At 41.6% G+C, this 55,310-nt stretch overlaps 1 protein-coding gene across 1 annotated transcript; it reads left to right on the top strand.

Annotated features, from left to right (window-relative positions):
* The first annotated feature begins 7,895 nt into the window (after positions 1–7,895).
* esamb (endothelial cell adhesion molecule b) lies at positions 7,896–47,327 on the top strand. Its single transcript, XM_034169115.1, has 7 exons — positions 7,896–8,016; positions 11,626–11,771; positions 25,600–25,801; positions 35,459–35,614; positions 44,202–44,324; positions 45,847–45,976; positions 46,844–47,327. Exons 1-7 carry the CDS (start codon positions 7,944–7,946, stop codon positions 47,313–47,315), a joined length of 1,302 nt encoding a protein of 433 aa, XP_034025006.1. The 5' UTR covers positions 7,896–7,943; the 3' UTR covers positions 47,316–47,327.
* The last annotated feature ends 7,983 nt before the right edge of the window (positions 47,328–55,310 follow it).

Consider the following 55,310-nt stretch of genomic DNA (forward strand, 5'->3'; position numbering starts at 1 on the left):
ACAGGTCGTGGATGGGAATCCAGCGAAGGCTCGAACCTTGACCTAATGCCAACCACAACTGCTGCACACCCATACTATGTAGAGTTGAGAAGACACTCAAGCAATGACCAGCACATCTGTATCATTGGCTTTGATCATGACAGACTTGCTGCCATGGCTCTATAAAACCAACAAAGAAACTCAAATACATGGCCAGGAGGGCATAATTGACATGATTAAAACTTCATGGTGGCCATCTTGAAAAAACGGTGGCCATCTTGAAATTTTGAGTGGCCATCCAGTGAAAATGATGACTTAACCTATGAAGAAGATGTGTAGAAAATGTCATGTTTCTTTGTATAAGTGAAGTATTTCACTGAAAAAATGAATTTATCTGCTGCACTAAAGAGGTCATGTTGCCTTATGCTGAAGAGGACATGCCCTTGAAATGGGTGTTTCAACAAGACAATGACCCCAAGCACACTAGTAAATGAGCAAAATCTTGGTTCCAAACCAACAAAATTAATGCCTCGCAGATGTGAAGACATCATGAAGAACTGTGGTTATACAACTAAATACTAGTTTAGTGATTCACAGGATTGCTAAAAAAGCAGTTTGAACATAATAGTTTTGAGTTTGTAGCGTCAACAGCAGATGCTACTATTATTGTGAACACCCCCTTTTCTACATTTTTTTTACTAATAGCCCAATTTCATAGCCTTAAGAGTGTGCATATCATGAATGCTTGGTCTTGTTGGATTTGTGAGAATCTACTGGTACCTTGTTTCCCATAAACAATAAGAAATATACTCAAAACCTGGATTACTCTTTTTAGTCACATAACACTACTATTATTCTGAACACTAATGAGTAGATATGGTATCAAGGATAGGAATGGGGAAGGACAGATGGTAGTTGATTTTGCAAAAAGGATGGAAATGGCTGTGGTGAATACCTACTTTAAGAAAAGGGAGGAGCACAGGGTAACATATAAGAGTGGAGGAAGGTGCACACAGGTGGACTGCATTCTTTATAGGAGATGCACGCTAAAAGAAATCAGACTGTAAGGTGGTGGCAAGAGAGAGTGTCATTAGACAGCATAGGATGGTTGTTTGTAGGATGACTTGAGGTAAAGAAGAAGAGGGTGAGAGCTCAACAAAGGATCAGATGGCGGAAGCTGAAGGACGACTGTTGTGTGAAATTTAGCGAGAAGGTGAGAGAAGCACTGGTTGGATGGGAAGCAATTTTGGACAACTAGAAAAGTACTGCAGATGTGGTGAGGGAGACAGCAAGGACAGGAAGACAAGGAGACTTGGTGGTGGAATGAAGAGGTCCAGGAAAGCATATGGAGAAAGAGGTTGGTGAAAATGTTTTGTGATAGTCAGAGAGCTGAAGAAAGTAGACAGGAGTACAAGGACATGCAGCGTAAGGCGAAAAGAGAAGTGCCAAAAGCGAAGGAAAAGGCATATTGTGAGCTGTACAAGAAGTTGAATAGTAAGGAAGGAGAAAAGGACTTGTACCAATTGGCCAGACAAAGGGACAGAGCTGGAAAGGATGTGCAGCAGGTTAGGGTGGTAAAGGATGCACATGGTAATGTGCTGACAAGTGAGGAGTGTGTGCTGAGAAGGTGGAGGGAATATTTTGAAGAGCTGATGAATGAAGAAAATGAGCGAGAGAAAAGGCTGGATGATGTGGTGAGAGTAAATCAGGAAGTACAAGAGATTAGTAAGGAAGGAGTGAGAGCTGCTATGAAGAGGATGAAGAGTGGAAAGGCAGTTGGTCCAGATGACATTCCAGTGGAGGCATAAAAATGTCTAGGAGAGATGGCAGTAGAGTTTCTAACCAGATTGTTTAATAAAATCTTGGAAAGTGAGAGAATGCCTGAGGAGTGGAGACGAAGCATGCTGGTTCCTATTTTCAAGAACAAGGGTGATGTGCAGAGCTGCAGTAACTACAGAGGCATAAAGTTGATCAGCCACAGCATGAAGTTACAGTACATGTGTGTGAATGGGAGGGAGCCCAGTGGAATAGTGCAGTTACAAGGAGTACAAGTGGTGCAAGTAGATGAGTTTAAGGATTTGGGGTCAGCTGTTCAAAGTAATTGAGAATGTGGTAGAGAGGTGAAGAAGAGAGTGCAGGCAGGGTGGAGTGGATGGAGAAAGGTGGCAAGAGTGATTTGTGACTGAAGAATATCAGCAAGAGTGAAGGAGAAAGTTTACAAGACAGTAGTGAGACCAGCTATGTTGTAAGCTTAGAGACGGTGGCATTAACAAAAAGACAGGAGGCAGAGCTGAAGATGTTGAGATTCTCTTTGGGAGTGACGAGAATGGACAAGATTAGGAATGAACATATCAGAGGGACAGCTCAGGTGGGACGGTTTGGAGACAAAGTAGAAAGGCGAGATTGAGATGGTTTGGACATCTGCAGAGGAGGGACCCAGGGTATATAGGGAAAAGGATGCTGAGGATGGAGCCACCAGGCAGGAGGAGAAGAGGGAGGCCAAAGAGGAGGTTTATGGATGCGCTGAGGGAGGACATGCAGGTGGTTGGTGTGACAGAGGAAGATACAGAGGACAGGGTGAGATGGAAGCGATTGATCTGCTGTGGTGCCCCCTAACAGGAACAGCCAAAAGACAAAGATTTTAAGGTTCAAATTGAGAGAAAACTGTAAAGGTTTGTGAGAGAATTGAACAATAGTTCACTAAAAAATAAGAGGATCCATTAAACCTTTATGATTGTAAGATTCAAGGTTTCTGACTTTAGCCATTTTGCAGAGAAGCTTTTATAATTCAACACACTAAAAGTTGCAAATGTAACGCAAATGTAACATCCATTCATCTTGCAGTCGAGATTTATTAAAAAGGCTGCTGCATAAAAAGGCTGCTGCTGTTATTTGCTTCAGGTTTTGATTTGCAGTTGTGCTGATGGGGGGGAAAGGGCGTGAAGTGCGAAGTGGAGTAAATCTGAGCTTCAGATAAAAACTCACATGGTAGAAGGAGAAATTACTGCAGGAGATAGAGTGGCTGGTTAAAGAGGATCAGTTTATCTTCACACAGGCCTACATGCTCCCTGAGGGAGCGACTCCATCCTTCACTTAATCTCACACACTCTGAATGAAATTAGAATATTTTGCTGCAGATTACATGTGATTTAGTAATAAATGATAAATATGTCTGTTTAATCGAGGTTCTATAAATACATAAGATCAGTTTTTACAGTTTTATTTGTGTTGAATCTTACATGTGCGAATTTCACTACTTTTGAAGACATGAATTCACTGATTTATAAAAAAACAAAAAAAAACAAAAGGGGGGAGGGGGGAGTAATCCTTGTCAGATGAACTATTGGATTATGTGAGTGTGCTGCCACCTATGAACTACTTGCAGTACTGCAACAGGTTCATTTGGGCTCTTCATTGAGCTGCAGCTCAGTTGGCCGTCTGATTATTTTGTGCAGGTGTCACCCTGTTTGGGTCCCCGTGAGAAAACTCCAAACATTGTTTTTGCTAATTATGAAGAATCCAATTAGCAGATTAAGAAAGTGTAACAATGCAAAAGCGGCTTTTGGCAAAATCTAAATAGGACAGATATTATATTATCACATCTGCCTCTCATTTATGCTTTGTGTTATTTTTCTTGTGCCGTATTTGGGTTGACTTCATGCACGTCTTGAACTCTGCAGCCCAGATGGAAAATTGAGGGATTAGTGGCGATTTTCCTTCATTTAATAAACGGTTGAATGACGTAGCGGTGGGGATAAACCTGCTCAAAGAAGCACAAGAACAGTGTGCAGCGAGGAGGAGGAGGAGCGAGGAGGCTGCAGGGCATTATCCCACTTAACCATGCAGTATCTGTGCATCTGCATCCATCATCACAGCTGTCACTCATTCACATCAACAAAGTGCATTCACGTTTGCAAACAAGTATACAATGTCGACACAGTGTGTAACTTTACACACTGTGCTGAGAAACACAGCTAGCTAGCACGACCAAGTCTTTGATCCTGTCCATATATGTGTATTTGTTGTTAAATTACCAATGTAAATATTCCAGTATGTGGTAGCAGCAAAGCACTTGCATGGCAAAAATGTAGGTGAGTGATTTAGTCCATCCCACCTAGATTGTGTAAGTCATAACTTAAAAACAGTAAATGCCGTCTTCTCACAACTCTGTAGAATAAAAGAGCACATAATGATGGTGAAGTGATTTGATGGTGGTTAACTTTGATGCAGCAGCTCAACTGAAGAAGAATCTTTGCTTTGCTTCGGTCAGTGGTTTCCAAACTGTGAGGCGTGACCCCCTGGGGAGCACCAGACTTCTTCAGGGGGCGCGAAAAATCACTGTAAACAGCATTAACCAACAAAAGAAGAAGGCGAAAAAAGGAAAAAGAAAAACATTGTTAGCGAACCTGCTAGGAGCAAAATGGATCAATTTTTAGAGCGTAAATCTACCAGTGAGAAGACAGAGTTTGTGGGAACCAAAAAAGAAGAAAGTAGAGGACGATCTTCGTTTGCTCCTCTCCACAGTACATCCCCCATCAGCCGCCTGTGTGCGTCAAAGACCCAGACTCATTGCTCATATTAAGATCTGAAATCTGTAACTTTCAAATGGGTGGTGATATATAGTGAGGAAAAAAAGTATTTGAACACCCTGCGATTTTGCAAGTTCTCCCACTTAGAAATCATGGAGGGGTCTGAAATCTTCATCTTAGGTGCATGTCCACTGTGAGAGACATAATCCAAAAAAAAAAAAAAAATCCGGAAATCACAATGTATGATTTTTTTTTTATATTATTTATTTATTTATTTATTTTTTATTTGCATGTTACTGCTGCAAATAAGTATTTCAACACCTGCCAATCAGCAAAAATTCTGGCCCTCATAGACCTGTTAGTCCACCTCTAAAAAGTCCACATCCACTCCACTTATTATTCCAAATCAGAAGCACCTATTTGAGGTCGTTAGCCGCATAAGGACACCTGTCCACCCCACACAATCAGTAAGACTCCAACTACTAACATGGCTAAGACCAAAGAGCTGTCCAAAGACACCAGAGACAAAATTGTAGACCTCCACAAGGCTGGAAAGGGCTACAGGGCAATTGCCATGCAGCTTGGTGAAAAAAGATCAACTGTTGGAGCAGTTATTAGAAAATGGAAGAAGCTAAACATGAGTGTCAATCTTCCTCGGACTGGGGCTCCATGCAAGATCCCACCTCGTGGCATATCAGTGATCCTAAGAAAGGTGAGGAATCAGCCCAGAACTGCACAGGGGTAGCTGATCAATGACCTGAAGAGAGCTGGCACCACTGTTTCCAAGGTTACTGTGGGTAATACACTAAGACGTCATGGGTGGCATGCATGGCATGGAAGGCTCCCCTGCTTAAATCAGCACACGTCCAGGCCCGTTTTAAGTTTGCCCATGACCATTTGGATGATCCAGAGGTGTCATAGGAGAAAGTTATGTCATCAGATGAGACCAAAATAGAACTTTTTGGTCTTAATTTCACTTGCTATGTTTGGAGGAAGAAGAATGCTGAGTACCATCCCAAAAACACCGTCCCTACTGTGAAGCATGGGGTGGAAGTGTCATGCTTTGGGGGTGTTTTTCTGCACATGGGACAGGATGACTGCACTGTATTGAGGAGAGGATGACCGGGGCCATGTATTGCGAGATTTTGGGGAACAACCTCCTTCCCTCAGTTAGAGCGTTGAAGATGGGTCGTGGATGGGTCTTCCAACATGACAATGACCCGAAGCACACAGCCAGGATAACCAAGGAGTGGCTCCGTAAGAAGCATATCAAGGTTCTGGAGTGGCCTCGCCAGTCTCCAGACCTAAACCCAATAGAAAATCTTTGGAGGGAGCTCAATTCTGTGTTTCCCAGTGACAGCCCAGTAACCTGGCTGATCTAGAGAAGATCTGTATGGAGGAGTGGACCAAAATCCCTGCTGCAGTCTGTGCAAACCTGGTGAAAAACTACAGGAAACGTTTGACCTCTGTAAAGGCTACTGTACCATATATTAACATTGATTTTCACAGGTGTTGAAATACTTATTTGCAGCAGTAACATACAAATAAATTATTAAAAAATCATACATTGTGATTTCTAGAATTTTTTTTAGATTATGTCTCTCACAGTGGACATGCACCTAAGATGAAAATTTCAGACCCCTCCATGATTTCTAAGTGGGAGAATTTGCAAAATCGCAGTGTGTTCAAATACTTATTTTCCTCACTGTATCATTTTTCAGTAGGCCACTGAAGTATTTTAGGGGAAGATGTATTGTCGAAATGGACAAAAATTACATTTTTTTTTTAAATTCAAAAATTCCTTCCGGAGGAAAATTATGGCCCTTTTTAGGGTAGGGGTTAAAGGGGCCAAAACAGTGACATAGTCGATGTGGATTATGACAGTATCTTTGTGCGCCTTCAGTAAGCCTCATTGATCTTATGGTATATGAATGTATGGATGGAGTTCTCCCATTTAGCTTTTTATTTTTTTAAGGCTAACTGAGGGCGCTGTCTATAGGTGGCACTTCAAGTCACAACGTTTGGTATTTTGGGCTACATTTGGGACCCTCCCAGGGCCTGCGCCCTGAATAAGCCTTGCTCATTTATGCATATTTGGATACACTGGGACAAGTTCTTTCCAAATTTGCATGAATGGCGGTGGCTTAGTTAGGGCGCTTTTGAATAGGTGGCGCTCTTTATGTTAAGAACGCTATATTTGGCGATTTTCATTTGGCCATATCTCGGTGCGCGCTCTATGGATTTCAGTGAAACTTGTTTTATTACGTTCCTCTATATCTCTGCTATTCAGGAGAAAGATATCAGGAAGGAGTTTTTGCCTCATTAACCCAGTGAGCCAAATTGATTTTCATTTGTGCTAGTCTACCGGGTATGGACTCTCCAAAAACGTGAAAAATTTGGTGGCTAATTCAAGGCACAGCCAATAGGTGGCGCTGCAAAACAAAAATTTTTTTGTAATTGTGCACATTTTCACAGGAGCAGTGCAGCATGCGCTCTTAGTCAGCCAAGGTCTTTTATGCATGTGATGATAGATTAGGACCGCTTACTTTGATTTTAATGAAAATTTTGGTGGCTGACTTTGGGCGCACAAGTATAGGGGGCACTTTTTGCCGCCAAAATGCAAAATGACCACTTTTTCGGAAAGTGATTTCTCCATGCACCCTAAGTCAAAAGTGATGAAATATGGCTCTTATTGTCACTCAGCATCTCTAGTTTCAGTGGTAAAGAGAGTTTTTGGCTGGTTTTGGTATTGACTCTTTTTGCATTGTTCGTTTCTAACATCCATAAAGAAAATTTGGGACAAATCTGAAGGGGTCATGAATCACCGTCTAACCTGCCTAATTCTTTTAAGAATTGGCTCCTAAAAATAGCCAATTTTTCAAAAATGGTCTTCAAAAAATAAAGAAAATCAAGAATCAAGCTGGGTTTTCTGCATAAAAACATTTTAATCTGTATCCAGTGTTCAGGAGAAGAGGTTCATTTGTGTGTTTGATGTTTACATGTCTAACATGGAGAAAACAAACACAAGAAATGCTCTAATGGCCATTCTGAAATGTATCTGTGTCCAGCTGAGCTCGTTTCCTCACTTGAGGTGGGAGATATGGTTCTGGGATTGTTTCAGGATTAGTCAGCAGGACAAATTAAAGCTCAGGAGCAACGCTGCGGCGAGGTCAGCATGTCACAGCAGGAAACCACGTCTGTCTCTCATATCTTCAGCCTGGTTTGTCTCTTTCTCACACACTTGTTCCGCCTCTGCACGTGCTTTCACCAAGTCGTGGTCCCTGTCAGTCTGAAAAGGGAGAGGGGCGTGGCTGAATAGATGTGGGAGGTCTCAGCTTCCTGTTGATATCAAATGCTCTGTCTGACCATCTGAGTGAACGAGGGGCACGGCCACACTGCAGCTGAAGGTGTTTAGAACTGACCTTCAAACTAGAGATGCACATGGACTCTGGCCGCTGGGATCAGGTGATCCTGCTCCAGCAGTCCACGACAGGTGATCTGGTACCATGTGAGTCATGTGACTGCATTTCCCGCCTTCCCAACCCCATCATCAGCATCATCATCGTGTGTTTTCTCCATCTTCATCAGTCCTGGCACATTTTCTTCATCTTGACATGAGTGAATAACCTGCTGAGTGTTCGATTTATTAATCAGTGTATCTGTGATTTGCTAAAAGCCTTTATTCTTTAATCTTTGGCTCAGATGAACACGAACACGGTTTTTCTGTCTATTTTGGGTTTTTGGGAACTCCAGCAGTTTGATCAAAAAACAAACTACGTGAAACTACAGCAGGTTCCTTTTGGCTTCTGGTTTTACGCTGGATGGACTTCATGAAGTAACTCCAGATGAGCACAGGTGGCCTCGAACCAGGGACCTTTTTACGTAATTCTTTTAAAGCAAGTGTACTAATGTACCAGTACTAATGTACTATAACCTATAGCTTCACTTGATCTGCATTTTTATCCAGATCCACACAAAAACTACATGATTACAGACATTAAATGATACATACAAGTGGAACCCCAAAGAAGTTTCATGATTCAGAGCATGACAAATATTTGACACCGTATAATATGATGTCATTCCCCTCGTGTCTATGATTTTTCTTTTGTTTTTACTGAGGTCCATGTGTTACACAATGACAGATGGACTAAAGTGCAGAAAACTGGCCTGTACAAAAGTACAAAACTGTTTGTACTGAACTGTTTGGGATTCAACCCCTACATCTGGATCAATAGCAAAAGTCAACATGGTCTTTCTTGACTCGCATAATCGACTGATTAGTCTAAACAAATTTTTTGCAAGATATTGTATTTTCACAGATTTTTAAATGTTTCTTATTAGTTAAATTATAAGATTATGGGTAGGTGTGCAATCCATTAGCCTAGCAGGGAAATTAGTGCAGTGTCACTATGGTGACAATGTCGTTTATGTGCCAGAGAGAGTACTAGCTAAGGCCTGAAGTGGCAGGCCAAGAATATCTTGCTGCAGATAGTGTCTCTGTGCATCGTTCAACTATACAGCACACTTTACACAAGGAGTTGTAATGTAATGGATATTTATTTATAAAAATGCTATCGGCTCACACCAGGGATCTAGTGCAGGGGTGGGCAGTCATGTGCCATGAAGGGCCGAGATGCTGCAGGTTTTCCTTGCAACCATTCACCTCAGCAGGTGATGTCATTATGTCATTCCTACTAACTTAAAGGCTGTGCTGGCTTAAAACATAGCACGACAGGTACAGAAAGTCTTGCTTCTTCTCTTGTTAGACAGGAAGTGACATGTGGCGTCACTTCCGGTATGATGCCAAAATAAAACGGACAATGCAAAAATATTCCAGTGAACAAATAAAGGCTGTGTGAACCTATATAACACCAACATAATATCTGTGGTGGCTCTTAGGGAGCCAGAACATCAGGTGTCTCAGCAGGTGATTTCTTTGACGATCAGGTGTTTATATTTAGGGGAGAAGCTCATCAGCAACCCACCTGATGAAGTGATTGGTTTCAAGGAAAACCTGCAGTGTCTTGGCCCTTGTTGCCCACCCCTGGTCTAGTGGTTAAGCGTTGGGCTTGAGGCCAGATGATCCTCAGTTCAAATCCCAGCCTGATCAGAAAATCACTAAGGGCCCTTGGGCAATGTCCTTAATCCCCAAGCTGCTCCTGGTGTGTAGTGAATATCTTGCATGGCAGCACCCTGACATTGGTGTGTTTATGTGAATGGGTGAATTTGAGGCATAATTGTAAAGCGCTTTGAGCATCTGATGCAGATGGAACAGTGCTATGTAAATGCAGTCCATTTTCCATTTATGGTTCTTGGTCCAGAGAGACATCAACATCAGTTTAATTGGCTAATGTTTAACTTAGACCCATGCATCACACATCACTCTGACAAAGAGAGGAACTATGGGGTGATTTTTGATCCCACGTCCTGTGACCTGCACATTAGAGATATCACAAGGACTGCTTTCTTCCACCTTTGTAACATAGCGAAGACTCGTCCCATCCAGTCAATGGATTTGTCTCTTCAAGACTGGACTACTGCAATGTTTTGTTCTCTGGTTTACTGCAGTCCAGCATTAGGGGTCAGCAATTGGTTCAAAATGTTGCTGCCAGGTTTTTGTCTAGATGCAGAAAGTTTGACCACATTACACCAATTTTGGAGTCTCTTCACTGCCTTCCTGTCTCTGTGAGGTTTGATTTTTTTTTTTTTTTTTAAGGTTCTGCTATTAACTTATAAAGGTATTCGTGGATTAGTGCCTCCCTTCCGAGCTGACCTAATTACACCCTATGTACCGGCCCATGCTCTGTGTTCTTAGGATGCAGGACTACTTTGTGTCCCTAAGGTTAAAAAAAAAAAAGTCAGCAGGCCACAGAGCCTTCTCTTATCATGTGCCTGCCTTGTGGAATGATCTCCCTACAGAGATAAAACAGTCAGATTCCATAGAGACATTCAAGTCCAAACTAAAGACACATCTATTTTCCTTCTCGTATGACTAGCATACTGGTGTAGTATGGCACTGTGCTTCCTCTCCTTTTAATTCATATTATTAGCAGCAGAACAGGTCTCTGCCTCATTTCATCTAAGTTCTGTTAGTGAGGTACAGGGCTAGCTGCCAGCAACCACCTTAGAAATCTCTTAGAAATTTCTCTTTGCTTCCCTGTTGATTTACTGCTGGTGAATTAATTCCTCAGGTGCAGTTATTTCCAGCCGACTGATTTTGCTCTTTTTCTCTCTATCCGGGGCACTGACAACACCAATGACTGATCCTGGCCCTGCACCCAGGGAGCCAGACTAACCTCGTGATTCCACGCCTGTTGTACCACTGACCGGAGGTCCTGCTCTGCAGTCTACCGGTGCTGGACATGGACGCCTTTGTATTAGAGACTCGGGATGGCCTCTTCTGTATCTCAAATTAAGGACTCTGTTTTTGTTGCTCTTTTGTTTCTTCTGTTTGTAAAGAAACTCTTGTGCAATCTGTAAAATCCTTGTAACTGTTGGAATGGCCCAAGCAGTGGGTCACCCCTACGAGTCTGGTCTGCTTGATGTTTCTTCCTCATTATCACCAGAAGGAGTTTTTCCCTTACCACTGTCACCTCTGTGCTTGCTCAGGGTGGTTGGTAAGATTAGACTTTACACATGTGAAGGTTTGTTGTGATTTGGCGTTAATAAAATAAAATGAAGTTAATCTTTTTTTGTTTAAATATTTTGGGCTTTTGGTTGAACATACACTTTAAGGTTTAAAAGGCTCCCCCCATGTTTTTGAAAAACTTTAAAGCCCAAAGAATAAATTAAGTAACATGAGAAAAAAAAATCTGCAGAAAATTCACCAAAAAAAAAAAAAAAATAAATAAATAGATGTGACACTATAAGTAAATGTGTTAATTCACTCTGATTCATGCACAATCAGGACAGTTTGTGAAACCAGCAGCAATATTTATGCTGCCAGAAATACAAATAAATCAGTAAAAGAATTAAATGTGGAAATACAGAGTTGAATTTAAAAAATTGTGTCTCCAGCTGTCAAAGCTTCGGTCGTGTCCGGGCTCACTGACGGCGCAGCAGTTCGTCCATGTGTGTGTTTCCTGCTGAATGCCCGTTTGTGTTGCTGTTCCAGGTGACGCTCACAGAGTGGAGATCCCCAGGAGAGAGATGGAGGTGGTCCGGGGCCAGATGGTGGTGCTGCAGGCGTGGTACAGCCCCAACTCAGACATCAGCATGAACTCTGTGGTTTGGTACTTTGTGGGAAACGATTCCAAGCAGGTGAAAAGATCAGAACGTGAAATCTCCTGATGACACTCGTATTAGTTGGTATTATTAAAGCCGCAGTTTCATTGTTGTTTTGTCCAGAGAATTAAATGTGCCCTTGAAATCCACATGGCTAAAAAAGTGAAGCAGCTTGAAACGGTTCAGCATCAGATTTGGTGACTTGATTTAAAGCATTTCAAACATTAACCAGATATACAACCATTAAAAATCAGTTAATTAAATTTTATCCTTAATAAAGCAGTTACATGGTTACAGTTGACAAGTAGAGCATGACACGGGAGTGTATTTTCACTCCCGTCCAATCCCGCTCCTTGAGAAGTAGAGCATGACACGGGAGTGTATTTTCACTCCCGTCCCATCCCACTCCCAGAAAAAAAAAATCCCATCCTGTCCCAATCCTGGACTGGAATAAAAAAATAAATCCCATCCCGTCCCACTCCTGTAAAGATGACGCCCAATCCCATCCCGCTCCCACTCAAAATCAGTCCCACTCCCATCCCACTCCCGTATGTCTTCGTGGCTAGGATGCGGTTTGACATCTCCCAATTGTGGATGTAGTGCACGGTGACCGTTATGTAATTCGTGTTGGTTCTCTCTTCTAACCACAGATCTGTGGTAAACGCATGGTCTTAGCGATTTTGAGCAATTGGCGCGTTTGTGGCGCGATATTGCATCGCATCACGTCGCACCGGCGTGAAGTTAGACAGTGGTTCATTATTCAAACAGTAATTCGCTATGAAGCAGTTCTGGGTGTATTATGGGCAAGAAATGTTTTTAAAATGGAAATAAACGTGCCCAGTTGAATTCTACCTTTAAAAAATCCTAAATAAAATGATGATTTGGTTTTGGTGCTTAAGCAAAATACAGTGACAGAATATGGAAAGCAAAAACAGACATATACAACCCCTGGCAATAATTATGGAATCACCGGCCTCGGAGGATGTTCATTCAGTTGTTTAATTGTGTAAAAAAAAAAGAAAAAAAAAAAGCAGATCACAGACATGACACAAAACTAAAGTCATTTCAAATGGCAACTTTCTGGCTTTAAGAAACACTATAAGAATCAGGAAAAATAATTGTGGCAGTCAGTAACGGTTACTTTTTTAGACCAAGCAGAGGGAAAAAATATGGACTCACTCAATTCTGAGGAATAAATTATGGAATCACCCTGTAAATTTTCATCCCCAAAACTAACACCTGCATCAAATCAGATCTGCTCGTTAGTCTGCATCTAAAAAGGAGTGATCACACCTTGGAGAGCTGTTTCACCAAGTGGACTGACATGAATCATGGCTCCAACACGAGAGATGTCAATTGAAACAAAGGAGAGGATGATCAAACTCTTAAAAGAGGGTAAATCATCACGCAATGTTGCAAAAGATGTTGGTTGTTCACAGTCAGCTGTGTCTAAACTCTGGACCAAATACAAACAACATGGGAAGGTGGTTAAAGGCAAACATACTGGTAGACCAAGGAAGACATCAAAGCGTCAAGACAGAAAACTTAAAGCAATATGTCTCAAAAATCAAAAATGCACAACAAAACAAATGAGGAACGAATGGGAGGAAACTGGAGTCAACATCTGTGACTGAACTGTAAGAAACTGCCTAAAGGAAATGGGATTTACATACAGAAAAGCTAAACGAAAGCCATCATTAACACCTAAACAGAAAAAAACAAGGTTACAGTGGGCTAAGGAAAAGCAATCGTGGACTGTGGATGACTGGATGAAAGTCATATTCAGTGATGAATCTCGAATCTGCATTGGGCAAGGTGATGATGCTGGAACTTTTGTTTGGTGTCGTTCCAATGAGATTTATAAAGATGACTGCCTGAAGAGAACATGTAAATTTCCACAGTCATTGTTTCTGTGTAGGCTCTCAGTTGTCCAGGTGGTTTCCATAGTAGAGAAGCTTGAATCTTCGACTGGACTGGGTTGCTTGACGCGAGGACGTTTCGCTTCAAATCGCAGAAGCTTCCTTAGCTAAAATTCTTGCTCTGGAAGTCTGACTTCTGTCTGACTCTTGTAGAGAGGAATAAAACAGAAGCCAACAAAAACTGGAGTTTTAAACCTAACCAGACCCCTCCTACTGAGAGGCAGACTGCTATAGGCTAGTGATTAAACAATAGCTCTAATTAGCAACTATTGTGCTGTAGTTAGCACACCTAATGGCAGGACAGCTGTCCCTCTAATGATGGGATGGATGCCTTTCTGATGGCTCCCTTGATGACGTGAATGACTCATTACCATGAACAAAAGACTGAAACTCCTTGACCTGAGTACCCCATTGTAAACAGGGGATAAAGTGTGTCTCAGACCCCCTCCCCGGTTAAGGCTGGGTGTCAAACGTTTGACAAAGAATGCCTCCTTGATTGACCCCTCTCTCAAACCATTTCTTCTCTCTGACTAATATTTTAACTTCCTTGTCCTCAAACGTGTGGTTAGTGTCTTTAAGGTGGAGGTGAACCGCAGACTGAGGTCCACTGGCGCCCTCTCTGCGGTGCTGGTATAGCCTTTTGTGTAAAGGTTGCTTCGTTTCACCTATGTAGTGTTCGTTACAGTTTTCCTGACATCTGATAGAATACACTACATTGCTCTGTTTGTAACTAGGGATCCTGTCCTTAGGGTGAACTAATTTCTGTCTCAAGGTGTTAACTGGTTTAAAGTAAACTGGGATTTTGTGCTGTCTGAAGATCCTCTGTAGTTTTTCCCCTACTCCTGCTAAATAAGGGAGAGACACTCCTCTTCTTCTTGTCTCCGTCTCCTGTCTATCTGGTCTCTTTGTTCTCTGGGACTTCTGCACTTTGTCCAGGGACCATTGTGGGTACCCACATACTGTGAGGGCTTTCCGGACACGTTGTTGTTCTTTAGCCCTTCCCTCTGCAGTTGTGGGCACCTGTAAGGAATTCGTTGTTAACAACGAATAAGAAGAAGAAAATCATTACCTACCTCCAAAACTTGGAGAAAGAGGGACTCATCGATAGGCAGACATACTACAGACTGTACCCTGGGGACGCCACTCCGTGCATCTATGGACTGCCCAAAATCCACAAACAGGACGTGCCACTCAGGCCTATTGTATATAGCACAGATTCCATCACGTACAATTTGGCCAAGCACCTCAAGTGGATTTTGGCTCCTCTAGTGGGTAACTCAGACCACCATGTGGAGAACACACAAGATTTTGTGAACAAGATCAAGGACCTACAGCTGGAGGCAGATGAAACTGTGGTGTCATTTGATGTGACATCGTTGTTCACCTGCATCCCCACTGCTGAGGCCGTCTCAGCTGTGAGGCAGAGACTGCTGGAGGATGTGTCTCTACTTGAAAGGACCAAACTCACACCAGACCACATCTGCCAACTCTTGGAGAGCTGTCTCAACACCACGTATTTCCTGTTTAGGGGGAATTACTACAGGCAGATTCATGGTTGTGCGATGGGGTCTCCAGTAACCCCCATTGTGGCCAATCTGTACATGGAGCGAGTGGAGAAGACAGCCTTGACGTCTTTCACGGGCATCTCTCCCAGTCACTGGTTCAGATATGTTGATGACACATGGGTCAAAATCAAGCAACAGCAAGTTGAGGACTTTACAGAACACATCAACTCGGTGGACGCCAATATCAAGTTCACATGTGAGGATGCCAGAAACAACCATTTAGCCTTCCTGGACTGTGATGTAACGATTGGAGAGAACAGGCAGCTCCAGACAAGGGTTTACCGAAAACCAACTCATACTGACCAATATCTGCTCTTCGGCTCAAACCACCTCCCCTGAACACATGCTCGGGTTGATTAGGATGCTTCAACACAGAGCCCTACAGGTGCCCACAACTGCAGAGGGAAGGGCTAAAGAACAACAACGTGTCCGGAAAGCCCTCACAGTATGTGGGTACCCACGATGGTCCCTGGACAAAGTGCAGAAGTCCCAGAGAACAAAGAGACCAGATAGACAGGAGACGGAGACAAGAAGAAGAGGAGTGTCTCTCCCTTATTTAGCAGGAGTAGGGGAAAAACTATAGAGGGTCTTCAGACAGCACAAAATCCCAGTTTACTTTAAACCGGTTAACACCTTGAGACAGAAATTAGTTCACCCTAAGGACATGATCCCTAGTTACAAACAGAGCAATGTAGTGTATTCTATCAGATGTCAGGAAAACTGTAACGAACACTACATAGGTGAAACGAAGCAACCTTTACACAAAAGGCTATACCAGCACCGCAGAGAGGGCGCCAGTGGACCTCAGTCTGCAGTTCACCTCCACCTTAAAGACACTAACCACACATTTGAGGACAAGGAAGTTAAAATATTAGCCAGAGAGAAGAAATGGTTTGAGAGAGGGGTCAAGGAGGCATTCTTTGTGAAACGTTTGAAACCCAGCCTTAACAGGGGAGGGAGTCTGAGACACACTTTATCCCCTGTTTACAATGGGGTACTCGGGTCAAAGGAGTTTCAGTCTTTTGTTCATGCTAATGAATCATTCACGTCATCAAGGGAGCCATCAGAAAGGCATCCATCCCATCATTAGAGGGACAGCTGTCCTGCCATTAGGTGTGCTAACTACAGCACAATAGTTGCTAATTAGAGCTATTATTTAGTCACTAGCCTATAGCAGTCTGCCTCTCAGTAGGAGGGGTCTGGTTAGGTTTAAAACTCCAGCTTTTGTTGGCTTCTGTTTTATTCTTCTCTACAAGAGTCAGACAGAAGTCAGACTTCCAGAGCAAGAATTTTAGCTGAGGAAGCTTCTGCGATTTGAAGCGAAACGTCCTCGCCTCAAGCAACCCAGTCCAGTCGAAGATTCAAGCTTCTCTACTTTCCACAGTCATTGATGATATGGGGCTGCATGTCAGGTAAAGGCACTGGGGAGATGGCTGTCATTACATCATCAATAAGTGCACAAGTTTACGTTGATATTTTGGACACTTTTCTTATCCCGTCAATTGAAAGGATCTTTGGGGATGATGAAATCATATTTCAAGATGATAATGCATCTTGCCATAGAGCAAAAACTATGAAAACATTCCTTGCAAAAAGACACATAGGGTCAATGTCATGGCCTGCAAATAGTACGGATCTTAATCCAATTGAAAATCTTTGGTGGAAGTTGAAGAAAATGGTCCATGACAAGGCTCCAACCTGCAAAGCTGATCTGGCAACAGCAATCAGAGAAAGTTGGAGCCAGACTGATGAAGAGTACTGTTTGTCACTCATTAAGTCCATGCCTCAGAGACTGCAAGCTGTTATAAAAGCCAGAGGTGGTGCAACAAAATACTAGTGATGTGTTGGAGCATTCTTTTGTTTTTCATGATTCCATAATTTTTTCTTCAGAATTGAGTGATTCCATACTTTTTTCCCTCTGCTTGGTCTAAAAAAGTAACCGTTACTGACTGCCATAATTTTTTTCCTGATTTCTTATAGTGTTTCTTAAAGCCAGAAAGTTGCCATTTGAAATGACTTTAGTTTTGTGTCATGTCTGTGATCTGCTTTTTTTTCTACAAAATTAAACAACTGAATGAACATCCTCCGAGGCCGGTGATTCCATAATTTTTGCCAGGGGTTGTACTAATTTATTAGGCTTGTGCTTTTAATTAAATCTGTCAACTCCTTACACCTCACTCTAGTCACAACTCACCTCCATCCTTGTGTCCTCCCTGCGAGCGCTGAGGTGCTCACGGCGTCCCGGATGTGTGAGGCAAGCAGCGGGACGGAGCCATCGAAGCCCAGGAGCGGCGTGTCTATCTGGGACAGACCACGCACGCTAGCTTCGCTGCAGCTACATCCCGGGCCGGCACATCATCCCCTGGAGGCTCCAGTCAGCGATGGGGAATGCAGACCGCACCACCATCAACCCCCACACGCACGCAGATCGCCCATATTCCACAAATTCGGAGATTATTCCACCAGCTCGTCTCCACCGGGACCCCACCATCTCCACCGGCTGCATCTCCGTGGCGCTCACTCAACACGTCACCGGCTGCGTCATCAGAGCACGACCAACACAAGGATCAATAAACCACAACACCGGAGGTCTGGAAAACGTGGGGTGGATTTCCGCCTTCTCCGCACTTTTCCAAAATCCAAGTCAATCTCCAAAATAAATATAGAACTCTTCAACACCCAATCACTAACAAATAAAAGCAGTCTAATCTTTGATCATATACAAAAAAGTTGATATTATGTGCCTTACAGAAACTTGGCACAAACCAGGGTTGTATTTGGCTTTAAATGAAGCCTGTCCTCCAGGATACACCTACCTGGAGAGGGCTCGGACCACCGGCCGGGGTGGAGGTCTCGCTGTCATCTACCACAAGGATCTAACTGTAACTCCCCTTCCACTGCCAGAGCTGACAACATTCGAATGTCTTCATTTCAAATGCAAACCACATACAGAAACAATATCAATACTTCTCATTTATCGCCCTCCAAAACCACACCCTGGATTCATTAATGAATTGCAGGATTTTCTTACATCACTCTGTGCAATAACCTATAACTCACTTATACTGGGAGACTTCAGTTTGCACATAGACCCCCCCCCACAAACCGCCCTGCTGCAGAATTCCTTGAACTCCTGGATTGTTTGCATCTCACACAACATGTCACAGTACCCACTCACACTAAAGGTTACACCTTGGATCTGGTTATTACAGACAGTGCTTCCATTACCAACCTGCAAGTAAATGACTTAGGCATGTCAGACCATAAGAGCATCTCCATGGAACTGCCTTTAGCAGGCCCATACAATAAAACAAAACGCCAAATCCATTTTAGAAACATAAAAGCAATAGACAGCAACCTTTTTATCCAGGATATACAAGACATCTCACTAATCACACAGTTCACATCAGTTAATGGATCTGTTGACTATTACAATTCTAGCCTCTACAATATCCTTGAGTCTCATGCACCAATCAAAACAAGAACAGTTACATTTTCCAAGTCAGCCCCCTAATACACTACTGAGCTCTGCAAAATGAAAACCGCTGGCCGTGCCCTGGAGCGGAAATACACCTCCAGTGGCTTACAAGTATTCAAACAGGCCTACCGCGATCATCAAAAATCATACACCAGAGCACTCGCCATAGCCAGGTCCCAATATTTCTCACTAAAAATCTCAAACAGCACTGGAAATTCCAAGCAGCTATTTTCAGCAATAAATTCTCTGCTCAGATCTCCCACACACGCACATGCCGACAGCAGTACAGATCAATGCAATAGGTTTATGGAATTCTTCACAAATAAGGTGGCATCAATCCGGTCAGCCCTCCCTGTTACAGCCCCATCTCCCTCTGACATCACTCTCTCAACTCCACTCAACAGTTTTTCTGTCTTTTCAGGCGTCACTCAGACAGAGGTGGAGAGGATCATAAAAAGCATGAGGCCATCCACCTGTTTGCTGGATCCTCTCACCACAACATTATTAAAATCTCACATTACAGCCATCAGTCCATTAATCACAGCAATAATTAACCAGTCATTACACGCCAGTCAGGTTCCTCCAGCTCTCAAAACTGCTGTCATTCGCCCCCATCTGAAAAAGCCCTCACTCAACCCCAAAATCCTTGCCCACTACAGACCCATTTCAAACCTGCCGTTTCTTTCCAAAGTCCTATAAAAAGTTGTAGCAGCCCAACTCCACAGTCATCTTCACATCCATAACGTGTATGAAAAATTTCAGTCCGGTTTTCGATCAGCTCACAGTACAGAGATAGCCCTGGTCCGCGTCATGAACGACTTGCTTATGACTGCGGACCAGGGCTCACCATCACTCCTCTTACTACTGGATTTATCATCTGCTTTTGACACCGTGGACCACACCATCCTACTTCATCACCTCCAGTCTATAGTTGGACTTACTGGGACCACACTCAACTGGTTCATGTCATACCTCACGGGCAGGACAGAGTTTGTGACCCTAGGACAGTCCAAATCATCACCTCATACTGCTGCCGAGTGCCTCAAGGGTCGGCCCTCGGCCCTCACTATCTACATGCTCCCACTCGGTCAGATAATCAATAAACACAAGGTTTATTTTCATTGTTACGCAGACGACACACAGCTGTATATAAAAATGGACCCCACTCCCACCACAGTTCTGCCATCTGCACTTCACTGTTGCCTGGAGGAGATAAGGGCATGGATGGCTGACAACTTTCTTCAACTGAACAGTAGCAAAACAGAAGCCATCCTTATTGGTACCCCTCACCAAACCCAGTCCTTCTCAAACTTAAACAGTATCTCGATCTTTGACCATAACATTTCCCTGTCCTTATCCATTACAAACCTCATTGGGATCCCCGGCAAAAGTCTACAAAAGCTGCAGCACATTCAGAACTGTGCTGCCCGGGTCCTGACGAGGAGGCGCAAATATGACCACATCACTCCAGTCCTCAGATCCCTTCATTGGCTGCCCATTCAACAAAGAATTCAGTACAAACTCTGTCTCCTTACACACCAATGCATACATGGAACTGCCCCTGCCTACCTTAGTGAACTACTCATGCCACACACCGCCCCAAGAACCCTCCGCTCCACCACGTCCACCTACCGCTTGTACCAGCCCAGATCCAAGCTCTCCACCATGGGAGACAGGGCCTTCCAGGTAGTCGCCCCACAGCTCTGGAATGCCCTTCCAGAGACCCTGAGGGCCCCACAGAGTGTGGGGGCATTTAAAAAAGGCCTCAAGACATTTTTATTTAAAAGGGCCTTTTAAAATGTTAAAAATGTTAAAATGTCTAGCACTTTGCGATTCCATGGAATGTAAAGTGCATTACAAATAAAATGTATTATTATTAACTTTAGTAAAAAATTGCTGCAAAAACAATTATGAAAAGAACTGACAGTTACACATCAAAAAACAACTAAAAATAAAAGAATGACAATTTAAAAATTTAAAAAAAGTCAAGATGACAACTGACTACTGTACAAATAATATTTTGAAAATTCTGATTTTTCTCCCCTCCCACCCCTCAATTTCACTGTATTTAATGACATGACGAACTACTGTCTGGAATTTGAATCACTGTCCAGAATCTGAATAACTGTCCACACTTAAGCAGTAATAGCGTTTACATGGGCAAGTGTATTTTGGTGCCACCTGCCCAGATATGTTGAGTGCCCTTGCCCCATGCCCACCAAGCTCCATTTTATTCATATTCTGGACAGTTATTCATTTTCCAGACAGTAGTTCGCCATATCATTAAATACAGTGAAAATAAGGGGTGGGAGGGGGTGAAATGGAGGTTGGTGGGCATGGGGCAAGGGCACTCAACATATCTGGGCAGGTGGCACCAAAATACACTTGCCCACGTAAAAGCTCTTACTGCTTAAATGTGGACAGTTATTCAGATTCTGGACAGTGATTCAAATTCCAGACAGTAGTTCGTCATGTCATTAAATACAGTGAAATTGAGGGGTGGGAGGGGAGAAAAATCAGAATTTTCAAAATATTATTTGTACAGTAGTCAGTTGTCATCTTGACTTTTTTAAAATTTTTAAATTGTTTGCCATTCTTTTATTTTTAGTTGTTTTTTGATGTGTAACTGTCAGTTCTTTTCATAATTGTTTTTGCAGCACTTTTTTTTTTTTGCTAAAGTTGTGACTAGAGTGAGGTGTAAGGAGTTGACAGATTTAATTAAAAGCACAAGCCTAATAAATTAGTATATGTCTGTTTTCGCTTTCCATATTCTGTCGTATTTTTGCTCAAGCACCAAAACCAAATCATCATTTTATTTAGGATTTTTTAAAGGTAGAATTCAACTGGGCACGTTTATTTCCATTTTAAAAACATTTCTTGCCCATAATACACCCAGAACTGCTTCATCGTGAATTACTGTCTGAATAATGAACTACTGTCTAACTTCACGCCGGTTCACGTCGCGTTGCCCTCCTCCCCAAGTTGAAAAATCAACTTTTTCGTCTCGTCACGCTGCGATGACCGATCAGGGACTGAATATGTAGTGACGTGGCGATGTCTGGAGTTTGAATGAAGATGTGAACATGTCCTGTCTGTGGTAGCAACCTGTGAGCAGGACTTATGTCTCTTTTGTCCTTTATTTCACAATTATTATTATTATGTTTTTGGAGCGAGCAGCAGCCCCACAGCAGGGGGAGCGGAGTTTCTTTTTATTTTTATTTTACGTGTGCGCACGAGCGAATCGTCCATGGAGATTATTTTACTTAACTACACAGATGTATAATAAAACAAATGGTGACTGGTTTCAAAACACAATTATGACAGAGTTTTTAGGGGAAGAGCGAGCTGCAGTCCCACAGCAGGCAGCAGTTTCTTTCTTTCTTTTTTTTTTTTTTTTTTTTTTTTTTATTGTTTACATGTGCGCACGTGAACGGGACAGGGGGTCCTCAAACTGGGTCCTGCAGAGGTGGAAGGACCACTGAAAGCGGCCGTCATCCAGACACAGCTCCTGCAGCAAATAATGATACTCCCTGTATTGGGAGCTTTCCACAACAACTTGCTCCGTGTGATCAAGGTCCATCATAGTAACTTGACTGACAACCAGGGCCGGTGTTCTGTTGAGCGGAGATGCATCGTCGAGATGAGGTGCCTCGCGGAACTGCATATGTGTGCACTGAAAAAAATTACTTGACGAAGTTCGCTTATTTTGATGGGCAAGTAAATGTAGAAATTGTTCATCCGAACATAGTAATGTATAAAATCTACTCACTATAAAACGATAAGTATTTTTAACCTGGAGTTAGCTTATTTCGACAGGCAAAATATACATATACATACATTTATGCTCCTAACGTAAAATACAGAAAATGTTTTACTTACTAGGCTGTAAATACACTGAATACAATTAATAAATAAAAAGAAACTTTGACGGAAAAAACAAAAAAAAACTAAATGCGCATGCGCAGTTGCACGTCAAGCGAGTTACATCATCTCCCCATGTGCAGTTGCACGAGGCACCTCATCTCGACGGGTGACATCTTCAAGTCCGGGGTAGAGCGATGTGCGCACGCATGCGCAGTAGCGCGACGCACCTCATCTCGAAGTTCACCTCATCTCGACGGGACACCAGTGAGCAGAATGGAAGCTCCTCCTATTTGATGATGCACCGGGGCGAATTTTCGCAGCAAAAGCAGAGCGACACACCGGGCGAAGGAGGCGCGTCCGTCGCCACGCGACCCCCGCAACTTTGTAGCGTCTGATCGCGCCTGGTGTGTACGTGGCATAACAATGGACGGGTGTAATTTTGGTTGTTTTAAATAGATGAAAATTATCATCTATTTTTGGCATTCCCTCTCCTGCCCGCTCCCGTTCATTTTTATTTCCACCCCATCCCAATCACGGGATTGATAAAATTTTGACTTCCATCCCGTGGGAATCATGCAGGAATCACGTGACCCACAGGAATTCCCGAAAAATGTCATCCTCTATTGAGAAGTTGGAACAATTGAAACATTTATTTTCTTGTGATAACTTGAATCAATAAATTGGGAATCAGTTTATTTTGAAGCAGTTTTCTTGTCAATTAACTGATTAATTTCAGTTGTATAGAGCAGGTAAAATAAGTTTTGAACACGTCACCATTTTTCTCAGTAAATATATGTCTAAAGGTGCTGTTCGTATGAAATTAATCCAAGTAATCCAGACCTACAGTGCCCTCCAAAAGTACTGGAACACTTCATATTTCGCATATTTTAATTTGTTTATGCTATTTCAAATACAAAAAAAAAAAATTCTAAAAATTGTCTTCCTCAAACTGAAAACAAATCTCTACAGCTATATATATAGTTGTAATAATATAATATAATAATATAAATTAATTAAAAATATAAAAGCCAAGATGATGGGTTGCATAAATAATGGAACACCTTGGTATAATACCTGTAAATAATCAATTTTATTGACATTTTTCTTCAGACAAGTCAGGGGATGGATACACGAACATTTCCAAGTCACTGAGTATGTCTTGGACTTTATTTACATAAATTATGAAGAAATACATACAGTATGGCACTCTATGGTAAATCTGTGTGGAGTAAACAGTTCTCAAAAACTGAGTGACTGTGCAAGAAGGAGAACAGTGAGGAAAGCCACCAAGACACCCAGACAACCCAGAAATAGTTGTAGGCTTCTGTTAAAGAAATTGTGCATGTTTTGCATTTTGTGTCACCAGTTATACACGTTCATGATGAAGAGGTTTAGAGGAAGATTTTCTTATAAAGAAGACCTGAAAGTTCAGATACAATTTGCCAGAAGGTACATCTCAGATGCAATCCTAGATTTTATGTTTTGGTGAAAGAAAATCCTCCTCTATACCACTTCATCATGTCAAGCTGTAGAGATTTGCTTTGAGTTTGAGTTTAAGGAAGATCATTTTTAAAAATACTTTGTACGTGAAATGGCATAAACAAATTGAAATGTATGAAATACCTTGTTTCAATACTTTGGAGGGCACTGTATAACGAAACCAAAACAAATAGGTACAGAAATTAAGTTATGTGTAATAATGTGAAATGACACAGGACAAAAACATAAAGGAGGTTCAAAAGGGCATGCAGAGCCAAGACATCAGCTGAAATCTATCAGTAATTGGAAAGCAATCCTGCCCCTTGTCAGGCCAAATTAATATCAGCTGGTTCAGTCCCAACTGATGGCCAATAAAAAAACCAAGGTGTCATACAAGAAACATTTCATGATGGGTAAAAGCAAAGACCTCTCTCAAGATTTTCACAACCTTATTGTTGCAAAACATACTGATGGCATTGGTGACAGAAGGATTTCTAAACTTCGGAATGTTCCAGTGAGCACTGTTGGGGCGCTAATCTGACAGTGGAAAGAACATCATTTCACCATAAACCGGCCATGACCAGGTAGTCCTTGCAAGATTTCTGACAGAGGACTGAAAGAATTATCACTTGCGGAAAGCTTCAGAAAGACCTGGAATTAGCAGGTACAACTCTTTCAAAGAAAACAATAAATAATGCACTCAACTGCCATGGCCTATATGCAGGCTCACCACGCAAGACTCCGTTGCTGAAGAAAAAACATGTTGAAGCCCATTTAAAGTTTGCTGCACAACATTTAGACAAACCTGTGAAGTACCGGGAGAATATAGTCAGGGCAGATGAGAACAAAATTGAATTCACACACCATAAATGGCACTGCACATCACCCCCAAAAACATCACACCAACAGTGACGTTTGGAGGTGGAGCATCATGGTGTGGGGCTGTTTGTCAGCATATGGCACTGGCAAACTTAATACAATTGAAAGAAGGATGAATGGGAAAATGTACTGAGACATTCTTGATAAAAATCTGCTTCCATCTACCAGGATGATGATGAAATGAGGGTGGGCGTTTCATCAAGACAGTGATCTTAAACACACAGCCATGGATCAGAGTTCATAGAAGCGGTTCCCGGAACTGTCAAGATTTGAAGGCTTTTGTGGAAGATTGAGTTAATATCACACCTTTGCAAACCATGTGACTAGTTTCTTCATACAGGAGGTGTCTTGAAGCTTCATTACCAACAAAGGCTTTTGTACGAAGGTGTCATTCTGTTTTATTACACATAACTTAATTTCGGCACTTATTTATGTATTTATTTTTTTGCTTGTATGTGTAGATTACTTAGGTTGTTACCAACATCTGGTGAAAATTTCATGTCAATAGAAATGTTTACTGAGAAGAATGGAGACATGTTCAATACTTATTTTACCCGCTGTATATATTTTTATAATAATGAGCAACTGGTGAATTGCAAATTTTTCTGTTTAAAAACATGCCTGTATGACTGTCCATGTGGTTTTATTGTCTTTTGTAAAGTGTTTTTGGTTGCGTGCAGGTGATAAACTTCAGTTCGGGTGAAGTCGGACACGGCCAGAACGACTTCACCAGCAGAGTCGGTTTCAGCGCCACCATGCCATCGGCCAACCTCTCCATCTATATCAACGACACCCACGAGTCTGACTCCGGACGCTACTTCTGTACCGTCATTGTCCCAAAAGGTGCTGGCATTTCTGGAGAGATACTTCTTAATGTCAAAGGTAACGACAGCAGAATTTTAAAGGTTACAGCTAATCAAAATGTTTTCAAATGATATTTTTGACACTGTTGGAACTTGAAGGGTACTCTGTTCTGCACAAACAAAATGTGACGTTAAAGAAAGTGGAAGGAGACAATCCTAGATGCAGCCCAAATGTCCAAAAAAAATTATCCAGAATTTTCTGTTTGGTTTGAAGTTACTGTTTCTTTTGGCTGCCGTGATGGTCCAGTATTCCAAGCAAATTTAAATTTACCAAGCGGGTCCTGCACCCAGTTTATCGTTTTATGCAAAACTTCATCTGTAACAGACAGACATGTCAGAAAGGCATTTTCAGTAAGTCTGGACAGGCTTCAAACCAAACCTCCCCTGGATTCAGGAGGGTACTAATGAATCATTATTATTATTATTATTATTATTTTCCTCACTATAGGCTGTGTCCCAATTCAGGGTATGCATCTGTCAAAGCCTACATCCTTAGTACGCATGTGTCATCGTGGTGTGACTAGGTTATTCAGTTTTGAAGGCTTCTTGGAATGCAGCTGATAAATGCAGCCTTCTTTCCCTTGAAGACGTAAGATACAACCTGTGTATCCTATGTGGCCCAAACAATCCCAAGCGTCATTGCATGATCCCCACCAGGTCCCCCCGATAAATTGTTTCTTAAATAAAATTGTTTAAAAAAAGAGACAATTTTGAGCTCCATATGGGCACTTATAAATAAGTAGTGCTTATAATTATAGTATAAACAAGTATTGAAAAATGGTTATGAAACTACAACTACTACACTAGCTTGCAACTATGCGTGCTTGCAACTGACAGAGTTGCTAGGCAACAGGAGGTAGGGGTGGGACAAGCTAATGACGCATTGACAAAGTACTCTGTGAGCTGGACCGTCTCAGTCTGAGTCCACGGTCTCGGAAGGCCAGGTCTTAGATAGCCTTTGAAGGATGTGGCCCTTGTCAGGAAAGATGACTTTAAGCTTGCTTTCAGCTTGTTTTCATCTTGGAATATAATACGAGCCATGGAATTAATATACATGCTGTTGGATTAAACTGCACAGTTTTTGGTACCTTCCCGGAGTAAGTGAGGTCATACCGGACTTTTCCAGTGTAAATGGGGAGGCCCACGGAATGAACTCGGTGATGAAGACGATGGAATATGTCTAAAAATGATTCTAACATAAGTATGATCAAATGAAGTATTAATGTGTTAAAATTAAGAGTTGATTAGAAAAAGTATGTTACAAATAAGTGAAATGAATGATTATATGAGTTGTTTTTCATAAAGAGTGCAGAGTCAGAGAAAAAGAGGAAGTGAAGATGATGTCGCAAGCAGGGCAAGAAAAGCTGATGTTAAACAACTGATCAAATAATTAAGATGTTGGTAAAAATGAAATGAATAATAAGGAATAAAAATGTTTGTATATGATCATATGAATTGTTTTTATGTGAAAGAGTTGTAATGAAATGATTGAATATGATTGATGTGATTTTGAAGAAATGATTTAAAACAATGAATTCTCAGAAAAGCTGAAGTGTTAACAGAAAAGAGGAACTTGAGAAATAAGTTACTGGCAAGGGCTGCGGAGATTTCCAGTAAGCAGAAAGAGAAGGGAGGAGGTTTTGAGTCAACAGCGTCCCCATGGTAACCAAGATCATCTGAGGACAACAAGAGTCAAGCACATATATAAACTGTGAAACACCAGAAAACGGGGTTATTCTTCGAGGTGCTGTTGCCACTTCTCCCCTGCTACGAGGAAATCACAAGACTTGACCATCTTGTGAGCATCAATTGGAATCGTGGAGTGAGAGGATTGGAGCCATAAAAGATCATTTGAGAGAGATTCAACTCCCACTCAGGCCGTCCAGTCACGGAGTAGCAGAACAACGGAGAGTAACCACTGGCCTTAAGTCTGAGTGGGGAATGTTCAACGATTTCTCTCTCAAGGAACATCACCGCATACCAGAATGGATTAGATCAACTTTTGGTTGATTGAAGACGGAATAAATTCTTATGTGGATTAACTTCCTGAAGGATTACGACATCACACAAGGATCGTGGTCAGCTAACGATTAACAGCTGATGAAGAGGAAATCAAGTTCATCGAGCTGGGGACCCTAACCTCAAAAACCTCCTTCCCTCACTCCTAGAAAAAAATTAAGAAGTCAATCCAGTTCCAGTCAAAGTAAGATCAGACAGAATTATTGAATTAAAAACAAAAATCTCTGCCAATCATTATTCTAATTATACTTGAATTACTGTTGTGGAATTATCACCATATAATCTATGTTGATTATGTTATTGGCACTTGCAAAACCTGCAATAAATTTCCAAGCATGCAGTTAAAGTGTTAAGGCTCAGACATTGGATTATTGATGCTTCTTAAGGTGTAAAAGTTAAAGATTGTGTGTACAACATCAAAAAGGCTCTAAAAGGTTAGTCTGGTTTTTTAATGAAAATAACACATCCTGGGGACTCGCTGTACGAGTCACTAAATTCAAAATCTAGCAACATTCCAAGAGCCCTGATCCATAAGAGGAAAGCTGCCATTAACGGGCGTGGCCGGTTCGTATCCTGGTTCCTGAGAAGGCTATTCGACCGGGGTGCGAGATCAGCTTCAGCGGGGTGGACGTCCGGATGGAGGCAGTGAGCAGCTAGACGAATCTCCTCGCCACCAGCTTGAACAGCCTTTGTGCAGCCCTGCCGGGTAATACCCGTGGAGACACGAAGGTCGGACCCCAGAGACGGAGAGCTGGTTTTGTACACAAACACACTCATCGGAGCCATGTATCTAAAAAAGCGGGATCTGACACCCTGAATTGAGACACAGCCTCATTTTCTCATCGTTTCAGTTGGATTTATTTTAAAAATTGTCCATTGTCTTCTCATTGATGAATCATTAAAAAAGTTTGTGTTATGTGCAGATGCGAGTTGAGGAGCGCGACCAGCGTCTGACTGCACCCAGCGCTAAAATAACCAGAAAGCGGTTCCAAAAACAAAACAAATTTATTTCCCTTCTGTGCAATAACTGTGTACAACATAAATGTGTGGTTGTCTGGCGAGGTGAAGGACGGCGTGCTCTCGAGCGCCCAAATGGATCGAAGTCGCCTCTCACAACAGGTGGAGAATCATCATTCCGTACGCCACGGCAGTGAGAAGCGAGCTGCACAATTCTCATCAATGTTCAAATATACTGCGTAACAAAATACCAAATTACTGTTAACACTTATTCAGACAATCATCACCTCTGATGTGTGCTGACAGCATGTGTCCCTCACCCGTCCTCCTTCACAGGCACGATGTGTCAAACCCAGGCGCGGTCCTCAGCGTCTCACAGACGAACGTCACAAGGTCAAGTTCCCGGCAATTCTGCTCGAATCACTCATGGCTTAAATGCAGAACGCCATCTCATTATCTGCTTCAGCTGAAAGTCTTTAAGTTTGCACGTGAGCATCATCCACAGGTGCTGCAAGTCATTAGGCCTGCACGTGAACATCCTCCACAAGTGCAGCCAATAATGCTGATGAGGGTGAAGGACTCTTCTGCCAGCACCTTCTCCACAGACAAAAAACCCAGTTTGCACACCACCTGGAGAGCAAAGAAAAGAAAACAACACCAAAATACCCAGCCAAACCCCCCAACACACAACAGTTTGTTACTCCGGTGAGGACGGTCCCATCTCCTCCTCTCTCCTCTCCTCCTGTTTGTCTCCATCTCTGCCTCAACCTTCAAAGTCCCAACTTCACCAGACTGAGAATTCTTTGAACTACATTAGGAATAACCATGGAATCGATCAGCTGGTCTCTCAACGCTATTGACACCATCTTTTAACAAGAAAATCAGGATTGCAGGACCCTGCATGCCCAGAAGGAACCTATCCCGCGGGCTACATTCTTGACGCCTGAAAGAATTGGCGCGTAGTGTGCATGGGGACACTCTCCATGGAAGACGTTGAGGATTTATTCTTAATTGTCATTGTGGTAGGAGGGCTTCTGCTACTAGGATTAGGCACTGCCCTGATGTACCGGAAAATTGGAAAGACGGCTGCCACCAAAACCACAATCCCACATCTGTCTATCATGATTACCGAGGTTGGCAAGGCTGTACAATCTCAGACTGCATTAACTTTTGAACTTAAATGCAAGATGGAAGCCATCTCGGAGCAGTTGTCTGCCCTGCAAAGGAATTGATGTTAGAGGCCAATGGATATTCACACAGTCGCATCTCGACAGTTAAGAGAAGCCGTATTGGAGTTCTGTTTCTCTGCCTAAACCCAAAACACGGCAGCCTTATCAGCTACCGGAGGTCAAAATGCCCTACTTGTTTTCCTCCAGAAATATTCCAACGGCCCTGGTGTCGACAAGGCCACTTTGGACTCTACGCATACAAGGACAGAGACCGATATGAACCCACCTGCACACATGGACACACACTCCCCCCACCTCCACCCCAGCCTCCGCACTTCCCACTCCTTCCCCCAAAGCTCAGAATTTTGGCTCTCTGTTGGGACTGTTTACACAGAGACTGCTACCTGCTGCTTTGGACTTGAATTAACAGTCTTTTTCAAGACTTTTTTACTTTTTTACTTTTTTACTTTTTTTTTTTTTTTACTTTTTTACTGTGCTCCAACGCCTAAGGAAGACCTCTAACAGTCGAAACATCGCGACGGAGCACTTTTATTAGCTAACTTTCATCAGCGTTGGCAAGCTAACTAGCTTGCTAACGCTTTCGTTTCTATTTTTTTTATTTTATTTTATTTTTTTTTTTCTCTTTTAGCACTGTTGTCGTGCATTATCTGTGCTGCTCCACAGCGTGTTTAGTTGATTTTTATTTTATTTTAGCACCGTTGTCGTGCGTTCGCTGTTGTCGTGCGTTGCCTGTGCTGCTTCATGGCCTGTTTGGTGCCTTGATTGGGGCACTCCTTCTGCTGAATCACCTTTAAATTATTTACACATTATTCACTTTGTGTGTTTTTAGGAATCTGCTAGGTTGTGTAGCTACTAGCTCTTAGCCGATTTAGCATGGCGGCTTCTCCTGTCTCACCCGCACTTTTCTGCTCTGGGTGTGAAATGTTTAGTTATTCCTCGGCCTCCTTTAGCAGTAACGGTACTTGTAATAAGTGCAGCTTATTCGTAGCTTTGGAGGCCAGGCTGGGCGAATTGGAGACTCGGCTCCGCACCGTGGAAAATTCTACAGCTAGCCAGGCCCCTGTAGTCGGTGCGGACCAAGGTAGCTTAGCCGCCGCTAGTTCCCCCCTGGCAGATCCCGGGCAGTCGGGAAAGCAGGCTGACTGGGTGACTGTGAGGAGGAAGCGTAGCCCTAAACAGAAGCCCCGTGTACACCGTCAACCCGTTCACATCTCTAACTGTTTTTCCCCACTCGACGATACACTCGCCGAGGATCAAACTCTGGTTATTGGCGACTCTGTTTTGAGAAATGTGAAGTTAGCGACACCAGCAACCATTGTCAATTGTCTTCCGGGGGCCAGAGCAGGCGACATCGAAGGACATTTGAAATTGCTGGCTAAGGCTAAGCGTAAATTTGGTAAGATTGTAATTCACGTCGACAGTAATGACACTCGGTTACGCCAATCGGAGGTCACTAAAATTAACATTAAATCGGTGTGTAACTTTGCAAAAACAATGTCGGACTCTGTTGTTTTCTCTGGGCCCCTCCCCAATCAGACCGGGAGTGACATGTTTAGCCGCATGTTCTCCTTGAATTGCTGGCTGTCTGAGTGGTGTCCAAAAAATGAGGTGGGCTTCATTGATAATTGGCAAAGCTTCTGGGGAAAACCTGGTCTTGTTAGGAGAGACGGCATCCATCCCACTTTAGATGGAGCAGCTCTCATTTCTAGAAATCTGGCCAATTTTCTTGGATCCTCCAAACTGTGACTATCCAGGGTTGGGACCAGGAGGCAGAGCTGTGGTCTTATACACCTCTCTGCAGCTTCTCTCCCCCTGCCATCCCCTCGTTGCCCCATCCCCGTAGAGACGGTGCCTGCTCCCAGACCACCAATAACCAGCAAAAATCTATTTAAGCATAAAAATTCAAAAAGAAAAAATAATATAGCACCTTCAATTGCACCACAGACTAAAACAGTTAAATGTGGTCTATTAAACATTAGGTCTCTCTCTTCTAAGTCCCTGTTGGTAAATGATATAATAATTGATCAACGTATTGATTTATTCTGCCTAACAGAAACCTGGTTACAGCAGGATGAATATGTTAGTTTAAATGAGTCAACACCCCCGAGTCACACTAACTGTCAGAATGCTCGTAGCACGGGCCGTGGCGGAGGATTAGCAGCAATCTTCCATTCCAGCTTATTAATTAATCAAAAACCTAGACAGAGCTTTAATTCATTTGAAAGCTTGTCTCTTAGTCTTGTCCATCCAAATTGGAAGTCCCAAAAACCAGTTTTATTTGTTATTATCTATCGTCCACCTGGTCGTTACTGTGAGTTTCTCTGTGAATTTTCAGACCTTTTGTCTGACTTAGTGCTTAGCTCAGATAAGATAATTATAGTGGGCGATTTTAATATCCACACAGATGCGGAGAATGACAGCCTCAACACTGCATTTAATCTATTATTAGACTCTATCGGCTTTGCTCAAAAAGTAAATGAGTCCACCCACCACTTTAATCATATCTTAGATCTTGTTCTGACTTATGGTATGGAAATAGAAGACTTAACAGTATTCCCTGAAAACTCCCTTCTGTCTGATCATTTTTTAATAACATTTACATTTACCCTGATGGACTACCCTGCAGTGGGGAATAAGTTTCATTACACTAGAAGTCTTTCAGAAAACGCTGTAACTAGGTTTAAGGATATGATTCCTTCGTTATGTTCTCTAATGTCATATACCAACACAGAGCAGAGTAGCTACCTAAACTCTGTAAGGGAGTTAGAGTATCTCGTCAATAGTTTTACATCCTCTTTGAAGACAACTTTGGATGCTGTAGCTCCTCTGAAAAAGAGAGCTTTAAATCAGAAGTGTCTGACTCCCTGGTATAACTCACAGACTCGTAGCTTAAAGCAGATAACCCGTAAGTTGGAGAGGAAATGGCGTCTCACTAATTTAGAAGATCTTCACTTAGCCTGGAAAAAGAGTTTGTTGCTCTATAAAAAAGCCCTCCGTAAAGCTAGGACATCTTTCTACTCATCACTAATTGAAGAAAATAAGAATAACCTCAGGTTTCTTTTCAGCACTGTAGCTAAGCTGACAAAGAGTCAGAGCTCTATTGAGCTGAGTATTCCATTAACTTTAACTAGTAATGACTTCATGACTTTCTTTGCTAACAAAATTTTGACTATTAGAGAAAAAATTACTCATAACCATCCCAAAGATGTATCGTTATCTTTGGCTGCTTTCAGTGATGCCGGTATTTGGTTAGACTCTTTCTCTCCGGTTGTTCTGTCTGAGTTATTTTCATTGGTTGCTTCGTCCAAACCATCGGCATGTTTATTGGACCCCATTCCTGCCAGGCTGCTCAAGGAAGTCCTACCATTATTTAATGCTTCAATCTTAAATATGACCAATCTATCTTTGTTAGTTGGTTATGTACCACAGGCCTTTAAGGTGGCAGTAATTAAACCATTACTTAAAAAGCCATCACTTGACCCAGCTATCTTAGCTAATTATAGGCCAATTTCCAACCTTCCTTTTCTCTCAAAGATTCTTGAGAGGGTAGTTGTAAAACAGCTAACTGATCACCTGCAGAGGAATGGTCTATTTGAAGAGTTTCAGTCAGGTTTTAGAATTCATCATAGTACAGAAACAGCATTAGTGAAGACTAAAGTTAATTATGGAGTTCCACAAGGTTCTGTGCTAGGACCAATTTTATTCACTTTATACATGCTTCCCTTAGGCAGTATTATTAGACGGTATTGCTTAAATTTTCATTGTTACGCAGATGATACCCAGCTTTATCTATCCATGAAGCCAGAGGATACACACCAATTAGCTGAGCTGCAGGATTGTCTTGCAGACATAAAGACATGGAAGACCTCTAATTTCCTGCTTTTAAACTCAGATAAAACTGAAGTTATTGTACTTGGCCCCACAAATCTTAGAAGCATGGTGTCTAACCAGATCGTTACTCTGGATGGCATTTCCCTGATCTCTAGTAATACTGTGAGAAATCTTGGAGTCATTTTTGATCAGGATATGTCATTCAAAGCGCATATTAAACAAATATGTAGGACTGCCTTTTTGCATTTACGCAATATCTCTAAAATCAGAAAGGTCTTGTCTCAGAGTGATGCTGAAAAACTAATTCATGCATTTATTTCCTCTAGGCTGGACTATTGTAATTCATTATTATCAGGTTGTCCTAAAAGTTCCCTAAAAAGCCTTCAGTTGGTTCAGAATGCTGCAGCTAGAGTACTGACGGGGACTAGCAGGAGAGAGCATATCTCACCCGTGTTGGCCTCTCTTCATTGGCTTCCTGTTAATTCTAGAATAGAATTTAAAATTCTTCTTCTTACTTATAAGGTTTTGAATAATCAGGTCCCATCTTATCTTAGGGACCTCATAGTACCATATTGTCCCATTAGAGCGCTTTGCTCTCAGACTGCGGGCTTACTTGTAGTTCCTAGGGTTTGTAAGAGTAGAATGGGAGGCAGAGCCTTCAGCTTTCAGGCTCCTCTCCTGTGGAACCAGCTCCCAATTCAGATCAGGGAGACAGATACCCTCTCTACTTTTAAGATTAGGCTTAAAACTTTCCTTTTCGCTAAGGCTTATAGTTAGGGCTGGATCGGGTGACCCTGGACCATCCCTTGGTTATGCTGCTTTAGACGTAGATTGTGGGGGGGTTCCCATGATGCACTGTTTCTTTCTCTTTTTGCTCCGTATGCATCACTCTGCATTTAATCATTAGTGATCGATCTCTGCCCCCCTTCACGGCATGTCTTTTTCCTGTTTTTTTCCCTCAGCCCCAACCAGTCTCAGCAGAAGACTGCCCCTTCTGAGCCTGGTTCTGCTGGAGGTTTCTTCCTGTTAAAAGGGAGTTTTTCCTTCCCACTGTTGCCAAGTGCTTGCTCATAGGGGGTCGTTTTGACCGTTGGGGTTTTTTATAATTATTGTATGGCCTTGCCTTACAATATGGAGCGCCTTGGGGCAACTGTTTGTTGTGATTTGGCGCTATATAAGAAAAAAGTTGATTGATTGATTGAAAGCTCAGCTGCGCGGCATGACTGCTGTGGTCACCCACCTTAATTTGCCTCAATTTGGTTGACAGACTGTTCAAAGTTTAACTTACATTAACAATCAAATGTATATGTGCACTTGTTTTAATTCTGATGTGTGCCATTATTACGTTCAACTAGTAGTAATTGTGGATGTGAAGATAATTTCATTGTACTTGTTGTAATGACAATAAATCATCATTCATTCATTCATTATGGAAATGTGGGAGTGAAATTGAGTGGGACATCTGTTGAGGGTTCACTTGCTCACGGTCTGTACTCATTACGTCATTTAGCAGCAGATGGAAATAGACTCAAAATATTTGTTTTCCTGTATTACAGCTTCTGCCCTCGATAATCTGCGCTTCGTTGGTGGTGGATTAACCTCTGGGGTCCATCAGTTTATCTGTTTTGGTACATTTGGAGCCTTTTACACTCCTGTGTTTCCGTTCTCTTCCTCTCTAGTTCCTCCTTCTCCTCCAGAGTGCTCAGTGACGGGGAACCCAGTGGTGAAGGGAAACGTGACCCTGAGCTGCAGGTCCCATCATGGAAAACCTGCTCCTCAGTACAAATGGACTAAAGCTGCTCCCATGTCTGAGGTCTACTTCTCCCCTATGCAAAGTTAGTATTCTGTGTTACCGTTTATCGAGATTTTCCTTTTGATAAAGAAAATTGGTGGGGGTGGGGGGGAGGGGGACTAAATATCAACCAGTTGAATTATATTCATATTATTATATTATTTCTCCTGTGGATAGAAATGAGATGAGAAACTGCAGAACTTGTCCTGTTGTAATCTGATTGCTACTTGTTTTGTGACTGCTGTCAAGATTGAGCCCAAAGTCATTCCAGTAGAAGTAAAGGATTCTTTGGTCCTTGTATGAAATATATCCAGTCATTGTTTTTTAAGCCACTTTTATGTATCAAACTATCAAAACTGTCCAGCAAGACTGGAAGCACCACAACTCTGAAGAATTGAACTTTAGTTCTTCTTTCTGATGACCTCATGACACATCAGAAATTCTCACTGTATGTCCTGTGACCTCATGGACTGAGGGTGACCATGCTGGCTCGGTGTGACCTCTCAGTCTCAAGTTTACCTTGTGGGTTCTGGGTGACTTTGCGGGTTGAGAGTGACCTCGCGGTCTCAAGTTTACTTTGTGGGCTCTGGGTGACTTTGCGGGCTTGGGGTGACCTCGTGGTCTCAAGTTTACCCTGTGGGCGGTGACCTCACGGTCTCAAGTTTATCTTGTGGGCTCTGGGTGACTTTGCGGGTTCAGGTTGACCTTGGGGTCTCAAGTTTACCTTGTGGGCTCTGAGTGACTTTGCGGGCTCGGGGTGACCTCACAATCTGAAGTTTATCTTGTGGGCTCGGGGTGACTTTGCGGGCTTGGGGTGACCTCACGATCTCAAGTTTACCCTGTGGGCTTGGGGTGACTTTGCGGGCTTGGGGTGACCTCACGGTCTCAAGTTTATCTTGTGGGCTCTTGGTGACTTTGCGGGTTCAGGTTGACCTTGGGGTCTCATGTTTACCTCGTGGGCTCTGAGTGACTTTGTGGGCTCAGGGTGACCTCGCAATCTCAAGTTTATCCTGTGGGCTTGGGGTGACCTCACGATCTCAAGTTTACCCTGTGGGCTTGGGGTGACCTCACAGTCTCAAGTTTATCTTGTGGGCTCTGGGTGACTTTGCGGGTTCAGGTTGACCTTGGGGTCTCAAGTTTACCTTGTGGGCTCTGGGTGACTTTGCGGGCTTGGGGTGACCTCGCAGTCTCAAGTTTATCTTGTGGGCGCTGGGTGACTTTGCGGGCTTGGGGTGACCTCACGGTCTCAAGTTACCTCGTGTGCTCTGGGTGACTTTCTGGGCTCAGGGTGACCTCGCGGTCTCAAGTTGATCTTGTGGGCTCTGGGTGACTTTCTGGGGTGACTTTGCGGGCTCGGGATGACCTTGCGATCTCAAGTTTATCTTGTGGGCTCTGGGTGACTTTGCGGACTCGGGGTGACCTCACTGTCTCAAGTTTACCTTGTGTGCTCTGGGTGACTTTGTGGGCTTAGGGTAACCTTGCGGTCTCAAGTTTACCTTGTGTGCTCTGGGTGACTTTGTAGGCTCGGGGTGACCTCGCGGTCCCAAGTTTATCTTGTGGGCTCAGGATGATTTTGTGGGCTTAGGGTGACCGCGGTCTCAAGTTTGCCTTGCAGGCTCGGGGTGACCTCGCAGCCTCAGGTTTACCACGCAGGCTCAGATTGGTGCAGAAGGCAGGTCTTTGAGGACGACTGTGCCGTGATGACATCATTTCCACTCTTGTGTAAATTTTCCACGTTGGTCATAGCAGCACGTTTTCAGCCGCCTTCTGTGGCGAGGTAACCGAATTAAATAAGATCCAGTTGGTTATCTTCATCTTGCTGATGGATGTTTTCAAAGGAGGAAGCTCATCTATGCTGTGGCATGTAGCGTGAAATCCTCTTTACAGATTGACAGGACTGGACCTGGAAGCACACAGCATCCTGCTCTCGCTCGCAGTATATTTTGGTACGTTTGCTTCCTGCTGCAGAGACAAACGCCATCTGTTCCTCAACAGGCTGATTGATTATTGACTTAACGGCTTTGACCTATGATCCTTGTGTGTTTGTAGTGAAAGCGTCCTCAGGCTCAAAATGAAAAGTACTCCCTCTGCCTGCGGGTTGTCCTCAGGATGTGTAGTGCAGCATTCAGACACCACATGTGGATCTGTGTTCAAACCCTGCAGATTGAAATTGCTCATCAGTGCTCGAGTCATCCAGAAATAAAATCAGTTGGGATGATTTTCTGTTGATTCCTTAACTAACAGGTTATGCATAAGGCATAAGTTGGTTTTGGGACAGTCCTATCACGCTGTTCCACTTCGTTCCCTTAAGTCTGAGCCATTTCTTTCCAACATCACACTCTGTCTCTCTCATTTCCATCTTTGACAAAACCCAGAATGGAGAGCCTGTCCTCAGCCCTTTCTTGTCCTTGGGTTCATGGGTAAGACTTTCATATCATCTGTGTTCCAGTATTTTTTCCCGTCTCCATCTTGTATCCAGAGGACTCGTAGTTTTTGGAGTCAACCTGTACTGATTTAGTAGGAGTACTATCGGCACTGTTGGAAAAAACTGACCTGAAACATTTTTCTTAAAGCAACACAATTCAGAAATTGAATCTCATACAATGTGTAAAACTAACACAACAAAGTTGTACTGTTCTGAAAAAATTGTAATGCTGCACACATATATTTTTCCATCAGGGGTATAGTAATGTTATAATAAAGTAGTATTTGTGACAAAGATTGCAGTTTTCTAATTATATTCATATTTTTTGTAGAACAACATTCATAGTATTTTAGAAATGTGGCTTTTTCCCACTAATAAATTCGTAATACTACACGATTAAAGTTGGAAAATACTAATTTCTACTATTATGCTGACAAAGTCACAATGTGACATAGTTTTAGGAGAAAATTGTATTTTTCCTCAGAAAAGGTGTTACAAAATTTATAATTTGACAATGTTTTAAATGTCATAATGTTGGATAGCTGTATTATTATTGTTTGAGGATAAAAACTGTACTTTTCCAAAAAAGTCAGTGTACTAAAAAAAAAAAAAAAAAAATTTGACAAAGTTTTAAAGGTCATGATGGTCCATAGTTATAGTAGTGATTGTTTGAGGATAAAATTATACTTTTCCATAGAAATGTTGTTGTGTTATATAAAGAAAAATCTATAATTTTACAAAATTTATATATCATAATGTTAAGGTACATTGACACGCACGAATTTGATCCCCACATTGCCATCCAATTTATCATGCTAATGCATCCCGCTTTGTCCCACTGGACACCACACTATATAAAATTAGGGAAAGACCCTGTTGTGTCTGATGATTTGTGGATGTTAATGCTGGATTTTATGGTCACAAATTGAGCTTTACCGGCGGAGCTTGTACAACGCTTATTTGCAACCGTAATCCAGCGTTAACGTCCGCAAATCATCAAACACAAACACTGTGCAAACACATTCCAATGTTTGCACGGTTTATTTTTTTGTAAATAATTCAGTCGGTGAATCGTTGCGAAAGGGTGCGGTCAGCTCGTCAAAGCTTACTATTGCAGCAGTATCTTTATTCCAGACTGGAAATTCTGTGAGCAGACCTACAGATTTCTCCATCTTGTCAGCTGCAATGAGTATCCATGGTAAATCCATCAATCCATCCAGCTAAATCCATTAAATCCACGCAGTTTGGCATCATCCTCGCTGCACTAGTTTCTGTCACCCTCAGTTGACAGCGCAGTTATTTACATCTGCGTAGCAGCACACGCAGTCCACAGAGGCCGATGTAGCAACTCATTATAACCTCTGTGGCACAGTCAGGGTGTGGAGTAATACATTAAATGTGAAATGATTTTAATATTTTCCACTGTTTACATGGTATTTTTTGGTCTTAAATATCACATGATTAACTAATCAGATTTGCGGAAAAAATGTAATTGGATTAGAATAATAATTTCATAGCCCATGATACATTTGCTCTCAGAACTTGGCTGATGAAACCATTATCTCATCACTCCCAGAATTATCGACAGTTGCAGGTTGTCTCTTGCGCGTTGTGCAGTGGAGAATGTATTTGGAATCTTGTCTCAAAGGTAATTATTTAGAATATAGAGTATAATAAGAATATTCCCTGGAGGACGGGGAACATTCTTAATTAATAATTGGGAATAGTCTTAATTCATAATCGGGATTTGGTTGTTCAAGTGAAGCTGTAAAAAGTGTTTTTCACTGCTCAAACCACAACACGGCAGGCTTATCAGCCTGAAGGACAAATTGCCCTGCTGTTTGCCTCCAGAGGAATGTCTTCGGCCTTGGTGAACATTTGGCTGTTTCTTAACTCACAAAGACAGTAAACTGTTTCACAGGACTGAAGCATGCTCCACTCCCTCTCCCTACCCCCATCACACACACCCCACTCCGGCTTCTGCTCACGTCATCCCTTCCCTTCTGTGGGGGCGGCGCAGTTTTATCTGCTGCAGCCCCCCCCCCAGCTGACAGTGGCGCAACTCAGGGTTGCTGCGAGACCTTCACCCACTTGCCTCAATTCGGATAACGGACTTCTTCAAATTTAGTGCATATAAACAATGTCAAATGTGTATGTGCTGTCTTTAATTCTGATGTGTGCCATCACGGTAAAGAAGTAATAATTGTGGACTAATTGCTGTCTGAGGTAACTGGAGTGTAAGCATAATTTCTCCACTGTGAGATCAATAAAGTATATCTCGTATGTATTGTAATGGATTGGTAAAATGGTTACATTTTCACATCAGTTAGATCATGTATCTGTAAAATTATGTTTATTGTAGATGTAACATCTTGACATAATCAGATGCACTGCGTGCAATGACACGCAGTATTCTTGAATAGGTTACACAATGTTCACAGCTAGTTCATAAAATTGTGTGCCAGACATTTTGAACGTTTCAGAATTTTCTTTGCACATTGGCACACAGCCGTGCACAGTGCACGCACAGTCTACAACAGTTTACGATGAGTTTAATCATTGGCACGCCAGATTACGTGCCAGTGGGGGGATCAAATTCATACAAGTGTCAAGGTGCCTTTTCATAGACGTAGTATTACTATTTGAAGTTAAAAACTGTGCTTTTCCAAAGAAAAGTCAGTGAACTACAAATTAAAACTCCAATTTGACTACGTTTTAAAGGTCATAATGTTGCATAGTTATAGTATTATTGTTTGGCATTAAAAATTGTGAAATAAGTCAGTGTTAAAAATAAAAAATACAATCTGACAAAGTTTTATATATATCTATATATATCTGATCTAATGCTTATAACCTTACAAAGTTATAGTATTACTATTTGTGGAGAAAGTTGTACTTTTCCATAGAAAAGTTATTTAAAAACATCTACAATTTGGCAAAGTTTTAAAGGTCACAATGTTACATAGTTGTACTGTTACTAATTTGAGGATTAAAAACTTTACTTTTCCAAAGAAAAGTCAGTACTATATAACTAAAGCTACAGTGTGACAGAGTTTTAAAGGACATAATCTTACATAGTTATAGCATTACTGTTGGAGGACAAAAATTATACTTTTTAAAAGAAAGGTCACTGTGTTACTAAAAAAAAAAATCTACATTTCACACTTTTATTCGTATTCTTATGGTCACAATGTTACGTGATTAATGTTAGTTTTTAAAGATAATGCTGTAATGTTGAAAAAATATAGCTGCAACATTACCAGAAAATTTGTATTAAAAGAAAAAACAAAATTTACTTTTGTGTGGTTATCAACATTTTTTTTCTTTCATGTCAGAGTTAATCTAGTGCTGATTTACATAAACATAAAACAGAATTTATTCAAAGTAAAACTAGAGCTTTCTTCCACATCCCTCATTTACTTCTAATTTTTTTTTATGGCAGCAAATCACTTTAATCTGTTAACACTTTATCAGTACAAACAAAATAGTAAACTTTTATTAAAATGCTTTAAATTCAGTTTTAAAGTGTTTCTTCCAACAGTGAAATTGTTAATGCTGTGTATTCTTTTTAAGTAGTATCAAGCCGGGGGGGTGGGGTCTGGTTTGTAAGGTGGCAGTACGGTTACAGAAACGTATCATTTTCCAAATTTATATTTTTTCATGATGGGTTGTTGTTGTTGTTTTCCCCTTAAATCTTTTGTATTGTATTAGATTTAGAGTACATTGAGTCACTTTCAGTCATCTTTTTAGTTTGTGCTTTGTTTTACACCAACACTAATGCCTTTATGATGTAACTGATCAAAAAGGGGTGGGGGGGTGTCCTTTTACAACAACCAATAGACTTCCTTAATAACAACAACAGTTGGAACTGAAAACACTACAGAATACAAATTGACGCTGATTGAACATTTTCTCCTCAATCTGTTTCAGATGTAATTTGAACATTTTCTTTGATTTGGACTTAAGTTTATTTCCTCTTTTCTCTCAGGTAGAATTAATTATTCATGTCACTGTGCTACTTATTCAAAGCCAGAAAAATCTGCACAACCAAAGTGCTCCTTTGCAAAAAGCTTTATTAGTACAAAAAGTCATGTGACGTTTCGGGCAGCTGCCCTTCTTCAGACATAGTGAGTGGCAAAGCCATGTCACTCATGCAAAGCTTTGGGTGCGTTTTTCTGGCTTTGATCGTTTTTTGTTGATCAAGCACGCCTTTTTATACATCCTGGATGTGCGTGTCTTTCCTGTATTAATTGCACTACTTATTTACATAAAGTTTTCCACTGATTGTTGTTATTGATAATTTAATAATTTAATTTGCCAAAGCAGAGGGCCACCCCTTTGAGTCTGGTCTGCGGGAGCGATGAGATGATTGCAGATAGTTTTTGTAGTCACTTTCTCTTTACTATAAACTGTAAATTTACCAACGATACCTTACAACATTCAGTGTGGTGAACATTCTAATTTACATGTTAGTGGCAACGCTAACAAGGTGAACTAATATGGTGAGGAATAAAATAAACCAGTGTCACATTGGACAACCTGATAGGACATGGCATATGGTCATTATTAGGATATGATCATGTTGAAGGATGCAAGCTCCAAAACGTAATTATTTGAACTGGCCAGACATCTGTTTCCTTATGAAAATGGTTATCTTAGCACATAACGCACTGGATGTTATTAGGGTATTATTATTATTGCTGTGCATTACAACCTGTTGTTATTTACACTTGTGTGTGTGTAAAATATACACATCTCTTGTCAGTGTTCATTTTTTCCAAATACACTGGTCAACACGGTTTATCTTGCATGGAGTTTTCCAACGGATTTGGGGTAATTTGCGAGCACTGAGTCCAAATCTGGTGTTAGTTTTTGCCAGTCACATCGTGTTTTTGAGATATAAAAACATATTTCTCATATTAAGCAGTGAAGCAAAAGCTGCAGTCTCGCACACCTCTTTGGTGGCATGAACGATATTATGGTTCTTGTTCACATTTTGCGAGCCTGGTTTAAAAACTATGCTTTTGAAGCTGCATTTGTGCGTGATTAGTGGCATCAAACCTGTGAGTGAATGAGCAACTTTTGCGTAATCCATCAATAAGCAACATGCTGATTTGCAAAAAAAAAACATTGTGATACAGGAAATCTGAGCTCAGATTTGGATTCAGCACCCCAGAATGACCTTAAATCAGTTCTCAAAGTCCCCGTTTTATTGCAAGCTATGAAGAATTTCCAACTCCTGTTTGTTTTATTGATGACATCCGGAGCGGTTCTTCAACCTCAACTTAACTTTCATGACAAAACACCAGTTTCTAACAAAAATAACTGAACTCATGCAACTCCTACTACATACTACACTAGCTATTTAACTACTGACATGTTTAGCAACCACCATGTAACCTGCTCCATGGAAAAACAAATACATAAAAAAGAATCAGTTAAAATAACAGAAATCCTTGAGGAATCACTTAACCCCTTAAGCCCTCGAGCCTATTTCACCAAAATCACCTACCCATACGTTATGATTTATTTCTCAGCTTGTACAAGGTCAAAAATGCAAAAGTTTGGATCGGCTAAAAGGTCCTAGGGGATGTTTTGGATGCAAAAAAATTGAAAGTAAATAATACTTGGTAGGAGTAAATGAGGTTTTTTTTCCCCCAAAAAATGAATTCAGATTTATGTCTTTATTTGCTTGGTGTTTCAGCTGTGGTTAGTTGATATGTGATTGTGGATACTTTTGTAGAGGAGACTTCGCTTGACATTTTGATGTATAATAAGTGTATGTTGGTGTCAGCATTGGTTAGTTATGAGTGTTCAAATGTTCCAAAACAGGGCAAGTCCCCAAATTTGGGGATTCTATGATTTAAGAGGTTAAGCTCTGGTGTTTTAGATTTCCTCATCATTGATCAGAATTTTGTTAATATATTGTTGAGATTAAGATGCTGGATTTTGGGTTACTTTACGTAGGTGAGTTTTCAGTATCGTACTCAAATGTTTTGTTTGAGAATTGAGATATTGAACCCATCAAGCTTAAACAAATTAAAGATCAAGATTGTTTTTATTATATGTCGCTGTTTTATTTTGTGTTAATACTTTTGACACAAACCCTGTGGTGTATGTTTAAGTGTTTCGATAGTCTCGTGTGTCATTGCATTGTTAATGACTTAATTGTCATTACATGAACATATAAGTATTTGTTTGACAGATGAGAGACAAGGCACCCTGCGGCTAAGCAACCTCACCAAGAGCATGTCAGGAAAATACATCTGCCGCTCCAGCAACACCGCCGGCTCCAGCAGCTGCACCATTAACCTGGAGGTCATCACCGGTGAGCACCATCACCATCTCTTATGTAATTACACAGTTATTACAGTGGAATATAATTTCATCATTTACTTTTAAAAATTGATGACTAGCAGAATGTCTAATTCTGTTCAATATGTTAAGACAGTCTTAAAAATGTTCAAGAATATGCTTTAAAAATTATTTTACAGTAATTTAAATGTTTCTGGCAGTTTGTGTGTTTTGAGTTTTAATTTGTTTTATGGTTGTTATATTTTAATGTTTATGTTGAGTACTTTGAAATTTTCTGATTTGAAAGTGGTACATAAATGAATTTATCAATTTCCTATACCTGCTTATTCCAATTAAGGGTCATGGAGGAAATGCAGAGTACACCCTGGACAGGACACCAGTCCTTTGTAGAATTAATATTATTATTATTATTATGGTTAAACATCAGTTTTATTTACAAACTAAAACTGTACTTATTATTTCATTCACATTAAAACATGTTTTCAACTTCGTACCTCTCCAAGCCACTAGGGGCACTGTTTATCTGTTTGCTCGTCATTGACTGTCCACATGAACAAGTGAGACATCCATACAATAATTTAATACAATACTTGTTTACATCTACAGCTTGATATAATAGTATTCCCCAGATGTATTATTTTTTTCCCAAAATATTCAGAATTTTATTTTTCATGTCATATCGTCAACTGCTTATCTGGAATTGGGTCGCGGGTCCAGTAGGGAACCCCAAACTTTCCTTTCCTGGGCCACACTAACCATCTCTGACTGGAGGATCCCGAGGTCACTCGTGAACAAGACCCCGAGGTACTTGAACTCCTTTACTTGGGGCAAGACTTCATTCTCTACCCGGAGCGGGGAATGCATTGGCTTCTTGCTGAGAACCATGGCCTCAGATTTAGAGGTGCTGATCCTCATCCCAGCCGCTACACACTCGGCTGCAAACCGATCCAGGGAGTGTTGGAGGTCACATGCTGTTGAAGCCAACAGGACCATATCATCTGCAAAAAGCAGTGATGAGACCTTCCTCCCCTCTACTACACCTCAATATCTTGTCCATGAATATCACAAACAGGATTGGTGATAATCTTTCCAGCAGCAGCTAACCCCCACTGGAAAGAGTCCGACTTACTGCCGAACACTCGAACACAGCTCTCGCTTTGTGAGTACAGAGATTGGGTGTCCCTGAGAAGGGATCCCCTCACTCCATACTCCCACAGCACCTCGCACAGTATCTCCCGGGATACCCGATCATACACCTTCTCCAAGTCCACAAAATACATGTAGACTTTATTCATAATGTTATTTTATTCTGGGAACAACAACTCCCCCTTCCCCAACATATTCAGAGTTTTTCTGTCTTGTAGGGGTTTTTTTTGGTCCTCTTTAATAATTACAGAATAAGTAATTAAAAAACTATATTAATCTGCTGTGGTGACCCCAAGTGAAAAAAGAGACAACCTGAAAGAATTTTTTTAAATTCTTATTAAGTTTTCTCAGTCTCATGTTCTGCCATTTAAAACTGCCGTTTTCTTCAGCATCCAACACAAGAATAATTACAGCAGCTACACTGGGCTCGGTGGTGGGACTGGTTGCCATGGTGATCTTCCTCATTGTCATCCTGAGGAGGAGACGGAACACTGAAGAGGAGATGGCAAATGAGATCAAGTAAGAGTTTCACTAAAGAACATCCAAGTTTGAACAGTGATATCATATCATATTATATAATAATATTGTGAGGTTATTGTGTATTGTAAGGCAGCAGTTATAGTATTATTGGAATATGAATTGATAATAAAATATAATTGATTGTGATCACAACCAATAAATTTGGCGATAATCTATATTAGTCTTTCCTTCGAGCAATTATTGGGACAATACTGATTAACATCTTCCATGGTCCTTTTAAATTATATATATGTCATAAAGATTTAGTTCATAACCCGTTCATGCCGTCATTGTATCACTATTTTATTTATTTTGTAAAATTAGTCTTTTTGTAACACTTTGTGTATTTAGCTTGCCGCTATCTTGGTGCTGACAAAAACGTTGACATCACACCTAATGTTACCATGAGTGTCTCCATTATGAGCAACAGGGTTTATTTTGTGTTTTTAAAAACATACATACTGATGGATGAAGACTTGTGCGAGGGGAGTGCCTTAAAGCCGTGATTCACTATGGATTTAATAGTTATTGTGTCTTGGGAAGTTGCTAGTGTTACATAATGCAGTGCGAATGAGCTAAAATTAGCATGAAACTCACAAGCATGAGAGAATGTGGTGGTAGCAGGCTAACATGGCATAACATAGTGTGAATGATCAGATCCCACATAACATCAAACCTTCAACAGGAAATGGGTCCATTCTTCAGAGACTCTACCTCCTTCACTTGTCACCACCTGTAAATTTAAAACTATATAAGCAGCTTCCTCATTAGCGGTAATTCATTTTTTGGTAGTTGACACCACAACCAAGTTGAATCTTCACATTTATATTTTTGGTGTAATTTTGATTTTGTTTATTTACGGCACAGGGAGGACGCTCAGGCTCCGAAACGAGTATCATGGGCAAAGAGTAACACAGGCTCAGACATTGTGTCTAAGAACGGGACTCTGTCCTCGATAGCTACAAGTCCTCGACCGCGGGAGCCCCATCAGCCCAACTTCCACTTCCCCTATTCGCCCATGTCGGCTTCGGACACCGGCTCTGTGATCAACGCCTACCAGCTGCGACCCGGGGAAGCAAACCCGCTCCAGGGACTTCCAGGGTACAACATTGGAGGGACGCCTTCTCGGAAACACAAGCGACCTCCCAGTACAAACGGAGGCCCCCCGCAGGCGCTCCGGAGCCCCGTAGTTTGCGTCTCCAAGAGGATTGACGGGGCTCAGCCTCAGGTTCCTCCCCCGCTCACTGCGTCCTCACAAATCAGCTCCTCAGCACTGTCACGCATAGGAGCTGTCGCCATCCTGGTGCCTGCTCAGAGCCACGCCGGATCGCTGGTGTAGCCCAGAAAAAACCACTCTCCTTCATTCTAAAGGACTTTCTCCATGAAAACCTCAAAGTTTGTGAGAAAAGACAATTTGCTTTTCTTTTCAGTTTGCGTAAATGTTCTCAACCCTTTTTTCTTTGCTGATTCATAAAAGTTGTCGTTCTGATACATTTTAAAATATTTTTTACACTTTTCAAAGATGTTACTGGATCATGCAGGGATGAAAAGATCACACATTGTGGAGGACGAGCACTTTTTTTCGACCATTTTGAGATCAAAGTTCAAGGTCATGAAGTTGTCGGTTCTGGTTTCCCTGGTGACCATCGTACATGATGATCATGCTCCAAATGAATGAAAAGCAGATGTATTCTCCATTGTAATACTATACAAACCAGCAGGGGGCAGTAGATTGAAAAAGAAACTAATTGAAAGTCGCCAGCGTTGGAGTAAAGATAATTTGATTTGATTACTTTTTATGAAGCTGGCTCATTTGGCACTGTCTCTTTATGTTAATTAATTTTGATATTAACTTATTTTATTTCCCGGTTAAATTAACACTGCTCATTTGCAAGTCACAGTATTTTTGTGTACTTGTTAAAGTTGAGCCTGACCGATACGGATTTTTTTGAGGGGCCAATACTATGGAGTAAAAAATATCTGTTGATATATGAAAGTGTTTATTTCTCATTAACGTTTACTAAATATGAGCAAAAAGCAGCAAACAGATTTAGGCAGGTCCATACATCCCAAAAGGGTATAAGCATTGTGAAATCAACTCCTCTCACACGTTCAGAAGGAATTTCGTGAAACGTGGTACAAGTCCTTGTTAGAGGTTGGTAATACATCTATTGTAATATTGTACAAGACTGACACATTTTGGCAGAGGTATAGTCCTTGATTAACAAATCTAGACACCACCAGTCTCATGAGTTGGTGTCTGCATTCTGAAATTAACTATCACACACCTTGAAATATTATCAGAATGTAGCAAGCGCTTGTACCAAAGCAGCATTTGCCAGTTGGGGATATGGTGCTTTTGGGACACTTTGTTTTTTGTTTCTTTGAGCAACCAACCAACGTGCATCAAGCTGTCGTCACACTGCCTTCACTCATATTATCAGTCACCATGATGTCACGTATGGACCCCTTGTCTCTGTAAAATGCCCATTCTGATTGTTAATGAATGGCAGCTTGCCGTTTTCTTGGATGGAGGTCCCAGCCGTGCTTGGCAGCATTGTAAACAATGCCATCTGAGCAACCTCTACTGGGCAAACTACATAATGACAAATTTCTAACAGTCAGTGTTGTTCTGCGTTCTTTATTGGGTAAAATAGTTTTCATTTTGCCAAAAATAATAGATTATTTCGTGAACGTCTCATATCGGCTGATATTATCAGCCACTTGATATATCGGTCTGGCTGTAATATCAAGCTGTGTTCACTCCATTTGCCCTCACACTTGAACATTGCAAAATACCTCAGACACAAGTGGAGTTGTGTAAGACGATGGTGTGGAAGTGGCGTGCTCTGGGTTCAACTTTGCCGACCACAGAGCAATGGAGTAGATGTTTTCTGTGATAATACAAACACACTTTAAAGAAGGAGTTCACTGGTGGGAATGGAAGTAGTAGTACATCCGCTAATGGCCTTGAGGTCCACTGGTGCCAGAGCTTAAGTGATTCCTCAAGGATTTACAAGTCCCACTTGATAGGACGTCAGTACTGAGTCCGGTAGTCATTTACAGCTGGATGATGTATTCTTTGCACTAACACAGACAGGTAGCATGACCTGGAATCGAACTCAGCTCTACATTTTGGTAATCTAGCTCGTTATCCCACTGAACTACCTGCTGTGATGGTGGAAATGGGTGTCGTCAGAAATTCTGCTGGACGTTTCTGGTAGACATGTGAAATCACTCATTATTGCAGATGAATGGAAGATACAAAAATGGACAGCATGCTTTGCACCCAGAGACATCAAAGGCTATACCGAGGCCTAACACAGCTACGTGGAGACAAATACCCACCCCTATGACCAAATTCTAATTCTGGTAAAAGAACAGTATCATAAACTGCCTGTTCAAAATGTTCTTCTTCTGAACTATTGACAGTTGCCTTGGTAGCTTTTGGTGCATTACTGGCCCCACCTGGACTAAGGTGTATAGACATCCTGACTTTTGATTGGTGATGAGTTATACATCTTCGAGGTCGAACACTTGTGTTTGTATTTTTGGTGTCAAAGGTTAAGGTTACAGTGTCATGAGGTTAAAAGTTTACATTAGAGTTTATAATGTCTGTATTTAGCAAAATGTGTGTCTTTGTTGGTGGGAACAAATAAAATTGTAAGTAAATTGTAAGCTCCGTAAGAGTTAAACCTCTGCCAGAAAGTACTCTGTGGTACAAACTCACCCAGGTTGGGAGTACAATTTGTCCACTCGAAATAATACTATTTCACTGTAGGTATAGAAGCCTTTCAGCCTCTTTAACTGTGACTCTTGTCTGGGTACAAACAAGATCTTTGGCTGTTCCAGCAGGTTTGGAGCTGCATCGTTGTGAGTGAAATTTGTTTTTCTGAAGTGGCCATTGGCATTGAAAACCTGCTGTCCTTCGTGGTCAATATCCCTGTAACAGTACGAAATGTTGCTTATTATTTATTGATTACAGGACGTTTAATTCAGTGGAAAGTGTTCTGACGTGCACTTCCTGCATCACGGCTTGAAATAATGTTGACAGATTTTCTTACTTTATTTTGGTTTTTGTTGCAACATTGCCAGCTGGATGCAGGAATAAAACTATTTCTCTCTTGAATGCACAAGTGCCACAGGAGAGTTCAAACAAACAAACAAAAAAACCTGGCAAGCAGTGAGTTCAGGTCTTTCAGGTTTGATCTTTGACCTCAATGGAGGAACCAAAAACACTGTTCACCACATCAACAAAATGTCTCTTTACATACTTAAAACAGGATTCATGCATTAAAATCTAATTTAAAATATAATCAAGCTGTATCAGTTTAACACAAATGATTAAAAACTACACTGAACAACTTTAGTGTGTTGCATAGGTTTTTGCAGCGGAACAGTTTGCAGAAACAAAATGTCTTTAATTTTTATATTATGATTTACACAACTTCTTGGACTGACAGAAAAATAAGACAGAACCATATTCAGGTATTTCAACATAAATCAGTTACTTTTCAAACATTTTGCTTTTACTCTTTTTCATCGTTGACATGAGAATTGTGTGTTTAACAGAAGAATGGTTTTATTACAGATTTGTTGCCAACTTCAGCTGATGGGATGTGAACAAATTAATATTGTTTATTTAAAGTTGTTGATTATGATGATTTTGTCAAATGTTATTGGTGCAAATTTGGTGTAATTACCAAAAACAAACAAGGCTTTAGTTCAGATGAGTTACAGTAAGAATTACTGAAAACTGACTGATTTTTCTTCTTTTTTTTTTAATTTGTAATCTGTAAAAAGTCAGAAAACATTGGACCCCCCCTCCCCCAAAAAACCCAAACAAATATTTAATTTTGAAGAACTGTTAAGATATTTGCACATTTGAGACACTCAACGTAAATACTGACAGACGACATAAATCAATAAATGATTCTTAAATTATTTGAAAAATGACCGTCACCTCTGTGTTTGCTGTAATTACACTAAATTCAGAATTAATGTGATGCTGGTTTATTGATGTTGAGATGCAGTGATTAAAATGACGCCTGTGACAAAAACACACTGGATCATTTTATTTGGACTGTGTGAATCCCAAAATAAGATTTCACTGCCATAACTCTGGTTATAGTATAAAAATGTTTCAGGATTTACTAAAACTTTGCGTGTGTAAACCCGTGTGCAAATGCAGTTGCATTTGCAAATACACCTGCACACTGGTTTACTAACAGCGCACTGAGAATTGCGTCTTTCAAATGAGCAAAATAGCGCATATTGTTCATTTAGTGCATTTGCCTTCATGAATATGCAGTTGGTCCACCCGATCGCGCAAAATTCTGGGCAGGAACGCAAGAAATAGGTGATGCTTGCACACGCAGCATGATTAATCAAGGTCAAACATATTTTGTGGGCACTGTTTGCATCTGTATATGCGACTTTGGAACGGTATTATTTTATTGCGAGACCGCTGCACCCCAGGACCACAGAATTATAAAAATAATAGTATTAATTCATTGTAAACGTAGGACATATTTCAAGGAGTTAACAATTTACTTTGTGTTTCTTTAAGAATAAATGTCTCCATATGTAACGGGTTGACCAGAGAACATTTTGGTGTAACTCTTGATAGTCATTGATGTGTGACAAAAATAAACACACAAGCACATCTCGGGTTCTGTGCGGGATGATGCTCGTATGTCTGTGTGCATACCTGTGTGCACAGAGTGCATATAGCTGTGCATCCAGAAGGTATTCACAGTTCTGCACTTTCCACATTTTCTTACGTTACAGCCTTATTCCAAAATGGATGAAATTCCATCCATCCATCCATCCATTTTCTTCCGCTTTATCCGGAGTCGGGTCGCGGGGGCAGCAGCTCAAGCAAAGCCGCCCAGACCTCCCGATCCACACACACCTCCCCCAGCTCCTCCGGGGGAACCCCAAGGTGTTCCCAAGCAAGCCAAGAGATGTAGTCCCTCCAGCGTGTCCTGGGTCTTCCCCGGGGCCTCCTCCCAATGGGACGTGCCCGGAACACCTCTCCACCAAGGCGTCCAGGGTGTATCCGGAAAAGATGCCCAAGCCACCTCAACTGACTCCTTTCGACGTGGAGGAGCAGCGGCTCGACTTCGAGCTCCTCCCGAGTGACCGAGCTCCTCACCCTATCTCTAAGGGATGAAATTCTTTTTTTATTATTTAAACATCTACACACAATAACCAATAATGACAATGTGAAAAATGTTTTGAGATTTTTGTAAATTTATTAAAGATTTAAAAAGTAATCACCTGTACATAAGTATTCACAGCCTTTTCCATGAAACTCAAAATTGAGCTCAGGTGCATCCTGTTTCCATTGGTCATCCTTGAGATGTTTCTACAGCTTAACTGGAGTCCACCTGGGGTAAATTCAGTTTGATAGGACATGATTTAGAAAGACACACACCTGTCTACATATAAAGTCCCACAGTGGACAGTGCATGTCAGTACACAAACCAAGCAGGAAGTCAAAGGAATTGTCTGTAGACCTCAGAGACAGGATTGCCTCAGTGGAGATAGATGTTACGGGCACTACAGACGAGGATAGTGTTGGGCCGGCTAGTGTGCCCATTAGCATCAGCTTAGAAACGCCGGGTGTGGATGACGGCTTTCAGACTGTGGTTAGGCGGAGGAAGTCACGTAGGGCTTGATGCCCGGTTGCGGTACCCCGATCACACGCGTCACTGTGAACTGTGAACCGGTTTTCTCCCTTGGATATGCCTGATGTGAGTTCTTTGAGCCCACAGGTGACTTCCACTCCTATCTCCAGGCCAAAATGCCAGTCTTTAGTGACAGGGGATTCTATCACCAGCAAAGTCAGGTTACAAACGCTGGCTGGCATTAAATGTATTCTTGGGGCCAGAGCACCCGACATTGCCTCCCAACTCAGGGTGCTGACACTGCAGAAGTGGAGACAGAGAAAGGACCATGACACGAGATGCAGTCACATAGTTATTCATGTCGGCGCCAATGACGCCACGATGAAGCACTCCGAGATCACAAAAATGGCCACAGAGAGGACTTGTGACCTTGCCAGAAAGATCTGTTGGCAGCAATTAATACTAGTCTCTGGTCTCCTCCCCTCCTGGGGTAATGATGAGGCGTTTAGCAGGCTGACATTGTTAAATAGGTGGCTGGTGCAATTTTGTAGACAGCAAGGCTTTAGTTTTATTGATAACTGGCCTTCGTTCTGGGGCCACTGTGGCTTGCTGATGCCAGACAACCTCCACCCTACTGGGGAAGGCATCATCATCTTGTCTGCAAACATAGATAAAGCTTTACAGGGAGGGTAACATTAGGACTTTACAGCAGGCAACGGAGCACGTGATTAGAGACCCTGCGAGGCTTATGACAAATGTGGATGTGGAATCAATTAGCTTAGCTAGGAAATTAGTGCAGAAAATCCACTATGGCAATAGTGCAGTTTATGTGCCAGGGAGGTAAATTCATCAAGTTGAGACTGTGGCCTGTTTCCGTAGTCGTGTCCATATAAATCATAGAGGGATATGCTTTGCAAACTTAATACCCATTACTACATTGGATGATGTTGAAATTGAGGATGGCCCATTGGCTGTTCCAGCAATATCAAGTATTTCGTGTCTTCTACCTACAGCCCGCATGGATCATCTCAAACATAAACCTACTTGCAGGCATCCTATATATGCTACTCTGGAACTACCCCTAAATCCAAACAGTGCAACTGTCAACCCCACTGAGGTCCTTAGTCTGGGTCTCATTAACATAAGGTCACTGTCCTCAAAATCACTGTTAATTAATGATCTAATTATGGATCACCACTTAGATATGATTGGGTTATGTAAAACCTGGCTTAAACCTACAGCTGTTCTCCCCGTAAATGAGGCCTGTCCACCGGCATACACATTTAATCATGTCCCTCGTGATGCGAAGGGGGTGTTGCTGCTCTGATTTATAAATCTAGGTTTAGTTTATTAGCTGTTGGGGGGGTCACAAATATAACTCGTTTGAACATCTGATTCTCCGCTCTGCCCACGATGGTACATATTGCCAAGATCAGAAAAATAAAAATCAGCTGTATTGCTGTATATAGGCCCCCTGGCCCATACTCTGAAATCTTAGATGAATTTGGTGCATTCATCTCTAACTTGTCGACGAGTGCATATAACATTCTAATTATTGGCGACTTTAACATTCATATAAATAAGCCTTCTGATCCCATCTGCAAATCATTTCTGGAAATTGTGGTGCATGAGGATTTCACCAATGCATTCAGGATTTGATGCACATTAGTGGAAATACCTTGGATTTGGTTCTCACATGTGGTATTGCTGTCACAATATTGACATTATGCCTCTTACATCAGTGGTCTCTGATCACTCACTTATTGGGTTTACAATTTCTCCACCATGTTTAGTGGAACAACAACCTTATCACTGCAGCGATACATCAACTCCTCAACAATGACTGAACTTGAAGCTGGACTGCCTGATATCTCAGCTTCACGTTTGGAAAATGCCCACTCAGTAGACAGTCTTGAGGATAGTTTAAACTCAGCACTCAAAACTACACTCAACATGACTGCAGTTTGCACCACCTTTATTAAAACCACGTCCCCCCAATACACAGTCACCTTGGTTCAGTTATTACTTGCGCAACCTCAAGCATAAGACTAGAGGTCTAGAACGGAAATGACGTAGTGCAAAATTAGACGTTTTCCACCTCGCGTGGCGTGATGCTATCTTAGACTATTCGGTTGTTAAGTGTGACATAACGCATCGCGTGATTTTCAACTTCCGGTTCCAAACAAAAAATGTGCACTTTGTCAGCTGTTTGTGGTCATTGGTCATCTGTATCAGCTTAGCTTCTTTTGAAGTAAAACATTGCAAATATGTTACAGCGTTGTGTGCCAGAATGTGTCAATAGGTCAGAAACATCACCCGAGCTGCCGTTTTGTAGATTCCCAGCCGATGACAATCAGAAACAGAAGTGGCTACAACTGAACAGGTAGGCCCCCTACCCTGGCCTTTTTGTTCTGATTGCTGATGCTGTAACGACCATTTATGAAATGAATCTCACCATAAGTGTTTTGTTTGGACCCGGAAACAGATTTATCAGGTGATGCTTTACGTCAGAGCTTAACAAGAGGATAAGCATGCACTGGTGGCTCCAAAGCGGACCTATTACTCTGATTTGATAAACAAATACAAGCATAACTCAAAGTTCTTGTTTGACACAGTGGCAACACTTCTTCATGGACAACCACCTGTAGGTCGCTCTCCTTTTACATCACAAGATTTCTTGGATTACTTTGAGAAGAAAATAG

The sequence above is a fragment of the Thalassophryne amazonica genome, chromosome 4 (assembly GCF_902500255.1).
Source record: "Thalassophryne amazonica chromosome 4, fThaAma1.1, whole genome shotgun sequence".
Lineage (NCBI taxonomy): Eukaryota > Metazoa > Chordata > Actinopteri > Batrachoidiformes > Batrachoididae > Thalassophryne > Thalassophryne amazonica.

Coding starts and splice junctions, on each gene's coding strand:
- esamb (XM_034169115.1), top strand. CDS start 7,944: ATGCACATGGACTCTGGCCGCTGGGATCAGGTGATCCTGCTCCAGCAG. Junction 11,772..25,599: donor TGGGAAACGATTCCAAGCAG/GTGAAAAGATCA, acceptor GGTTGCGTGCAG/GTGATAAACTTCAGTTCGGG. Junction 35,615..44,201: donor CTACTTCTCCCCTATGCAAA/GTTAGTATTCTG, acceptor TTTGTTTGACAG/ATGAGAGACAAGGCACCCTG.